This window comes from Acyrthosiphon pisum, chromosome X (genome assembly GCF_005508785.2).
Source record: "Acyrthosiphon pisum isolate AL4f chromosome X, pea_aphid_22Mar2018_4r6ur, whole genome shotgun sequence".
Taxonomy (NCBI): Eukaryota; Metazoa; Arthropoda; class Insecta; order Hemiptera; family Aphididae; genus Acyrthosiphon; species Acyrthosiphon pisum.
Window position 1 is genome coordinate 11,066,890 of NC_042493.1, and position 55,450 is coordinate 11,122,339.

The window sequence follows — 55,450 nt, forward strand, 5'->3', positions numbered from 1 at the left end:
AAGTAATTTAGTGGTTGAAAAATCGTAAAAATTTTTTCTTTTATAACTAAGTTTTTAAAATTTGGTACAAGGTTCTCCATAAGTTTTTCTTTAAAAATAATATATCCTAGACTGACAAATCATCTCCGTTCAGAATCGTTTTTCGTATACAATGATATAATATCATTGGATTCAAATTTAATTCCATCCATTACAGTAACCCACTTGTAACCTACTGTACAGCAGAGCGACATCCACGACTTACCCGCCTTTTTTTTTTTATAAATATCAATAAAAATTTATTTGTTGGGTAAAAAAAGCGTGAAAATTGAATGCAAGACTCCTCATATATTGTTACAATAGCAGTTGAAAAACATTGAAAATACATACACACAATTTTTTTTTATAAGCATTTAAAGTTCGGTTTTTGACAAAATATATCAAATTTAAAATTTAAAATTTAATAATTATTTTTATTTAAAAACGTATAAAATGTTCAACTTTTATAAAAAAGGATTAAAAATTTAAAACAAGGTCCCACGTAAATAGGTTAGGTACCTATATATAAATTACTTTATTCACAATAATATCATCAAATATACTTAGTAATATCATAGACTGACTGACCGTTTTCGGTAAGAATTGTTTTTCTAATACAATGATATTATATCATTGAATTCAAATTTAATACCATCCATTACAGTGACCCACTTGTAACCTACTGTACAGCAGAGCGACATCCATTTACCCATCTTTTTTTCTTTTTTAAATGTCAATAAATATGTAATACGGGATTGCTCATAAGTTTTTCTACCAATAACAATACAAACAACTATGGTCAAGTGGATACTGCTCTGCTGTACAGTAGGTGTCTAAAGGGGTCATTTTAACGGGTGTATTAAATTTGAATTCAATGCTATAAAATCATTGTATCCCTACGTTGGCTACAACAGCGATTCTGAGCGAAAACAGTACCTATGTCAAACTATAATATTATTATAAATTGTAATTTTTTTTAGGTAGGTACCTACTATTAAACGTTAGTGATTAAAATAGGATAGCATTAAAAATGTCAGTGTGTAATGTGTTGGTACCTATACAATATAATAATATATGCAATATGCATATTAAAAATTTCAAGTAGGTACCTATAGGTATTCTCACAAATAATATTTTTAAAATACATTAAAATAACTAAAATTGTTGTTCTGTTTAAGTATCTAATTTCGTCCAAATTTTAACTTAAAATATCCAAAGGTGGGCATTAACTAGTTAAAAAGTTAAAGTTATGTTAAAAAGTTAATTTTTTTTAAACTATTTAACTTAACTAGTCAGTTTATTTTTTAATCAACTTATAAACTTAACTAGTTTATTTTACAGTTGAAATAACTTAGCTTTTCTCAGTTGATTTTAAAAAATCCATCAAGTTAAAAACATTTAGAAATTTCTTATTTATACGTAAATATTACTATATCAGTATAAAATAAAAATAATCCGATACAAAAACACAAACATTTCTTAATAACATAATTTTGTGTATATTAAATATTAATATATTTTATTAAGTTGTAAATTATATATTATGCGAGTTGCAATTATAAATGTTTTTAATAAAATTAATTATTTTAAATTACAAATTGACAATTGTTATGTTTTAATGTTATATAACTTATAATATATACGAAGGTCATGTACTCATCATTATGACATTCAATTGCTATACGATATAAAAAATTAATATATTTGTTAAATTATTAATTTGAGATGAGTATAGTTTAAATTATGAAATAATAGTAAAGTAAAAGTAAAAGTAAAATGGTAGATATACAGTGTACATTATGATAAAAGTTCAATAAAATTATTTTTTTTAATTTATAACTTAGAAACTAGAAAGACACATTCACTCTTTATGTGATTTACATACTAATTTTAAAAAAAATAGATTAACTTTTTTTAAACTGAGTTAAGTTAATATTTTTCTTATTTATATTAACTTTTAAATTATCGAGTTAAATTTATAATTTGTTAACTGTTAACTTTTAACTTATCGATCTTGTGTCCTCTTGACTTACCTTAACTTGAGTTAATTATTTTCATTAACTTGCCCACCTTTGAAAATATCTATAAAAATAAATAAAGAAATGGCACATTGAAAATGTATAAAGGGGCTTCAGCATCTCTCACCCCTATATATTTGATCACCCTATGCAATTGGTGACCGACTTAGTACCCACTCACCAACAAGGTTAGGTACCTACATTATACCCCTTTACATTATACCTCTACAAAGCGACTTTCTTAGTTTTTTTTTCCAATACAATTTGTTAAAAAACAATAGAAACTTGTTTTCTTTTGTTCATAAAATATGGTTAATCTAATTTATTGTAATGGTTTTACTTTCTATGCTTTTATACTTGTGTAGTAGTGATAGTATTGTCATTACAGTATTGGTAAAAATTATGCAGAACTGTGAAAGCAATAGATACAATATCAATTTCCAATTTGCTAAATTAAGCAAAATTAAAGATATGAAACATTTTCAAAATTTACCAAGCTATTCAATTTTTTTAATTAATTGTATATTTTAGTACTAATTTGTAACTTTGTAAGCATCTCAAATTGAAGTGATCACTAGTTTTAAAATTATCTACGACTACATTACTAAAACTTATTAAGTCAAAAAGTAGACATTTTTATTAAGTATTTAATTTATTTTAGATTAGTTTTAGCTTATACTTGATTAAACTTTACTATGAATATAGGTCCCTTTAATCAAATTAACAGACTTTATCTGTAAATAATTAATATTGAGGTATGATTTTTAACAACCTTTTGTCATATTATTACACTAATGTGAATTAAAATCATACATTATATACGTTTGTGCACAACTGAAATACCAATAGGGTCAAAATTTTAATATAGTTAATATTTTTTTAATTTTGTTAAGTCACTGTTTAGCCCATGTTTTTAACCGATTTTCATGTCTGACTGGTAGCCCGTCCAAGAACAATAGTATTCGAGCTACCCATGTCTTGAATGCAAAATATACTGTCTTATTCTTTGTATAAAAAATGGTCGAAAGATCAAAGAAATTAATGATACTGCTAAAAATAAAGGACTATGATATTCAAAACATCATCAAACAGTGGTAATTTTCTAATACATAAAAAATTAAGGTTGTGGGCTAAAATTATAAGTTTTCCACATTCATGTAACGTGTTTAACTACTAACATATTGTAGCAAAATTGGAAAAATGATTGACAATTCAGTTTATTATATTTAACCGGATTTAAATCAGATCGAGAACACTACACTAACATTTTTTGTTCATTAGGACTCTTCATAATTTTGAACAAAGACAACATGCTTAAGTTAGTAAAGCTTAAATTATGATAAATTCTTTTAAGAAGAACCATTTTTAATTTGCAAGACAAAATGTATTTGAAACGCTGTAAAATTCAACTTTATTATTCAACCAATCTTAGGTCATTACTTACTGTATTAAATTGAATACCTCTACTTAGTTCAGTGTAAGTGCATGCTATTCTCAATTATGAATCATAACTTATATGATTATGTTTGCCATTAATACAGCTGATACTTAATAAATCAATTGAGCTACCTTATGGAAATCAAGAATCTTCTTTTTATCTTTCTATATATAACTCTCATTAGTTACTCGAGTCTATACCAATATAACACATTTTAATGTATAAATATTAAATCATTGTCCACCATACACCCTACTTAGAGCCATCCAGCATAACCAAATATATTCTACAATTTGAAACAAATTTTAAGTTAAATGGACATTAATAGATAACATAATTTCAAAATATCACAAAATATAGAAGCATTGTTTTGATTTGAAATCATGTATGTACACCAAAATTTTGGAAGGGAACAATCTCTTAATGTTTTAGATTTTAAGAAGCCGCCTTCTTTTTATTTATATTAGTGTCCAATGAAAATGTATTTAGTACAGCATAATTGTACAAGTATATTATCTTATATGTTCACCTTGAAAAATATACATTCAATTTTATAACAACTAACTTGCACTTCAAATATAAATAACTTGCTAATTTTTATGTCTGTATCATGGAAAATAAAACCAAAATCAATTGTTCTATCTTTAAACACATTTAAATAAATAGAAATAAAATAGAAAAACAATTTTTATTTTGTACAAGTAAAAAAAATGTTACAGAAACATCGACTGTAAACAGTGCACAATATATAGGTACTTATATCAGCCTTCATATGGGCAAATTATTAATATCCAGTACAATTTAAACAGTAAAAGGTTACCATCAACATGTGTTTCTAAATGACATTGACAATTTTAGGTTCCTAGTAGGAACAATTATTTTAATTTTATCGAAGGTTGGCGTTTTTTAAAAGTCTATATAAATATATCAATAAATAAATAAATAAATAAATAAATAAAAAATGACGTGGAAATATTAATACAGTTATACAATTTTCCTAATAATTTCCATCAGTAGTTAAACTAACTTAAAAAAAAAAGATCGATTTACTTATTATTATTAAACCATAACATTTTGGTTCTGTAACTCACATTTAAAGTTGTTATAATTGAGAGCAGATATGTGTATTTAATTAAAAAAAAATTAATTGAAATTAATAGTAGTTTGTATTAGAATTATACTAGCGTTAAAATCGTAGGATAGACAACTAGGAATGTTTTTAATAATTGTTTATTTCGATAAAAACTAACAATTAATAATAAAGTACTAGTTATCTACCCACAATGATTTTAACACTTTTCAAGACAGTTAAACATAAACAACTTCTACCATATAAAAACCATCTCAACCTATACCATTTGATTAAAAATGATAAAGCGTTTTAGTATCGAGTAAGTTAGAATATGGTATATTGTTTTTTTTTTTTTTTTAAGGCCACCACATGATGAAAACACTGTCAAACAAAATAAAAGAACCCCATTATTTATATATAATAAAATATTATAAATATAAGTACCTCTGCGGTCGATTTAAAAATGTTGTAAAACGTTTGTGATGTTTTTTATTTTCCACGTTACCTTTTATTACATAATCATACAACATACATAATTCAAGGTATATTATGTATATAAATATAAGTGTAAATATGCATCTAAATAAATACACATATACTTATACACATATAACATTATATTATAATGTAGATAAGAACCTTAAGAACCTGTTATTAAAACCTACAAAGTAATATTACTGAAGTACACATTCGTTCACCTAATTTGTATTTTATATAAACTGATTTTGTTCAGGTCATGTATGTAATACTCATCACACTCATCCTAAAGAGGATTTTCGATCCAGAATATGGTTAATGTACATTAAAAAAATCATTATTTTAATTTTAATAATAATAAAAAAAAAACAATAGTACTAAAAACTAGATAAGTTTTTTTTACCTATAATATTATTTGTTTATGTATACACATATTTATATAGAATTATATAACATATATACAAAAATAGGTTACACATAAAATACATCGGACATGTTTGGGGGTTATACATAAACAATGGTGACTGAGGAAATGTGGTCACATGACTAAAAAAATTTTATTAACAAATAAATACCAGTATAATTATATTAACATTTATAAATTGTGTGTGCGTAAGCGACACATTAGCTGCTTGAGAAAAGGGTAAAAATTACCTAGCAACAGAATACTGGTTAAATAATAAAATTAATAACTGTCGGAAAAAAATAAAAATACGTATTTATATGAATGATTATTTGCCAGGAAGAAAACATATAATTCATACTTGTAGTAAAAGTATAAGTTTTCTTTACAAATGCACAAATACATCTACTAAGTGTAAGTTCTCCAAAATGAAGATACACTATCACAGTTGTATAAAAAAATCACTAAACAAATTTTAAAAAAAAAATCAATAAAAAAATCAGGGAATCGACATTTTTAAAAATAGATTTGTTTACTTATTCTTTTTATATTTTAGAGAGCAATAAAATATATTTACATCACGGACACCTCAAAATGATCTATTATAGTAAAACGGCACTTATCATATTTTAGATAATAAATTCAATTGAACAAAAATAATAAAAATCAAATATCAAATTTGAGCTTTAGGTTTGAAGTAATCAAGAATTAAACAAATATATTTTTAAAAAACTTAAACGTCAAACCAAATAAGAAAAAATGATCTTAAAAATACTATTTAAAAAAAAAAATAATACTTTTAAGAAAAAAAAATATTGTAATAAAACAATCAGAAATGCTTATCTGAGCATCAAATACTAGGAATGGTTTTATACCTCATCAAGTTGTAGCCGGGAAAATACAATATACTCATTATTCTGGTGATGGAGATGGTGAATGCGACTTAGTTCTTGCAGCTGCAGCTGCAGCAGCTCTACCAGCATTACTTCGCAAGTTCTTACGCTCGACATTCTCATCAACGGAAGTTTTTTTTGTTCGACATCTTTTACGGTTTTTGCCACCATTTTTCTCATCATTTTCATCAACCATGTCAGATTTTTGTTTTGTCATATCAATGCTTTCTGTGTCACATTTATCCAATAATTGTGAATCACATTCCACGTCTACGTTAGTGGGTTGAGGAATATCCATTTTTTTTAGTTTTTCTCTTTGTTTTTCAGGAGATTTAGCTTTGACAGTACCGGATAAATCAATACCAGATTCTGACAAATTTTCCCTATTAGTAGATGGTAATTTAGTCATAGTAGGAGGTATAGGTATTGTAATTGGTGATATCATGTCTTTAGCTCGCTTGTTTGGTCTTTCGTTTGATGTATTTTGCTCCGCTGGTCTCTTTAAAGTTTTCTCAATCATTTCCATAGATGGGAAACTAAATTTTTTGTCATCAGGCAATGATCGAGCAAATAGTTCAGGTGAAGCTTTACTTAAATTCTCAAGGGCTTCTCTCATCTCTTGCTCTCTAGTTTTTTTTGAGTCATTACCACTTGCTAGGGCTCCTGCTGCCAATACATTAAATGATGGAATACTTGACATAAGGGAACGTAGATTGTCAACATCTCTTGAACTACGGTTTTTTGATAAATCTGGAGGAGGTAAATTACGCCCAGCTCGTGTTAAATTCTCAAGAAGATCTGTAGAACTTTGAGTTGGTGATGGAAGATGATGTGTACTAGTTCTTGGTTGTCTTTGGCTAGACGATGTAACAGTACTAACATTAGAATTTTGACCTCGGCTACTTGAAGTTTTATGACGTGAAAGCGAGTTTTGGGACGTGTTAGGCGATGATACATTTAAACTACCATTCAACAATGAAAGGCTATCATACGCAGATGATATAGCTCCTGGTTGTAACGAAAATGGATTTAATCCACCCAAACCCAAAGGCGTATATAACAAGCTAGGATTTGGGAAGAAAAATGGCAATGAACCAGGCATACTCGAAGGTACATTAGCTGACGAGGATGGAATATTTTTACTATTAGATTCAGATTTCCTCGATTTGGAAGACTTAGGGTTAGACTGTGGACTTTGTGTTGAATGAGAACTGTCATTCATACTCGATGGATCCATACCAGCCAGGCCAGGAAGACCTAGACCAGCAAGATTGGCAAATAAGGAATTAGTTAAATTCATATTACTCAATCCTCCCATACCTCCTAAGGCACCAATATTTGGCAATCCACTAAATGGCATAAGCAAAGGATTATTTTTTGGGTCAAAATTTCCCATAGATAAACTTGACAACAAAGTAGACGGATTTAATCCACCAAGCCCTGCTGATGCCAATGACGGGAATGAAAGATTTGGTGCCATTGACGCCGAAGGTTGATTAGCCGATAAAGATTGACTAGATGGGCCTTCTCCAGATTGCATTGGTGGTCGACCCGGGCCTTTCTTGCGTTCAGTTTGAGGTAAACGTTTTTGTAAATCATGAGTCAAGTTCCCACGTTCTTTAACTAAGTCTGCCCATTTAGGATCTACATCATAGGCTGGATTTTCAAGCAGCCATTGTCCAATTCTTTTCAACTGTGGAGCTTTTGTACCAGTTAACTATAAAAAAAATATTGAATTATAATATAATATAATATAATATAATAATAATAAAAAAACATTTTAAAAAAAGTATATATTAATTTATTCAAAATATACCTTCTTTCCTGTTGTTCTATTTATGACAGATACATTTTCTTCACCAGTCAATTTTTTCCAATCCAATAATGTTGGATCTACCCTTGGCCGTCTTCTTCTTGGAGCTGACAAGAAGTCTGCAGACATTTGTTGGTCAGTCATCAGAGCGTTTTGTTCAGCTAACCATTTATTAACCTATAATATTAATTATTTTAAGATAAAATATTTTTTTTTAATAAATAAATTGTTAAATGAAATAACTAATACTTTAGATTCTTGAGAAAACGATGAAGCATTTAGTTTCCCAGAGTACTCGGCAGTACTCTTTGCCATACTATCCATCATTGCTTCATACATTTTACGTTGTGTTTGAGATACAGATGACACACTTGATGCTTGAGACATTTTTAAAACCTGGTAGTGAAAAATAAAAATTAAGTATTAAGATTTAGAAAAAATTTATTAAATTGTATCACTTGTTGCTGTTGAGCAAGTTGTTGTTGTAAAGTTGTATGTTGTTTGAGTAAATTGGATTGCTGTTCGTGAACTTGAGAAGATAAATATGCTGCAAGTGGATCTATTTTAGTAGATTGTCTATGAGCTGCTCCTATTTGTTGTGTCATATTTTGTTGCGATTTATTTGAAGGCGTTGGGTAATTGTGAGCAGCTGAAGTTGATGCCAAGTGTTTTTTCTGCTCCGATGAAGGTAATGATTGTTGTTCTTTGGCAGCAGAGAGGCCAAAAACAATTTCATCTAGCTTACGTCGTTTCATTTCCTTTCCAACTACAGGTTCATCAGCAGGCTAAAAAGAAAAATTAAATATAATTATAATTATAAATCAATATTTATTATTTCTTTATTTAGTAAACTCACGCGTGGTGTGCGTACACAATTTTTTTTTTGCATTAGTTTGTTTAACATGTCATCTAATTTGCTTTTTGGAGGTGTAGATGAAGGTGTTTGAGTTATATTTTGAACTGGTTTATTTTTGAATGGCATTGAAAAATCTTGTGCCTCATTATTAGACACAGATGGTGTTCTTGGTCCTGAACTTAAATCCATGCATCCAGCTTGCGTGCCACCACTAATTTAAAAAGAAAATATTAAAAATTAACTTCGTATTTTTTGGTATCATCTAACTATCTAAGTTATTTCGATGAAATAGGAATATTTTTTTTAACAGTATAAAAAATGGAAGTGCCATATTATATTAAGTACTAACCCAGAAGATAGATCCATAGGTCCAGTAGATTGTGTTGTAGCAGCAACAGTAGTTGGAGGTTTTGGATTGTTTAACACTTTAAGATCATACCCCATGTTCATTAATCGTGAAGGTGTATTATGAGATTGTTGGTGAGCTGGTGGCGGCTGAATGAGCTGTGGTGTGACTGGAGTTGAACGCCTATATATAAATGTTTAATTTATTAAATTTGCAAATATATTATAAAAACTAAGATCTAACCTTGAATCTTCAGAAAGTGATTCATCTGTTTGTTCCCACATAGGAGCTGGAGAGTGTTTGATTGGATGAGCTGGGATAGAATTAGTATTCAATAATGCATGCAGTTTAGCTGTAACAATTTAAAGATGTATATATATAAATTAAAAATGTATAATTATGAAAGATAATAAACAAATGTTGGTACCTCTTTCTGTCTCAACATCAATAGCAATGTGACGTTTACGTTTCAAATTAGGGTTTGAATGAGCCATAATATTATTGGCTTTTAGACTTGAATGTTCATTATGGATATCGGATAAATTTATATGATCATGAGATACTCCAACATCTCTTTTAGAAACAGTTATATCAGTTTCTTCTATTCCCATTCCACACATACTTGGATTTTGAGCATAAGCAGAAAATTTCTTGCTTACAGGCCATTCTCCTGTTTCAACACACTCTACTATGTGCTGTAAACGAACCACTAGTGCATGTTCCTATTAGTTCGAAAAAACAAGCAAATTAAGCGTCAACAAATTTAAATTAGATAAACATTAGTAAACTTACTTTAGGCCATTTAATTGGATTTTGATAGCTTGTTGCTAAGAGATGAGCAATGGTTTGGTCGATCTGTTGCAGAGGCTTATGCATTGGTAATTTATCAATAGTTGGACTAGATACATCTTTGTGCACAACTTCTAGTTCTGGAAACATGGCTTTTAATCTATCTACACTCTCTACAGATGATGAACATTCCTTAGATTTAACAGTGGGTTCAGTAACTTTAGTATCAGATTTACTTATTGTGTCTAAAGGAACCTCATTAATGACATTTTTAATAGATTCAATTTTAGATTCAACATCATCACTTTTTACAGTATTTTCTACTTCATTATTTTGTGATTCATCTTTCTCTTTTACATCAGTCTGTTTGTTCTCTACACTTGTAGTGTTTTCTGATTTTTCATCTTCATTTTGTTGGTCAACTATTTCATCGGAAGATTTATCATTAAGTTGCTCTGTAGGAGTATCAGATACTTCTTCTTCTACTTTACAACTATCATCAGAAATGTTTGGTTTTTTAGTGTCTTCGCTGTCTACTACCATCTGTTCTTTAGGTTCTTCATTTGATGGTATTTCTACTTTTTCATTAGTAGTATTCTCAACATCTCCATTAATATCAGCGACGATAGCTTCAGTTCTTGTTGACTCAGTTTTATCAGTTGAATCATCATTGATTTCAACTTTTTCTACTTCCATTTCTTGTAGCTCAACTGATTCTATTTTTATTTCAGAATCTACTTTTTCAGTTTTAGCAGTTTCGGATTTCGATTCTTCAGAGTTAACAGTTTCAGACTTGGTTGATTCTACTTTGATGGCTTCTGTTTTAACAATGTCTAGTTTAATTAAATCTGTTTTAGCAGTTTCCGTTTTGGCAGTATCCAATTTTACTGCTTCCATTTTGGTTGCATCTAATTTAGCTGCTTCTGTTTTGGTTGTTTCCAATTTAGCGGCTTCAAGCATTTCTGTGGTAAAAGACCCCGATACAGCTGATAACAGATTTTTTTGAACAATTTCTCGGAATGATAATTCAGGGTCATTAAGAATATAAAAATCTGTTCTTCCTAAACCATGCCTAAAATAATAACAATATATTATAGAAATATAATATACAAAAAGGCTTATTAGTCATCTGTGAAAAAATTACTTTGAAACTCCGATAAGTAAATCTTTATCGTGTTTTCCCGGTTGCCACCAATCAGGCACATCAGCAGATACTTGACAACCTTTTAAACGTTCATCTAGACGTGGATGATTCAATGTTTCTTCTCGTATTTTAACAATTAAATTAATACGATCAAGTGCTCGCCGAGCTCTTTCTTCATTTATCATTTCCATTGGGAAATCGCATAGTTCTAAAGATATTTGTTATGATAAGGAACAATTAATATTTAACACAAAAAGACAACATTTCACATAAATATTCTGATTACCTTCTTCTTCTGTTAAAGTTTGGCCACATAAACGTTTACACATTGCATAAAATGATCGGAAATATTCTGTTAATGTATCGTCATATTTCTTTTCTAATCTAGCAACACTCTTAAATTTAGTCCAATTATAAGTCTTCGAAACCCTGAAAAACATAAATTAATAACATTTTACATATAAAAAAAAATATTCAATTTAATTTGTAAACTAGTATTCTAAATACCTGTCATAATCAACACCATAAGCAGTTACAGCTCTATAAAATTCTTGCTCTTCTTTGCGCGTCCATTTTTTCTGACTTATTTCAAGTCTTTGACGTTCGCGTTCTCTAACAAACTGTTCATATTTCTCTCGTCTTTCAACCTTCTATGTAAAACAAAATAATAATAAAAATCATAAGATTAGTTAATATTCAGTTAAATATTTTACAATAGAAATACCAAAAAATGTAAGTTGAATATTATATTTTGTGAATAAATTCAAGTATATTTAATATTCATTTAATCATGATTATTAATTTATTGATATTAAAATTTATAATACTAAAAATGTTCATGCTTTGTTGACCAAGCGCTCAAATTAATTTATATAGCCAAGAAAAGCAAACTAAGATAATACACACACACACAGGCATCAAGCGTTAAAGTCATGCTGAAATTTGACATATAAATATATATATAATGACACAAAAAAATTTGTGAAAATACACTTAAGATTTATTAAGATTTTCATTCATCAATATGTAAGAAATTTATAGTTTATAAACTTATGAGTCATGACCAATTTAAAAAATATTTAAATTAAACTAAACATAGAATGTTTGTATGTATAATATAATTACACAAGTTTTTTTTCCACATGCATAGTTATCCCAAACACTACATTCAGTACTCACTTCATTTGTTTTTGAATAGTAACATATAGTTAGTAAATAAATGCAATAAATAAAATATCATAAATGCGACTTATTCACTCGGGGTTTTACAAAAGTAACTAATATTGGATTTAGTTCATTTTGAATTTATATTTATTTAAATTAAATTGTGCCAGGTACTAACTAAAAACAATCATATGTACAAATAAAAAAATATATATTTTGAGATTGATTTTTTTCAGTGTTATTAGAACTTTTATTTTGTACAAATAACAAAACATATTAATTAATAACTCATATAATTATTAAATTATAATAAAAATTAATAATAAGGGATTGCTTCATTATTATAAGACTGTGACTATCAAATTAATTTATGTTGAACTGTACGGTGTACATAAACACGATAAGTTAATACATGGTATCACTTAGTTCATAATTACAGCTCTATTTATACTCTGCTTACAAAAATTAAAAATTACAAAATATAAAATATCACTCAAATGTATTGTATATTGTACATCTCATAAACAGTAAATAGATTTTAAAAAGAAAAAATTAAAAATTGAAAATGTTTAAAGCTTTAATTAATGCTGATAAGTATTCATTAAATAATAGACGAATCAACCATATTTTTTACAATAAAATATGATCTATTTTAAAGTATAATCAAATTTTTATCATATATCATAATATATACCTACCCTAATCATTATTTTTGCCAATAAAATTGCATTTTTAACTAACTATACACTGACGCAATTAATATTAAAAATATTAAATTTTTAATGTGTTTTTTATTGTTAAGCCCTAGTATTAGATATTTATAGAAAATGGGTTTTGAACTTTTTTTTTTGACTGCAGAAGATTTCAAATTAATAGATAATATTATATTAATGCGAAGTACAATAAAATCATTTTTTTACTCTTATCATTTATTTTTTAACACAATCATTTTCCAACATGTAAGATATAGACCTAATGTAAAATTAGTTTTCTCTTATTTATTCTTTTCACACTAACTACGGAATTAAGGACTCCTGTTTTATTTCATCTTAACAATTTTTTTTGTAAACTGCTATTATAATGTACTAAAATGTCAATTTTATAATGTAATTGTATTCTTTATGCATTAAGATAATGTCACTTCTAAATCTGTTGTCTCCAGCTTACAAAAGCATAACATAACAAACTTAGCTGTTTGCTGCTCAAATTGTGTTAGTATTAATATAATCAACTATCAGACTTTATCTACATTATCTGGGTTCTACGATAAATATTTTCACACTCATGACTCGCTTTCAAATTAAAATATATCAGGAAAAGATTTCCAACAGACAATAATAATTTTAAATTTTAGAATAGGTCAATTCATTATAATAATTAAATTAACAATCTAATATGCAAGCCTGGGAAAGTTAATGATAATTTTTAACTGAGTTAAGTTAAGTTAATGGAAAACATTTAAAAGAGTTTTAAGTTAACAGTTAACCTAATTTTTTTTTTAATTCAGTTAAGTTAAAAGTTATATGAACATTTTAAATTAACTTACTAACTTAAGTTAAGTAAGTTATTTTTTTTTTATATAATATCTATATAAATACTTAGTAATATGGTTTAAAATAGTAAAAATCATAAATATTATTGAACACAGGAAATAGCCAATAGCTTTTCTATACATAGGTACTAAATTAATAAAATTAAGTAATAGGTACAAAGAGCATACAAAATTTAAAATGCCGAAACAATTACAATCTTTTGATTTATTAATACAGTTAAATATTATACATATTACACAGACCAAGAATCCAGTTAGTGTAGACTGAATATAATATTGAGAATTAAAAATTAAAAACTCTATAATTTAATCAAAAAACCCAATCAGTTTTAATTTAAAAATAACCTATTTATACCGAAAATATTTTACAATATGTTCTTGAAAATTGTACATTTTTGATTTGTATCTATATCAATAAAATTAAATAATATCATATTATTTATTAGTTAATAGTATTTAATAATTATTATTATTACAATATGCCCGTATGCCGCAGTACCTATGGTATGGTATATCTTTATATATACGATACACATATATGTTATAATATAATTGGCTATTGCTATATCTATATGTATTTAATTGAGTTATTTTTCTTGAAGAATTCTAGCTAATGGAACAAGAAATTAATTTAACTATATTTTCAATTCCCTTTTCTAGTGAATGCCTATGTAATATCAATAATAATTTTTATTTTTATTATATTTATTAAGTTTATATTAATTAAAATAAGTTAAGTTAAAAAATTAAATTTCAAAAAGTTAAACTACAAGTTAAAATTAACTTAACTTTTTAACGCGTTTATGCCCAGGCTTGCTAATATTATGTAGTTAACATAAATTTGCTATTTTAAGAGTTTATAAAATGGAAACAACCAATTTGGATGTGAAGTTCTTCTATTTATTCTGGTCAGTTTAAAATAACTATATAATATGTATATTACATAATAATCATAGATATGACTATAGCAAACAAATATATACATAAGTTTTGTTCGGAAATTTAACAATGTGCTATTAAAACGGTGAATATAGTATTAAGAACATTGGTTTGATAGAAAAATCAATAATTTATATTGATATATTTGTTTTGAGTAAATTATTACAATTTATTCACCAACAGAATTGTAAGAAATATTAAAATTTGAAATTAGTTTTCCTTTTTATTATGTAAATCATGTTAATAAGTAAATTATTTTTAAAATTAAATCCCATGATCAAATTTACCGCTTTTTAATATTAATTATTAAAAAGCAAGTCCATTCCATAACTATTAGTATTAGTGCAAATCCATTTTATTTGTTGACCAGCAAGTAATTTTGATGAACTCAGATACGAACCCAAAGATACATGGCCAGTTGTTGCCAGTCCCATCCGGGCTGTCCCGTACCAAGGAGGCTGGCAACGTCTCCTGATAATTGGGCTGTACCTGACGTCGCTGCGCACGTTGATTCTCCTAGCTACGAACACACAAACATCCATGCAACTAGACATAATCTACGTCAACAGGTCTACTATACTATAATATTATATTTAACGAAATTTCACATAAAAACCATAACATTATATTATATTAGCTTATGAAATCAAATCATCTACAAAAATCTACCAAACAACTAGATATATCTAGTTAAATAATCGTTCAATAAATATTAAACCTTATATTAAATAATAAAATAATTTTAAAAAGGTGTTAGCCGCCCAACTACACGTGTAAAAGCTTTCTAAATACATTAAATGTCTATGTAAATAAAAAAATTAAAATAAAACAAAAATCCATCAAGTAGGAAGGTAGTAATTAATCTCATTATAAAAATTTAAAAAATATCTTCTGAGTTGTGCAGATTATATATTTATAGAATTTTTAAAAGTTTAATTATATTTAAGACGAGCTACATGAAGTATTAAAGTGAATAGAAAATAATATGTTGAATCATTCAAGTTATTTGTATTTAGCAATTAATAAATGTTATGATGCAAATAAATAAACTGCTGTGAACCTACATATTTAGTTTTCAAAAACATATGTAATGAAACAGATTTTTTTTTTTAACATAAAAATAAAAAGAATAAATTTCATCAGTCAAGTCAACTACCAATAACACACACAACTTTTGTGGTAGATAAATATGGTATAATTTTAATTAAATAAAGAAAGAAAAACTATTTAATAGGTTTTTATTTGGTATAGAAAAATAAATGTCTATCTAACAAAGTAATAACTAGTATTTAATTTTAAAACAATAAGGAGGAACAAATTTAATTCATGAAATATTCCAAGGAGTAAAATAAAATAAAACATAACTATATTTCTTAAAAAGTGATTTTTCTTTTTCAATATTAAAATACAATAATAATAAATGTTTTTTTTTAAATTTATTATTTATTACCTACGTAGTTTATTTTAGTATTAAAATATTTTAACTAAAATTATAAAAATTCATTATAAAAATGCTTGAATTTTATAATTATTAACATGAAATTTCAAGTTTACTATATTGTATATAAAATAGTCAAAATATATTGTGTGTGTGTATGTGTGTGAGTGCGCGCGTGTATATATACAAAAAATAAAAATTTAATTCAACGACACACAAGGCCATATCAATACTACCACATCATTCACACACACGAAACCAACGCAAAGAAAACATAATATTTATACAGACATTTATGCCTTTATATAACCCAAATCATACATATTTTCAGATTTAAAATTACTTGTTATTTTAAGTAAATTTATTCAAAGTAAATTTTGGTTCCTTGGAATATGGGAATAATTAACATTTTTTATATGAATAAATAAAAATGTATAAAATATAGCGTGACCACATACTAGTATAACAAAACATATTTTAAGGTGTGTCCTGAACAATTATTTTTCAATTTTTGTATTACATTTTGAACAATATATCCTTTAAATAGATATACCACAAATGTGCATGACAGTTGACCAACAAATTTGTACTGATGAAGGTAAAGTATGATAAATTCAAAGATTAATTTTCCATCTTCTTACTTCATGAAAAAATAACCTGCACCAAAACCACCAATTACCATAAAGATTCTATTAAATAAATAGTAAAATAAAATACGCCCAAGGACCTAACTATGATGTAATATTTTAATCATATTTTAAAATTACCCTCCCTATTTAAATGTACTTACAAAAATAATAATTTTATAAATTAAACTTATTAATTGGTGACTGATCAATAAATCATAATGAAACACAAAACAAATATTTCAAAATATTTTAATCTATGTGTCATGCTGAATGAAAGGTTCAAATGAAAATCAAATAAAAACGAAAACAAAAAAAAAATAATATAGAATATTCACAAGACACACACAAAAAGATTTACCGGCAATGCCTGTGATGAACTGATGGAATCCATCAAAGATCTCGGCGATCCGAGATCATATTTATACATGGTCACATCCTGCATAGAAACAAATACCAATTTTGGAGTTCCAGAATTCACAGTAGTAATAAAAATAGTATACCTATTCTAACCTATCAATTTTGAATATTTACTTAATATAAATATAAACGAATTGAAAACTTTCTTAGCCAGCATATCTAGGGTTATTAGCTAAATATTTAAGGCATAAATGCTTGATTAACACTTAAGACAATTTTGTAAATTTAAAATAGGATAGAATAGTTCCCTATATAGAATATTTTTTTAATTGGTAAATCTTGACTATGTTGTCTAAATACTATTCTGTACTTAAAAATATTACTAACCTTAGCTTTTTGCACCAGCTTTTGTTCTTCTTTTTTGAAGTTTCTTTGACAAGTACTTATTAGTCGTCTCACCCTGTTGTTAAGATCACCAATTGATGGCCATATGTATTCATCTGTAGTAGATGTTGGTGTTGGTGGTGCTATAGCAATACTAATAGCATTATCTTCAGTTGCTAAAGGAGTTGGTGGCTCTGACGATACTTCCTCAGAGTTTAAAGGTATTTCAGCACCTTCTTCAACATCATTGAATTTTGTTATTGATGTTTCTTTTTCCTCACTGATAAATAAATTTAAATTATTTTAACACAAGTTAAATAAAGAAATATTTTACTTCATTACTTATTTAAATATATTATACTAGACAAAAGAATAAATAAATACATACAGTGTCGGTGGACCACATTTGGCAAGGAAAGTCAAAGCCGGATCACTTCTCATTTGATTGTAAGACTCAAAACCATGTTTATACGTGCCAACCAAAAGTGAACGATCCGCGTCTCTGTCCCACCAAGGTGCAGGAGTTAAATCACAAATTGGCGTATTAATCGGTAAAGCACTAAAAAGAGGTAATTAAAAAAATATGTATACTAAGAAGTCATCATATATATATATTAAAGTAATATATTTAAAAATAAATAATAATAATTGTTCAATTCAATTTATTTTTTTCTCAGCTTTTGTTTGAATAAAATAATTTGTCTGTTATCCAAAGTATCACTAAAATGTTAGTATATGATTAAATAAATGTATATGAGGCTATACTCTGTTCGCCGAGAGAACATGCCGCGGCCCGAAGAAAATCAGTTTGTTCTGCGCATACCCTCGCATCACCCACCCATAGCTGCCGGCGGCAAGACGTGACTGCCGACTGATGTCGCTAGCATTGGCTAATAATCATAAGTTGCCTATTGTCGTTGCGAATCTTGGAAGGGGAAATAGAGCCTTGGCGAGCGAGCAGCCGTCAGTCTACATGCGCAGAACCAGCGTGTTCTCTCAGCAAACAGAGTATATAATATTTCAAAATTAAACTTATTATCTAACTAAAATTAAAATAAGATACTTATGTTGACAAATTGAACTGTTTGTACATTGATAATAATATATAGGACACATTATTTATTTTGTATTATATTTAGTAAATAAATTGAGTAAAACATTTGAATGTGCCACAGTGTAGTAAAATAAACATTACTAAACATAATATATCTCCCTTCCATTGACACACTTAAGTGTTCAATAACTAAAAAAAATCATTTAGCAAATATTATAGAGTAGTTTTAAAAAAACAATAACTACTAATTTTTAATTTCCATTTCATGTTTTTTTTTACATTTATAGTTTTAATTATGCATAAAATAATAATTCATGTAGTAAGATTAATTTTTGTTTAACAAAATTTTATCTATTGATATTTTAAGTTTTTGTGATGAAAAATTATGTAGTTCATAAAAAAATATAGTAAAAACATGGTTTCCAAATTTAATTGAAATTTAAGATCCAAGTGATCTATGCTATTTGCAACTAATCAATTATAACTTCTTTTTTAATTAAGTCATTTCATTATCTCAATCAGAAAATGTTCAATTAAAATTATAAAATGCCATTAATTGTTATAATAATTTCTAATTAAATATAATTATAATTAACTGACCTGACATGAACACCTTCTGCGACTTGTAAAGCAAACTCACCAACTATATCACTTTTAATGTAATACAACATACGGATTCGCAATAAAACTCTGTAATATAAAATACAATTAATATATGAGAATTAAAAAATATATATAAACAAAAACTAACTTGTTTGCATGTCGGCTTAAATGTTTACGGTAATTGCTTTCTAAAAACAAATCTCCATCATATTTATTGTTTCTACTCCAATGTTCTTCATCGATTAATTGAGTAGAATTAAAATCTTTTTGTTTAGGCTTTCGATACTTTTTTGATCCGCGTGAACTTTGGCCTTTAAAAATAAAGTTATAATTTTATACTTCACCATAATCCTAATTCTTAATTTTTTTTTTTTTTACTTAAAATTAATAGGTATATTTGTTTTAGAAAAAAAAAATGGGTAAATAATGAGTAAAATAAACTATAATAGGCAGTACATGGTTTATGCTCATTTTTCATTTACTGATTCACTAACATATACTGGTTTTGAAAATGGTATTGATTGTAATAATCAAGTCAAAATATTATAGATACCTACTACTAAGATTACGCCTATGGGCAATAAAGGAATGCAGTGACAAACCTTATATCACATAAGACAGCTGCCAACAAATTAATTTTTTCATACAAGTGGTACTAATTATTACTGAACATAAATAGTAAATAAATAGGGCTTGGTAGTTGTAGGAGTTTTATATGTTTTGATTTATAGCAGACCGAACTAGAAATTGTAGCTTTACAATGGCGTTTAAAAAACAAACATTTAAAATGCATATTTTTTCAATTTAAAGGAAAAACTACATCTTTTTGATTTTCATACATAATATAAATTAATTTTACATATTTTACATTTTTTTTAGTGCGAATTAGTAACAATATATTATGGTTTTTTTTTTCATAATTTAAGTTTTGAATTTTTATGAAAAAAATTTCATATTTGACATTTTTTCATGCATATTTACATATATACTTTACCTTTTAAATTCCTAAAACTTCAGAGCCCTATTAATAATTAACAGGTTAGAAATTAGGTATATTCATTTATGTGTCTTATTTATATAACCTAAAGCATACAACCCTGATAATTATAGTCTATAAATCTAGTGGTATATTTAATATAATGATTTGTAAATTGTATATATATTTAATATAATGATGTTTTTGTTAATGGTCATTTATTAATAAAACAAACTGTGTGTTATTTTATAGGTTAATCATGAATATTGTACAATATTATACACATCTATACCGCAACGACCACCGTTAAGCGTAAAGTATTAAACATTTCTTTCCTTATAGCCAATGTGAATTGTTAGCACTCAACATTAAGTCAATTTAATAAATGGTATTTTAACTTTTATCTGTCAGAAGTATGTTTGTGGTAAAAAAAATAATCTAAACGAATAATCTATAACGATCTAATCTATAACAAATTGAGCAAGGCATGTAACTGCATGTAAAATACAAAATATATATATGAGATATTTTTGATTATTATTAATTTTTAATTTATATTATTAAGTTTTTATTTATACTAGTAAACTAGGATAGATGTAGTAAAGAGAAGCGTGGAATCGTTAAACGGTGGCCTAGATTGGAAAACAAAAGCAGCTGACAGAGACCTGGATGGTTGGTTGTTTGACGGGATGGTCCTAATGACCGGTAATACCCAAGAAGAAGAAGAAAGAAGAAGTTAACAAGGATAAGACAATAACTTTGCTCTGAATCGTTTTTGTAAACAATGATTTATCACCGAGTTCAAATATAACACATTTATTATAACAGCATGCTCGACAACTACTGTACAGAAGAGCAATACACACCCACTTGTCCCTGTATTTTTAAATTTATTTAAATTCATATATTTAATTTCTTATGAGCTTGATGTCAGATTACAAAGATAACAACCAAATTATTTATAAATATACAAAAAAAAATCACTTTATATAATAATATGAAATAATTTGATCATAGAATTGGTAATATCATAATAAATAATATTACATTTAATAATGAACAATATCTAGAAACACAGCAAAACGGTGACAATTAGGAATATTTAAGAAATCCCAGAAATCATTATCTATTAAGTTTCATTGATTATTCAAATGTAGTCTTTTTTTATTTATCAGAATATATTGAATATTTGCATTTTCCATTTATTAACTTTAATTACATTTTGTTATTTTTTGGAGTGGCTTCGGAATTGATAATGGCCCTATGCAAGGAAGATTGATAAAAGAAAAACATTCAAGAGAGCAATAGATCTACGCAGACTAATAGAAATTGCAAAAATTCAACATGAAGAAATGGAAGACGAGAGTATTCTGCTGGTCACACAGAAGGAACCGAAGAAACCACAGAAATGGATGAAAACCCTAAAAAGACAATATTACAGTAAGTCATCTAAACATGAGATGAATAATGGTTATGTCAATGAAAAAGGTAAAGGTAATTTAAATACAATTTAAATTAATTGATTTAGAAAATAAATTGATAGTTTCAAAGGTAGATTACCAAATTATGGACTGAGTCTATAGTATCACAATAGTTGTAAAATGTGGTGACCTACAAATATTTTTTGACCCACTTGAATTAACTTCAGAATAAATAATACCTAACTTCGCTGATACAAAATGGTTCTATATTCTTAATCTCAAATATGGGTTTTGGTATATGGAATTAAATATTGAATCAAGTAATATTTGTACATTCCAAACACCATTTAGGAGGTGGAAATTCAACGGATTCCTATTCAAATTAGGTTCCGCTATAAACATTTTTCAGAAAGAGACATTTAGTAATATATCAAACCAACAAATCTACTTTGATGACTTAATAATATATAACTAAGTCGAAGACAGGACATGATGAAATAAAAAAATTAGTAGTTAAAAGAGCAACAGGAAAAAATTTAAAATGTTATGTCAAAAACCTGCAATTTAAAATTACTGCGGTTAAGTTTCTTGGTATGATTTTCTCTTAAAAAGGAATGAGTTTAGCTCTAGAACATGTCTGATCTATTTTAGAGCTTGATAACCCAACAAATAAAAAAGAGGTAAAGTAAATCTTAGGTATACTACACTACTTACATAAATTCATACCTAATAACTCACAACTACGGAACCGTTGACAAAAATCTAATTAAAAATAAAACGGAATGGCATCATTCTAAGGTACATAGTGAAGCCCTTGCAATATTAAAAGAAAAAGTAGCTCATGCCTCTGTCTTAAAGGTATTTTGACAGTAAATTAAATATAATCATACAGTGTGATAAATCAAGACACAACTTCGGTGCATGTCATTTGCAAAAAAACCACCCAGTATCATTCAATTCAAGAGCATTAACCAAATGTAAAAGGAGGTACACAGAGATAGAAAAAGAGCTACTATGCATTGTCTTTGGTTGTAAGAAATTATATAATTTAATTAATGGGAGAAAGATTACAGTCCATACAATCATAAACAAAAAGACTTATATTAAGTTTCAGGGAAATTACACTTGAATATATCCCTGACCCTAAAATGTGTATTGCTGATTTACTCTCAAGATTTCATCATCCCGACAAATCTGTTCATGTTTTTTTTTATAAAGGAACATTTCAAAATTGTATTTTGTTGGTATAATACAAGATAATGAAAAAAAATATAATACTAATGTTGATAGGTTTTTACGAATAGCTGACAGACATCATTTTTTAATTGTATTATAATCACTGTAAAAATAATAAGAAGTTGGTGCTGGACAATAATACCTGCATAAACTAGGTAAATAATTTTAATTTAGATAAAAAATATTTTACTATTAGAAGTGAAACTTTTTTCAGAGGTACCTAGGCAAACAAATAATTTAATGGTTGGGTGTTATAACTTATATTCAGCTGTTTCAACGTACATAAAAGCTTTACCAACCATACGATAATAAATAATAATATTATGTTATTCTAAAAATTAAAATTTCCATTTTTTTTCTTCACAAAATTGAGTTTAAAATTTAATTTCCCACATGATTGTCTTATGACACACACACCACACATAATTTATTTTTAATATTACTACTTTTAAGGACTATTGATATTATTTATTATTATATATTTACATATGAGATTCATTAAGTTACTTTTCCTACAATATCATTAAGCAAAAAAATATGAAAGCTAATAAATTTTTCTTGATTTATCAATCTAATGCATATTAATAAATTTGCAATAATATGCATGTAGAAAAATTAGGGTCAGCAAAATGGGGAGATACAATAAAAAAATAATGATTAATGTGTGGATAAACCATTATTTTAAAATTCTAATAACTAGGTACATTAAATATTGATAAAATACTTACCACCATGAGAAGGAGAATCGTCGGTTGAAATATTATCCGGTGTTATGAGATCCCAAATAAAGGACCGTATTTTTTCATCCCCACGATAGAAACGCAAACAATATAAAATCTATAAAAAAAAATGCAATATTTTAATAATATATATTTCAGTTAGTTACGCAATATGAATTTTTAAAAAAAGGTTTGGATTTCTCATCTTGTCTTCTTTAGATCCTAAGCACACCTTACTTACAAATTTGGACATACAATTGTGGGGTGGAAATCCCGAATGTACTATTGCCAAAATCGAGTTAGGTATCTATTCTTATGGAAAAATTATCGATACATCGATTAATGTCATCAGAATAGATCAAAACATACTACTTCATGTTCAAATTTGGGATTCAAAATGACTGGATAATCCAAAAAGAACCTCTTCCATACATAAAAATGATGTTTAGAAAATCAAAACGTACTTTTTCCAGTTTACGCCAAAACGTACTATTGCCTATGTTAAAAGAATAGGAACTAATCATATCAAAACAAACTATTTCCAAAACACACTTATTTTTATGTCATTCCAAAACATACTTTTAACCGTGTTGTACGTATACCTATATAGGGAAGTAAAAATGTTATTCCAAAATGTACTAAAATGTAAGTTTAAAAATTTTAATTAAGTTTTAGATTAATTTAAAAATATAACTAGTAGTATAAATAATATACAAGTATTATTTTGTATTATTTATACAAGTATAAATAATTGTAAAAAAATTTTTTTTTCAAAATTATTTGTCTGATAATGGGTTATTTTTATTGGAAGTGTTAAGATACAGAAAATGGCTTCTCCTGAAAAATCAGTATTTTGGCAATAGTACATTTTGGATTTCCACCCCTCAATTATCAAAATTTAACTTAAAAATATTTACATTTTGCATATTTAATAGTGAATTATTAATATGCTTCTTTGGGTAGATAAAAAGTTGTAATGTGATAAAAAAAAAACATATTAAGCTCGATTAATTGTCAATGTTAAAATCATATAATTTGATCAAACACCATGATGAAATGAAAACTGATCAATTTACCGGTGATATAATTATTACAAGCAACATATTGTTGACATGTGCATACACATATGTCGTGTCTACAACCAGATCTTCATACACACTAACAATTATTTGCTACAAACCATAGACCTTATACTAATAGACTGGCCTTGCCTATAGTGAAGCTGTGGTAGTAGCCGGTCAGACATACAGCAGTGATGTACAGTATAATCACATCAGTGTTGTCATTCTCTGTCGAGTACATATTATATAATAATTATTAGCGTTCAATCACAAGTCACACACGAAGAGCGCGCTTTATCGATCACCGTTCTACGTGTATAAATGGCCAGTCTATTAGAATAAGGTCTATGCTACAAAAACACTACCACAAACAGCCCTATGGAAATCTTAAAGCCTATATTAAACTTTATAAAAACAATATATTTCAAATCATTTCAAAAAGTATACTTATAATATATTATAATCATAATTTCATAAATTACTAACAACAATCCGAGCAAGATCCTCCACATCACTTTCTCTCCATCCTTCACGAAAGTCGTTATGTTGAATGATTTCTGGCCAACGGCTCCAACTATAATACGTAAATTAATAAAATTAATTAAGAAACAAATTCATAAAAAATAATAAACAAACCCAAAAGTTAGAATTCCCCTTTCAACTTTAAAACATTCACTTCTGGTCCAACAGCCATAAGCGACTTCCCCGTCTTTTGGTACATAATCGTCAGGTATAAATTTAGTGCGTAATTTTTTGCTTTTTCTAGTCCGGCGTCCTAATACAAATAATATATATATATATATATAATGTTTTTTATTAATCAAAAAAATATAAAATATAAAAACTTTGCATTTAAATTAATAAAATTGTTTAGAGGCTATAATTTAAATGTTTCTCTTAACAATTGTAAAACAAATTTATTAAGTTTTAAGTTTTAAATTATACGTCATTGAGTACAAGTTATACTAATTTAAATATGTGTTAATTTTTAAAGTATTCTATTGAAACAATTTCCAATACATTAAAAAATAATTTACTTTAATATTATATAATTAAAAGTATTAAATTAACCTCTTCCACGCCCAACTCCTAAGCTATTGTCCACATCACTATCAGCAGAACCTGATGATTCCAGTTCTGACATGTCCATAACAGCTTCATCATGGCCATAACGTTTAATTTGTGTACGTCGGCGTGGTTCCGAAATTACTAAATCATTCTGCGAACAAAACAATAGTAAATCAATTACAGAGAATATCATTAGAATTAATAGATGTATGACATACTTGATCTCCTCCTTCGGATGTGTCAATGTCAGCTTTTCTGGCCCATTTTTTCCAAAAATCAGGATCGTCAATATCAATATCTTGTCGAATACCACTAGACGCAAAACTTGCTTTTGAAAAGGTCGATCCCTTTTCACTTTCCAATGTGATAACTTGAGTTCTACGCTTGAGGATTTGATCTATATCTTCTTCACAAAATTTATCACCTGCATTATCTTCTTCCATAACAGCACCATAAGCTCCTACAATTATAATAAATTTTTTTGTTTAAAACAAAATAATTAATAATAAATATGATTCTGAACCTTTCTTTAATAAGTCTTCAATTTCTTTTTTGGTAAGTTGTTTGTTGTTTAAATCCTTTCCTTGTGCTGTGTTCATACTTTGAAGAATTGCTTTATCCAATCCAAGTTTTAAAGAAGCTTTATTAAACATTTCTCTTTCATATGTATTCCGACATAAAAGTCTATACACTTTAACCATTTTCTGTTGACCAATTCTATGACAACGTGCTTGAGCCTAAAGATTAAATATATATTTTACAATTAAAATAATATTTATTCCTATTCAATATTATTAAGTCATACGCTAATTTAACGTAATAATATTTTACTTGAAGATCGTTTTGTGGATTCCAATCACTATCATAAATAATAACAGTGTCAGCAGCAGTCAAATTAATACCCAATCCTCCAGCTTTAGTACACAATAAAAATACAAATCTATCAGAGTCAGGTTTGCAGAATCTATCAATAGCAGCTTGACGTAAATTTCCTCGAATCCTACCATCTAATCGTTCAAATGGATATCTAGGGAACAAAATAAGTTACTAAAAATATTTGAAATGAATTTAAAATGATAAAACTTACTTTCTGTACACCAAATAATCTTCAATAATATCTAAGCACCGTACCATCTGACTAAAAATCAAAACTCTGTGACCGTTGTCTTTGAGTTTTGGTAACAATTTGTCAATTAATACCATTTTACCAGATGAATGAATTAAAGCTTTATAATAAACATCTGGATCGTCACCGTTTAAATTACGATAATCATATTGAATTTGATCTTCAGCACCTAAAAAATAAAAACCATACTTTTGAAAATGAGTTTATAGATTACGAAATTAAAAATAATTAAAACCATAAAAAAATACCATTCAATAGGTAAGGATGAATACAACATTTCCTTAATTCCATCATTGTATTCATAAGGTTTGGTACATTGGCTGAAGTGGTTCCTTTTGATAAAAATGAAAAATTTTTCTCTAAAATTCCTCTATAGTACTTTTTCTGTATGTTAGTCAATTCCACCTATAAATGATATATTTAAAATAAAGTTAGTTATTATACAATTTAAAGCTTACCTCAACAACAGTTTCTTCTTTAGGGGCAATTGATTTTTCAACATCTTCTTTTAATCTTCTTAACATCATAGGCTTTAACAACAATTGAAGTTTTTGTACTTCAGTTTCAGATTTCAAAGCACCAAACTCTTGTAAGAAATCTTCACAGCTTGAAAATTGTGTTGGTTCAAGGAAATTAAGTAAAGAAAATAGCTCATTTACATTATTTTGTAGTGGTGTCCCAGACAATAAAACCCTGTGTTCCTAAGATTAAATTAAAATAAATATTTAGAAACACATGTAATAGTTAAAAAGTTGTTTGCCAAAAAAAAGTAATTGAAAAAAAAACTTACAAGATTTAATGCACGCAATCCTTCTAATAATTTACAATTTCTATTTTTAAGACGATGAGCTTCATCAATTACACATAATCGCCAACCGATATCTCGAAGTTCCATACAATCAGATATAATGGTTTCAAATGTTGTAATTAGAACATCAAATTTTGATATATCTTTAATTATAGCCCCTTTTTCATTTCGATAATACATTTCATATTGTTGTACCATATTTCTACTATGAGATCTACAAAACAATTTTAATTAATTTTTTTCCCAATGAATAATAAACAATATTTTACATTTAATTATATAATACTCAAAATGTGATTAATAACAAATCAATATTATTTAAGTCTAGTAGACATATATATAAAATAAAACTTTAAATATACTTACGATCCATGGTAAACAATAACATTTAAGTCAGTCCATGCTTCAAACTCTCTTTGCCAATTTGGAATAGTTGACAATGGTGCTATAACTAAAAATGGTCCTCGCACCCCATATTCATGAACAGCATGAATAAATGTTAATGATTGTATTGTTTTACCAAGACCCATTTCATCAGCCAAGATACAATTGCGCCTAAAGTGATTAATTATTATTTGATACTGTTTCATAAACAATAAATAAATTAAAATTGAACTTACCCATTATACCAAGAAAAAAGTAACCAGTTAAGGCCTTCTAATTGGTATTCTCTAAGGGTGTTGTTGCTTTTATAAGTAGGAGATTTATCTAATTTCACCCAATCATTAGGAGATGGTTTTTTCTTAGGCTAAAACAGAAAAAAAACTTTATTTTGGTAATTATTTAACCAATAACTAAAAGTCTATAAGTATTGTTAACTATGCACCCAAGGTCATTATAATTATTTTTAATACTAGCATGTTATAATTTTTTATTAATTATTTTAGGAGTTCTGTATAAAAGTAATATTCAGACGTAATATATTATCAATATGTTAAATATTTATACGGTTATTATATAAACATTCATATTAGCATGGCTACAGTCATCATATTAAATAACTCAATTATATCATAGTTATAATATTTCTATATTTACCTTCCACTGATCTTTTGGCGGTGTATATCTGATCCTTTCAAATACTTCAATTTTAGCTGGATCAACATCTTGTTCTAATTCCCATGTACTGTCTTCATATTGAAGTGATCGCCACTTTACCAAATAGTATTTAGTTGGTTTTTCAGCATTTGGTTCTTCTAATTGTTCCGATACATCAAGGACACGATCTACTTCAATGTAATCCGGATTGAATGGTTCTTCTTCAAGCTAAAACGGATATACAATATTATAAATAAAAATTTTTTGTTATTTATTAATTGTGACTTACATTTTCAAAAATATTAGTATTATTTGCCATTTTTTGTTTAAATCGCTTAAGTTTAGCAGCAATTCTCTTGTCACCTTTCATTAATTCTTCCTCTGTTTTCCACTCACAGTGAAGGTATGAAAAATTTCTATATTTTACATAATATTCATCAATTTCAATAGTTTTCTTTGAACTATCTTCATTTTCATCTAAACTTTGTTCAGTTTCGTCATTTTTCTCAGATTCATCTTGTTCTGTTTTTATAGTCGTATCTGATATTTCATCAGGTTTGACAATCAATTTTTCTTCGGGTAGGTCTTCTGACTTCTTTTCAGATTTTTCATCAAGGTTTTCATTTGACTTTTCTTCATTTTTAACTTCATCAATTTCTTTTTTTATTTCACCTTCACTATCACTTGGTGAATTTTTATCATCTTTATTTAAATTAGTGGCTTCCCTTGTACCTTTTCGAACAGCCAATATGTGTTGAACAACCATTGAATCCTCATCAGTTACATTCTGAAATATATACATTTTTAAAACCTACTGCTTATAAAATCAAATAATTTATTTTGGCAGTGTGCACATGATGACACTATATTGTAAACATAATTTTTTTTATGCAATCTAAATCCAAACAGCGATAATTTTTTAAATAATATTTACAATTTTATAATTTTTATTACTTACTATATATACCATATTGGGTTTAATGGAATTACTTCCATTACCATTTTTATCTTGACTTGTTTGCTTATTTTCATTTACATTACCAGACACTGCTGACTTAGAACGTTGAGGAGAAGAAGATTTTCGTGAATCCTCATCCGACATAGCTAACATAATGTCATCAACATACTTCTTTCTCTGTGTATGTCTACCCGATCTTCGTTTCTATTAATTAATAAAAATAATTATTCAGTTGTAAGACCAATTTAAAGAATAATAAAGAAAAATATATTAAAATTTTTTTTTCAGTATATAAAATAAATTATAAATTATAATATTACAGAAGAGGAGTTGAACAATTAAATTAAAGAAAAACAATTTCAGATACTCACATTATCATCACCTTCAGGTGACGGTGGTGGTGTAACATTAGGCTCATCATTTTCAGATTCATTTGTTACCAGCGGTTTAGGTTTCTTCCGTCTAATATAAGAACATATAAAAACCAATTAGTTTTTATTTAAATAACCGCAAATTAAACATTATTAAATTAAAAATATAAATTACTTGTTATAAGTACATTATATATTTTTAAGTACAGCATAATAGACCAAATCAAAATGAAAACATTTGATATTATAAACATGGGGGCTTGGGGAGGAAGGCACTCCGGGCTTAGCCTCCCTCCCCAGTTTTTAAATCATATTTTAGTTTAAAATACCAATTTTTAAGATCTGTTAGTGATACAATTCTAGCCCCCCACCCTTCAGAAAAATGTCCCTACTTAGGCCTTTAATTGTAAAATATACATATTTATTCATAACATACTTGGAAGCACGACTGCTACGACTTTTTGATTTTCGATCAGTACTACGTTTAGATGATTTTGAAGATTTTGTTGGCTGCTCTGGTTGACTTTCAGGCAATGATTCTACGTCTGCCAATGACTCATCGGCTATAACTTCTTTATCATTCTTTTCTAGATTTATATCGACTTCAGTATCATCTAACTCCTTTTCAACTGTTTCATCAACTTTAGTTTCCAGTTCATCAGGTGTACTTTCATCAATTGTTCCCTCTTGCTTAATTTCCATTGTATTTTTACTATGATCTATTTCTTCAGATACTTTACTTTCAGGTGTAGAGTTTTTCTTTTTTTTTGATTGTCTATACAGCAAAATATACCATATTATTTTTAACAACTAATTTAAATCAATTACGTAACATTATTCTTATATTAAACAGATAACGACAAAAACACTAGAAAATCTAAATTGAATAAATTACTAAATAAAATATGATTACTTTTCATCAATGATGAATATCATCAAATATCATCAAATAATTAATAAAATTTTAAGTTTAAAATTGAATTTACCTCTTAGGCTTTGGAGGTGGAGGAAGAGGGGTTTCTTCAACTGTTTCAGCTTCTAGAATAATTTCTTTTTTCTTACGATCTTTTGCTTTAGATTTAGGAACTTTAGTTGCTTTAGGCTTTTTTGTTTTTGGAGATTGTGATTTCTTCGTTCTAAAATGTATGTAAAGAATTATTAACAACAATCCAAATAACAATTATATGATTATAAATTAAATTAAATACCTTGGAAGTCCTTTTAATTTCCTAGGAGATCCATCAGATAGTGAATGAAGTGGTGGGGGAGGTTCTTCATCTTCAGTGAAATTGAAAATGCTTGATTCAGCTATTTCATTTTCAACTTTTGGAGAAGCTGGAGGTGAAACTTCTGCGGTCAATGTCGGTGGAGGAGGATCATGTTCGCTACCAGACCAACAATCTCGCTCAAGAGATTGTGGTTCATTTAATTCCGCTGGTGATAGTGATCGAGACTGATGTGAAACAACTGAAGTATCATCGTTATCTACTACTGATTTTTCCACAGTAGGACTTCCAATTGGTGATTGAATATCAGGATCAGAATCTTTTTTAACTTCTGTCGGAGGTTGGGGTGACAGTACTTCAGATTCAGGTGGCGGAGATTGGTTTATTTGTTCCATCAAAGGAGATTCAGCACGGGATAGTGATTCTGATTCAACTGGAGACTGGGGCATTATTGTTGGTTCTTGTATTTGTTGTTCTTGCAATTCTTCTAGTTGTGGCTGTTGTGATGGTGGATGTTGCTGTTGCTGTTGCTGTTGCTGTGGTTGTGGCTGTGGTTGTTGTTCAGGAGACATTTGTATAGGTTGTTCAAGATGAACTGGAGGCATTATAGGCTCTGGATAAGGAACAGCATTAGATACTATTTGTGACTCAGAAGTACATGGTATTATAGGTTGCTGCACAGGCAATTGTGGCAACTGTGGAGGTGGTGGTTGTTGAGGCACATGTTGTTGTGGTGGTGGACATCCTAAGGATTGCATATGGTGATGGTATGCAGAATCTGAATTATTATACATAGACGATTGTGGTATATGTTCATGATGCATGGTGTTAGGTGGCATTCCCATATGTGGCATTCCAGGAGCCATCATATGATGAGGTTGGGCCATACCAGGACTCATATTCATGTGCATTGGCATCATATCTTGTGGCACCATGGGATGTGTTGGCATTTCTGGTTGTAATAAGGGAGGAGAAAATGGAATTTGCTCGGGCTCTTGAGCTTTTTTTCTGCTTTTTCTTGGTCTAGGTGTCCCTCGGCCTTCACCTGAAGTACTACCTCTACCTCTTCCTCGTCCTCTTCCTCTTCCTCGACCTGACACCTGTATAAGTTATTTTTTTAAGTAATTTCATAATATAAATAAGTGTATTTAAAATGCATACCACCGGTACAGTCGGTTCCATGATCGCAGGTTGATACATAGGGTTAACAACTGGACAGTGTACACCACCCATGCATTGATCATTTGCTTCATGTTGTTGCAGAATGGATATCCTATCTTGAATATGATTTATCTAGAAAAACACACACAATTTTGGTTCAAATGAAAATAATTAGTACTATTTTTTTTTTTACTTTACTTTTACTTTTTAATACTTTAACAAACATTAAGAATTGAAAAGTTTAAAGCTATTTACCCTGTAAAACCCTGTCATACATACTAGTACACTACATAACAGTCATAGCATACACATATCTCAAAATATATCTCTCTTACAAATAATAATGTAATATTAAACTTTTTTCACGTTTAAATTCAATCAATTATTAAATATTAAAGTCATAAGTACCCTTAATTGATGATCAGGCCCAGAAGGTGGCATACAATATAATTCTTGAAGTTGCTGTTGTAATGCAGCCATTTCTTGTTGATGACTAATTGGTGAAGAATGGTACATTCCTGGAGGTGGAGGGCCTCTCGGATCGTACATTGAAGTTTGGGAATGTTGCATCTGTTGAGGTGCATCAGGTGGTTGATTGCCGATCATTTCATCCATTTTATTACCATTTTGATATTGTGACATTGAGTCATTATACCCAATACCAGTAGAAGTCATACTGTTAGACCCCATGTGTTCCATAGAGCTTGGGTTCTGGCTTGTTGGCTGTAACTGTTGCTGCTGTTGCGCTGGTGGTATATTTGTTTGTGGTTCTAAAGTTGGAGGCATATCTGCAGAATGTGAAACAGGAATGTGTTGCGGTTCTAAAATGGTATATTTATTTTGTGCGTTAGGAGGATAATCGAGGTTATTTTGACTTGGAATAGAATTTGATTCACCCATATTAGGTATATTATTCATATTCAAATTACCGCTAGAATTAGAATTTGATTGGGATTTAGAAGAATCCAGATTTTGGTCTTCAGATGGCATGGCTGAATATACTGGTAATCCTTGGTCGTTAATATTTTGAGAAACCATTCCTCCGTTATGAGGAGGCCTTGGTGCTGACTGCCAATGTGGAGAAGTATTAGCTTGTAAGCCACTTCTATATCCTGGATAATCGGTGGTTGTATTAGTATTAACTGTAGGCATCACCATTTGTTCAAGTTGTTGAAGAGTACTCTGTTGAGCATAAGGAGATGGGCTGGAAGTAGCCACTGCTTTTGGGGTTAATGCTGTAGCAGGCCTTGGAGACATGTTAGATTGAGCGGAATGAGGGTGTGGTGAATGTGTTGTTGGTTTTGCTGGTGACATTACAGGCCTTGGAGACATTTGCGGCCTAGGTGACATTTGAGGTCTTGGAGACATTTGTGGTGACAGTTGGGGAAACTGTGCACGGTATTGCGGTTGAGGGCTTCCTCCTTGAGAAGTATGAGGTTTACTTTGGTTACCCCCACTAGGTGGCCCGTAAGAAGGATTACTAGGTACATCAATTCCCAATGACCTTTGTGGCATTTGTTGTTGTGGTTGTTGTGGTTGAGATTGCTGTTGTTGAGGTGGTTGAGGTTGCTGCGAAAATGCTGGATGAGAAGTCATTTGCGTTTGTAAATGATTGTAGTTTGATGGAGCTTGAGGATTAGGAATTTCAGGCATTTGCATTTGTTGTTGTGGATATTGTTGCATGTGATGTGGTGGTATTCGTGAAGAAACAGTAGTAGTGTTCTGTTGATGACCATAAGCAGAATACCCTGGTGAAGTGTTTGAATACATCATATTTTGATAAGGTGCCATTGATTGTTGTTGACTTCGTGAATAAACACTAGATGGAGTTTGATGTGAAGTCATCATAGATACATACTGACCCGGTTTCTGTTGATTTTCTTGACTGGGTTGTTGTTGATAACTCATGTGTTGTCTGTAAGATGGTTGAGCTATATGTGGATAATGCCTACTAATACCTGGAGCAGGATAATTAGACCAAGCTTGTAAAGCAGCTTGATCAGTGGCACCATACATGCCTGCTGCAGCATCTGAATAAGGTGAATACTGTGGCGGTCCAGATTGTCCTAAATTAGGTCTTAGGCCTGAAGAAACCCTACTTGATCCATAAGCTGATCCAGAGTGATTAGAATGAAAGTGATCCATGTGATTACCAGGGTTATAATCTGGTGCACTTGGCCCTGCACCACCTGGGGGTCCAAATGATGCAAGTTTTTGTAGTGGAGACTCCCCTTGGTGACCATGCATTTCTCCAGGTAACTGATATGGTTGCGATTGGGCATAACCTGTATTTGCAGGGGGTTGACTACCACGACCTGCCACATCAGTGAAATTATCTCCTCCCAATTCAGATAAACCTTCCAACATGTTTCCACCCACATCCTCTCCAAACAACTCATATGAATCCATAGTCTTCTGAACCAACTAAATACTGCTATTTAGCAGATCTTCATTGGTGTCGCCGTCTGACATTGTTTTATGTAATCGTAATTAATCAGTTTTGGATTTATTTCCTAGAAAAGAAAAAGTTTTAATTAATTTGGTTCAGTCTAAAAGATTATTATAAAAATTAACATTTTATTAATACAAATTTCAATATAGTTTAAAGATACAGTTGATGTATAAAAATGACGTTTCTTATTAAAAAAAAATGTTGAATGTTGATTGTTGATATGAATACACTAAAAGGGGAAAAGCTATACGCTTACGACTGTTATTATGAACATAACCGTTATAACTTTTCCTCTTTCAGCATACTCAAATTACGAAGAACTAGTTTATTTTAAGCTGAATGTTAAAAATGTTCACAATCCTATTTTAGTAAATTAGTATTCATACAAACATATCATATATAGATATTACAAAATAAAACTGAGTGTAGAATTTCATCAATCAAATATTAATAAATACTAAAATATATATTTTAAAATTTACATAGGCTCTAGTTTCTAATATGAAATAAATTATAATGAATAATTTATAAATAAAACAAATTTAACATTGGGGTTAACAAAACAATAACAATTATAATACATAATTTGAAAATAAATCTATAGTTATGGTTTTCAGGTTGTTATACATTACATATAATCTATTAATTCAAGAGAACCCACTATCTAAAAAATATATAATATGCTTCGTCAACAAATACCTAAATGATTTACCCAATGCATTTTTTTTTTTTACTAAAACTGGAGTAGTAAATATAAAGATCCATAGATAATAATATATCTCTTATATTATTACTATTCAATTTAATGTGAATACTAGCAATATAAACAATCATTTATTGGAACCAAAAAATAAAAATCTCAACCAAATCATATGATTGTAATGTTAAATTGACATTTTATTAAAATTACGGTATATTAAATAATTAAATCACTTATATCGGCTTATAATAGTCAAATAACATAACAAAATTATATAATTTTAGACTAAAATATAAAATAAAATAAATGACATTCAAATGCAATCACTATTGATAATTATTATTCAACAATAGAGCATGGATATGCATTCACATATTTATTCGGGTTGATCGTATGATATGCTAAGTGAACACAGAACTTGTTTCATGACATTACAATTTAAACTATGAAACTTTATGGTGCATATCATTATTCGAAATGTACCCATTTTCTTTAAGGTTTATTTTATAATTTTAATTACCTACATAATATTTCATCTTTTAGTATATATTTGGTCTTTTCTTAGACATTTTTGAAATAATTGCTATTATACCCCTAATATAGAAAAAAAATGTATTAGATTTTTATAGTTTCAATTAATATTGAAATAAAGTAAAAGGTACCTATAGGAATGAACCGGTTTTCCCAAATATATTTGGGAATAATTTTTTTTCTTATAGATTAAAACTAGTTACAAAACATAGATATTTAAAAAAAGTATTTAGGTATAGAATTTAGTATTAGTATTAAAAGTATTTAGGTATTTAGGTTCCATAATTTCAAATTTATTATTTTGGTGCATACTTGACCATTTTAGTGCATATATTTATACATATTTAAGATTTTTTAGCGCATATTTGATTGGTTTTGTAATTCAATCAAATCCGCGCTCTATTCATCAATCAATGATGTTTTTAATGAGGATACAACATATTATACACTTCAATCAAAATACTAATTTGGTATATACATATACTATAATACAAAATATAATTAAATAAATCTAAAAAATAAAAAAATATTGAAAAGCAATTTCTATCGGCAACTGGTAACCAAAAAACTCCATCAGCGGATTTTTAACGATTAAAAGTTAACCTTATATTTGAGTAACCTGTTAACAAAGTTACAATTTACCATAATATCAAAATAAAAGTTACATGGTATCTAAAAATGTTGGTATCGGTCTTAAGCCCTGTGGCTACACCAGCTAATTTTACTGCAATTAGCTAGGTATCTAGTAGAATCAAAATGATCCTCCCCAATATGATCATATTAGGTTAAATTGATTTACACCTGTTTAAGATTAAATGACATGCATATTATGAAGTTGTTTAAAAATTTTAGAAAATGTTAGCTGATATTTAATTATTGGGAAAATAAATAAAATAGTAGATAGAATAATAAATTATCAAATAGTAAAAGGTACCTACAATATTTATGAAGAATATAATTGTATCCTATGTAACATTACACAGTACCTACATATTTATTGAATCTGTTTTTATATCAATTTGAATGGCTACTAACTCATGTACCTAAGTATAAATAATGTACTGATTATTTGTAAGCCTTTTAATTATAATATTTCAATGTTTCATCACTTTTCCATTATTATCATTATTTAAATACAGTAATAGACATATTACTTAAATAAGCTGGTTGTTAGAAATATTTACACTTCAAAATCTATATTGTTTAATTTTTATTATTTTTAAATATATTTACTAGACAGTCAAACGATTTAAATAGAATACCTACTTTGTACAACACATTTTGATCAATTTTCTTAATATATACTAAAATTAAACACAACACATCAAAACCATTTGTTCACGTGAAAATATGGTTTACATATACAAGGTGATCAAAAAAATTGGAAACTCCTTAATTAGTGTTTGTATATTTTTATACATAGGTACATATACCAATAACAGATATTTAACACTGCCACACATTTATTAGGTAAAATATTTCATCACCTCGTTAACTATATCAGATTATCATTTATCAGTCATGATTAATCTAATAACTGTTTCCAACGTTTTTGAACAGCATGTAGGTATCTAACTACTTATATACTCTAAAACATAATATAAATGAAATTCTAAAGAACTTTTTTCTTATTATACAGAAAAATAAATAATAAATTCACTTGACTTATCTTTAAATATCTTACATCATATTGAAATAGGTACTTAGGTATATAAAAATTAAAATATTTTTTTTTAATAAAAAATAAGCAACAGCTGTAAGAGTTAAAATAATACACACATCAAAATTAATTAATAATATAGGTAATAGAAAACAAAACGGATAAAATATTTATAAATTACTTCTTGTGAACAAGTAGTAAGTAATTGTTAATTTCTTAATTGTAAGTACTTGGTAGAACTGAAGAGTTATTTAATTAAGATAGGATCATTTAAAATTAGGTAAAAAAAGTGTAGTTAACTTTTATACTTAAAACTTCTATATATCTTTTTTTAGTCAACCTAAATATTATAATTTCATAATGGTTTGTATGTATGCAGTTTAAATAAGTAATTTCATTTGTTCATATATATATACCTAAGGTACACAAATAATATAGTACTTATTTTTATATAAAATAAATATTGATTTGATTATTTTTAATTGGAATTTGTAACTTGGTAGCATTTTTTTTATTACAATGTTCATAATAAGAATGTCCGGACGAAAATGTATTGAAACTATGCGTCTATTCCTACTACTGATATATCTAACCTCTACTCAACCGCCAGTCATTTGCCACCACCAAGTGTAATTACACTTGGTGGCTAAGCTGCTGAGCAGCGACATTGCAGATTTTGGCATTAGGGGAGATCGAGGGGGAGGTAGACCAACGTATGAGCTCATTCAATATGCTTGTAACTGGCTTTTTTTACTATTAACAGATTATAAACATACCTACATAATGATGTTAGAACATGTGCAGATCTAATTTTAAATATTATTTCTTTATGTGTGATGATTTATAGAACAATATAAATGAAAACAATTTTAAGAAACCATATTATAGGTACCTACTTTTAATTTAATTCATGCTCGGCTTAACCTAATTTGGCACTAGGCACAACAAAATCAATAGGTATATCACGTGATTTTAAAGAAAAAACCATAAGCAGAATAACTACAACCCATATTTTACTTTTGAAGACCCAAAACCTAAAGCAGAATATTATATAAGCATTGTCTGAAAGTAATATATAGTAAATAATTTGAGGTTCACGTATCACTTTGTTTCATTATGGTTTAACATTCCTTATTAGTATTTACTATGAGGTTTATTACAGTAATGAAACATTATATTTATATTCAATAAATTTATATTTATATATCAATATCACATTTATTTATAAAAACTTGTTATTTGGTCGTCTTGGATAGCAAACATAAATTGGTAAGATTTTAAGATGGGTTTGAAGCCAATAATAGGTGAGCCCTCGGGTTAACCTAAGTAAGTTAACCTTTAATTCTAATTTCTGAAATAAGTAAGTAGGTACTTACTCTCAATATAAAATTGTTGTATGTCCATGCTAACCAATGAACAGTGTACTATTTGGTTTCAATTTAGGTTTTGTCAACAGTTTATTTAATTATTATTAATTTATTTCTCAAGATAAGAATACTGGGCCTCACTGAGTATTCTCGTGTGGAGGCCCAGGAGTTATTATGTGTACATGAGTGTAATCATTAGTAGTGTATAATTTACATGTTGTATTGTTTTATAAAAATTATTAATTATATAAGACTAAGTAAAATATGTGTATATCATCTAGTGAAACATTAAAACTAAACATAAATAAAAAAAAATATATATGATATATAGATATATATTTCTTAATTTCTAATTCTTAGGTTTTAGATTATATTTGTGTAAGCTATTGATTTTGTTTTGATTTTGTTTTGGTTGCAGTTTAAGAAAATCAAAAAAAAATTAAACTGGTGTTCCAAAAACTTTGGATTTCAGGACACAATTTAAACTTTAAAAATTCAACTATTAGTGATAAATATAATAGGTATATGACAGTTTTAAATATTGTGAAATCAAAAAAAAAAATGTTAAGATTTTTTAGCTTTTAAATTAATTTGAAATTAAAGTCGTTAGCAAATTAAATACTTACGTACGTTTAATATACATTAAAATATAGTATCAATGGGGTTTGGTACTTAAATTATTATGAAAATATATAATTTAAGAATAGAAAGCATAAGTAAATTCATTAAGAGGACGAGCTGCCTGCGTGTGTTAAATCTTCAATTTAGAAATGTACAACATAGCCTAAAACTGTTTTGTGTGTAGCAACTTTACTCGCTCTACAATTTATAATAGAATTACCAAAATTACTCAACGCATAGGGAAGAACTGTGTCTGTGATATAGCACAACATAAATACAATTAAAGTTATCAATTTGAGAACATTAGGTTTATTTTGTCTTTTTTCATTTAATTATTAACAATGATTGGTTAGTGTTATCAATAAAATTAAAAAGCTCCATCACAAATTAAGTTCTTCTCTATCCGTTGTTGTGGTATTTTGGTAATTCTACTATAAATACAGAGCGAGTAAAGTTGTTATACACAAAACAGTTTTAGGCTATGTTGTACATTTGTAAGACGGAGACAATGCATGCGGGTAGCATGTACTCTTAAGGTTGAAGTTTTTTTTAAATAGGTATTTAAGTGTAAATTTAAGACATGGTGCTTCAAGATATTAGGAGAAGTTTATGACTTGTGTGAAGGGTGTTCACAATGGGTTCATAATGATTACAATAGATCTGAATACATGAACCTACTCTACCTACATGACGACTAAAATCAAAAACAGTAAAAGTCAAATTAAAAGTAAATGATAAATACTAGCTTATAGGTAAACGGTTTTAGAACTTTTTTTTTTTATTATCTTGAATAAAATGAATGTAAATAGGTAGGTACCTACAATATTATATTTAAATACCCAAGATGTTTTGATTTTAATTTAACATTTTAAGAACTATGAAGACATAAGAGTATATTATATCAAATATTGCAATTACAACAATATAAACTGCCAAGTTACTTAAAAAATCGATTAATTATTTACCTAATGGTTAACTTAAATTTAGTGGACCACTGAATGACATTTAACGAATCATAAGTCAATGTATATTATGTCTCATATTCTGTATTTATTATACCTATACTCTATTCAGGATAAGAGTGAACCTCTCAGCTAACATTAACTGGTAGTATCCTCGCATAACTACTAATAAGTAACTCAAATAGCAAAAATTAGAATAACATTGGCACAACAGCTGTGTAAATTGCATTAACAATTGCATTAACAAAAATTGTGACCAATCACAAAGCGCCTAAACGTCATCTAGGGATATGACTGTATTCGATGGTTCAGTCTTCACGTGTGAGTGATCGAACCCTTGTCTTGAATAAAGTTTAAGCTACAAAGTACCAATATAATAACGATGGATTTCATCTAACTTGTTAAAATTATTGAAATACATCTGACAGTATAGGTGCCTAATAAGATAATTCCTCATACTTAATGCTATTAATACCTGCATACTTAAGAATAATCTACTAATTATAACATAGTTTAAGTATGTAAATACATTAGGTACCTATACAAATTATCAAATGTCTAATAAATACATTTTATTTTTACATTTTCAAATGTACCTATTGATCATTTAGTCATGAAAATTAGTTATTAGTATATTGTTTACTCAAACATTGCTTTAAACAATGGTGGATCAAAAAAAGAGTACTAATAAAATATCTCAGGTAATAAATTATTTCATGCATACCTACAGTAGTATTTATACCTAGGTATATTACCTATAAAATCTACATAAGGAAATTAAACATAAAAAACAAATACATCTAGGTAGGTTGTAATTATTTAGGTATAAATTTGATATAATTTTTATATTAATCAAAATAGATAGGTAGGTACCTACCAAGAAAAAAACTAAATATTCCTGTAGGTTTAATTTACTTTTATATTTTGTACTTTCACCACTATGGCTGCCAATATCATTTAGTGAAACATCAAAATTAGTCAGGTAGTCATAAACTGAGTCATATTGAAACGTTTTAAAGACAAGACTAGTGACTATTTGACTAAGTAAAGGATGTATTTCGTATTTTAGTAGAACCCTTAGGTTAGGTAGTAAACATAACCTAACCTAACCTACATAAAGATGTGTCACATCAATGAGAATTGTTAACAACATTTTTGATTTGTAAAAACACAAAAAGGTAATCCAAGCACCTGACAAATGAATAAATTGCTCTGCAGCATTCGATGGAAAAACAAACTTCCATCACGGTAGACTGTAGAGTGAAGACGCCGGCAGCAAACAAAAATAAAAAGAACAATATACATATTCACAACAGGAAGGGGACTCGATCAAAAACTCATAATCGTCTTATCCAGTACGTAAAATAATGCAATAATTTCAACACTAAAGCAAATCACAATCATAATAGTAATAGTAATAATAAGCGAACACGTATAATCGGGGCCTTACCAAAACACGGGTGTTATCCCGTCGGCGTATTCTCGACCGCGTCCGCACGAACGGTATTACACGCACGCACGCACGCAAACGGCGAATCCGGCGAATAGAAGAAAACCAAATTACGACCGAAGTTCGTGCGGCGCGACGGGACGACGACGGCGGCGGCGGCGGCGACGTGCACGGCGCGGCGGGACGCGTACCGGACGACCAAATGTCATGAAAAACTGTAACGAGCCCGATCGGACGGCGATCCCGGCGTTTTATTTGTTTCCCTTCCGTGTCGTTTGCGTCATTTACGGTTGCGGTCCGTGTTGTACACTGTCTATCCCTGTGCGTTGTGCATCACCATCGTGTAAACAACAAACAAAACGACGACAGTGGCGGTGACGGCGACGGCGACGACGACTACGACTACTACTACTACTACGGCGGCGGCGGCGGCGGCGGCGGTGACGGTGGCGGTGTTGGTGGCGGCGGCAGCGGTACTCTCACACACGCGCATACACACGCACACACAAGCGTATATACCCGTGCGCGTGTGTGTGCGTATGTATACATATACAGATAACTATTGTATATATACATGGGATAGTGGAATACATATACAAACGTATTTAATGTATATGTGTAAATATATGTCTGTATAAATATATATATATAATTTAATATAAACAGACGCGTACAAATTTACGCGTTCGCACGCACGCTGGTCGCTGACGCGGCTCTTTCTTTTTTACCAAAAACAAGGTTCATCCGTATTTGAAAACGCACAGAATTAATGCCGAAAGCGAAAATCATTATAAGAACAGGATAAGCGAAACGTCTACGAGCAAGCCCCCGATAAAACGCGTACACACACAACGCGCACAACGATAACAATAATAATAACGATAATAATAGTAGTAATAACGATAATAGTAGTAATAACTAATAAGCAATAATAATAAATAATAATAAATAATAATAATAATCATAATAATAACAACAACATAGATAAACAATCACGGGATGATTATTAAATTATCAATAATCGTTGTTTGGGGGGAAAATACGGAAGAAAATAAACTTACCGGACAGTCTCTCGACACAATCACATCATATATTCGGCGTGTGATGATATCGCGGCATTGTAGCTAAGCGGCAACAACGTGAACAACGACCATTCATGTAGGCGCCGTGACACTTTTAACGTCGGAATAACTGCGGCGGCGGCCAAAATGCATGTTACGCGGCGGCGGCGGCAACGACTCACGTTTCGATTCCAGTCCCGTGCGTGTTGACGCACTCGCGAACTACAACGACGGCGACGTGAAAATCGTACGATGTCTATCGCGAACGAGACAAACGAGACATCCGTGTCCGGATAAGAAACGAAAATTTTAACAACAAACGATAATAATATAATAATAATAAAAATAGTATATATGTATATAATGTGTAGTAGTATAATATTATAGTGGTAGTGGTAGTATTACTCCGTGTGGTAGTAGTAGTATAGTAGTAGTAGTAGTAGTAGTAGTACTGCACACCGTTTGTCGTGTGTGAGGCGACGTTCCCGGACTAGGTTCAATGGTATTTTGATTTTCGTAATCCGTTCAAATTTCTAAATTTCGTGTCATTGAATACACTACTACCGTCACTATTACTATATGAGGGTTACATTTACGGTATACTATTATACTACCTATCCAGCAATTTTACTTATTGCCAATAACATTAATTTGTGTTTTATTTGTGTAATTTATGTTTTATTTTTATTATATTATTATATGTGTTCCCGTTTAACAGTCAAAAGCAAATCCTCCGGCAGTTCACACACGCACACGCACGCACAAATCCGCGCACACGCCAATACACAAACATCACACACACACTCTCTGACGGTACGCCGCGGCGTTCACGAACTCACTTCCGCACGCACAGGATCGGCGGTACGGTGTACACACGAACCATGACGGCGAGCGGCGCCGTCGACGATTTGCCGGTTCCGACGGGTGGGGTTGGCCGGGGACGGAGTAGGGTACGAGCGCTCGCGTACATACACACACACGCGCGCCGCGATCGCGCCCGCGCGCGGCATCGACATTGTATCTTGGGTCGCGCTTACGAGTGTACGGGCAGCGCGTAACGCAGCACGCGATTGGTCGGGCCAGCCGTGTTCCGTTCAGCGGCTCTCGGAAGCGTCGGCCAATCGCAGGAAGCGTTACGTGCCGCACCGGCGGGATGATAATTTGACCAATAACGCATAATACGGTATATCGTCGCGGCGTCCTCCGCCGCCGTCGTTTATACTCTCTTCTTTGACCACAATGTTTTTACACGTCCGTCTGTATGACATATTACGCACACGCACACATATACACATACGCGCGTGCGCGCGTTGGTATGCATACGCGTGTATACGGGCGGGCGATGCCGCTCACTCCCCTCTCCCGCGCCAGACCTCTATCTACCCCTCGTTCGTTACCCGTCCATTTGGCCCACCCGATTTCGGACGATCCGCAGCCACCGGAGGGTCGAACCGCGGAGTATGAAACGGCATGCGACACGCGTACATTTTGATGGCATGTAATAACGATTTGATTTGACGGTAACGATAATAATTATCGTTGTCGTCGTCCGACTTTACGGTCGTCTTTTTTGAAAAAATAATTTTCCAGGACAGATTGCGTTCAACGGACAGTAGGATTCCTGTTGGAATTATATTTATATAATTATTATCGTCATTACTGATGATATAATTACTACCGCTGTGGTCTTGTGACCATTGCGTACGTGCCGCATGGGGGATTATAATGTATTAATGTATATATCGTGTCTTAACGTCGGTGGTTTCCCCAGACTACGAGATTTCCGCCAATGCATTTCTACCTACCGAATCTGCGAGTCTGTGGCGGCTGTGTTTCGACCACCGGTTGAAACGCCGGCGGACGAATCGCGCCAAAAACCCGGCGAGTCTCGCTTCCCGAGTCCAGACGCACGCGTTATATCTTTTCGTGCCGACGAAATTGTATTTTTAAAACATCGGCGGCGAAACATCAATAACATGACCGGTGAGAGAGCGAGTACCGGTGAGCGGGAGAGAAGAGCGAATGAGTGAGAGAGAGAGTGACGGGACAGTGGCGATGGCGTGCATAGAGTGGTGGTACCGTCCCGCTCTGCCCGTGTACAACATTCGGGATGAATAAGTTTTTTTTATACATTTAATTGATCTGTACGCCAGTGCTGTCAATTGTGCGGAATTGCAAGTCCAGCGTCCGAGAATCGTTTATTTATTATTATTTTTTTATTTCTCGATGCACTTTTATTTCACGTCCCCCTGCCGCTCGCAGGCACCGTGAATGCCGATATGACTACAGTCAACTACTACACCGCCGATGGCCGCCGGTGATAACACTCGCGCCGGCCGCAGCTGCTACGTAGCCTGTTCTCTCGACGGCGACACCGCCGCCGCGTCAACCGATCCAACCGATTTATGAATCGCGCGGACCTACATCGTCGTTTATGCGCTATCGTCGTTACGCCCTCACAATTCACATCCGCATGCATTAACAGTTTTAATGTTTTATTAACATTATTTTACCACCGCCGTCGTCGTTGTGATGACATTATGATAGGTGTGGCAAACCGTTTGCAGTCGTATAAACGAATAACGATATCGAATTTTTGTGCGGTCGACCCGACGACCCTTGATGAAGTGGTGGATGGCGGTGGGGGGGTTGGTCGTCGGTGGGGTAGCGGAGTACCGGAGTACCGGAGTTATCTTGCCTGGATGTGGGGTGGGGTTGGGGGGCAACGTCCGACAGTCGTAACATTTTCAGTGGCGACGCGCGTTAAGCGTGTGCGAAAATCCCGGTACGTCCGAGAGTATAATATAATGGTATCCGCCCGCCCGCCCGCCCGCCAGCCCGCCAGCGTGTGAAATGTGAATGCCTATTGCCTGTAATGCCTGCTTACGTGGCGCGGCGGCGGCGTGCCGCGAGAGAACAATCGAAAAATAAATAATTCCACTTTTTCTTCGTCCGGTGTTAGTTTATGGCGGGGCAATAGGTAGCGCTCGTGTGCCGCAAGAGTGCAAGACACGTCGCCGCGCGTAGGTTTACGCACAACAATAATACCTATATAATAATACACCATACACGATATACCGCTGTGATGTGTGTATTTGCCATTTAGACCGTTCGTAGATTTCACGATCGCGGCGAAAACGTATGAAAATAATAACGATCGTTTTGTCGGACGGCGAACAGGGGACGGCGGGCGGCTGCTGTTGTTGTTGAGTAGTTGTTATGTTGTTGTATTGTGCCCACCGCACGTTATTGACCGGAGTTTATTCTCCGTCGATTTCCAATACCTCTGTAACCGACTACCGTATGGCCAATATTGCCCCATGTAGTACGCGCGTTCCACCCTCCCTTTCTGCCTACATCCGTATATACCGTATTATTATGTTTTATGCTCAACTACCTGGCTATATGCCTACTTTGCGCTCTACAAATGTCCGCATTTGGTGGTTATTATTTTCATTTTTTTCCACGTGTTCTATCGAATTTGCTGTACGTTGTTCATTAATTCATTACGTACCTGGTACATGACAATATGACGTATAGAATATATTTCTGGCTCCGAAATAAAAAAACTTTGTACACCTATCAATGACAAAAAAATGTTATTCGATCGCCGTCTAAACTGTCTAATTTTTAAATCGTGAATATTTTTATAATTATCGTGTCATAATATGATATAATAATATGATAATAGGTAGTTTCATTAAATTTTTTAAATATTTTAGATAGGTACTAAAAGTGTGATATTATTTTATTTTTTTCAAATTGATAATTTGATTTGAACACCTGAATTAAATGGTGTAGGTACCTAATATACTTTATTGTTTGGTGTTGTACATATTTATTTGGTTTTCAAAATCAAACTAACATTACAAAATATGCAAACCAATTCGCAACTTTAGGTACTTAATTATCTGCGTATTATTGTTATTTATCGCTGAGCATTTTGATTTATAAAAATTAGAACTTAGAAGCTACTTAATAGCAGGGCCGTAATTGGGTAGGGGCAACGGGGTACACGTGCCCCCAGCGGCAAATTTTAGGGGGTGACCGGCGGGGCACTCATTGATGATAATTTTTAGGTATTAGGGATATTTAGGGATAATTTAAGAATTTAACGTTTTTTTTTTTTTTTGGTTAAATATTAAAATGTGTCCATAACGGGCGGCAAAATTGTAAATACGGCCCTGCTTACTAGGTTAATTTAGTTGTAATTTAGTACCACAAGCATATCAGTTGTGCGAAGGACACCAAAATGTTGATACAGTGTACACTAATACACTATCAATCTAGAAATAGCCACTAGTTACGTGTTAATATTAATACATTTTATACATTTATTTATATAAAATATGTATATACTATGTATACAGTAGGTTAGGTACTAACATGTACTAATTTAAATAGTGCTGCAATCACCTCAGTAAATATTGTAGTACCTATCGACGATTAGTCTATACATTTATTATTTATACATTATAGACTATAGTTTATGTAGGTAGGTACCAATATAATCTTTAATATATAGGTGAATAATTAAAAATTGTAATAAAAAAAAAAATAAAATCTTGGTACGTGACTAGGTATATGATTGTGATACATAAATATAAAATAAGAGATAAATGTACATTAAGATACATCCTTACATAATATTATATATATATATATTTATTATATTCATACCATTTATTTTGGTACATAATATTACCAATGTAGGTAATTTACTATTTTATCAGAATTTATATATGTAATTATAATGTAGGTAGGTAAATAGGTAGTATTAAGTACTTAAGTAGCTTGTGTATCAGAAGCATATTTATTTAAAAGGGTGAGGTGGTCGAGTGGCTAGACTGAACATACATGCATGCATGCAAGTGAATTAGAAAAAAATAAAAAGACGATTATTGTTACTAGATAGTACCTATAGATACCAGATACGTGTACGATACCAGTAAAATGTAACGATTACACATAGATATATTGCGTAGGTATATAATATAATACACGCATATTATAAATATTTTTAATTTAGGTTTGCTAATATAAGTAACAGACCTTGGAATCATTTTTTTAAACATATTTTAATCTTATGTATTATAACCGAATAATGACTATTATACGCACTCATATAATATATTAATATAACTTTGAAAACGTTTTTAGTTATATTATATTATTATTATGTCTTAATTGTTTCGTTAAAATTGACCTAACCCACAGAAACGGCATTCAGGTGGTCAAGATTTTCGAGAACGCAACTAATTTCAAATATTTACGCCTTGGTCCATAGATGTTATTGATACATTACACTTATAATACTTAGGCTAATACTTACCTAAGGCTCAAAATGTACATTATCTAATATAATACCGGAACTGAGCATCCAACACTCAATAGTCAATAATATCTATAAAGTATTAAATTTATGCAGCATACTTGGCTAAAGTATTGGTAATTACTAGAAAAGGTTAAATAATGCGTACCAAGCACGCAAATGAAAAACAAATTAATAATTATTAGTTTAATAATTTTTATTTGATATAGATAAACACAAATTTACTCAATGATTAAAATATAACATTTTGATATTAATGTTGATTATCATAATACAACAGTTTAAACTCTAAAGGATATAGAATATACATCTAATGATTATTAATAGACTAAAAGAAACTTTTTGATTTTTTTAAACACCTACCAATAAAATGTATAACTAATAATAAATAACAATAAGTTATAATTCGTTGATTGTAATTGATTTAAGACAACATCACACCCGTATGTGTGGTATCCGTCTTACAAATAGACAACACAGCAAAGTTGTATATTCTGCAGTTCTAATTTTCTAAATTTCTAATAAAGAATAATTATTTGTGTCGCTAACTACAATATTAGACTGAATTGATCTGACCTATTATCAAACGTATAGCATTGATTATATATACTAGATACAATATACTGTATAGTACTATATAGTATTTATAATCAATGTTTATAGGTAACAACATTATCTGTGTTCTCTTATCGGCTTTTTACAACTAATTTTTAAGCGAATTATGAGCATTTTAAATATATTTTATATAACTCATAACTCGGTTAAAAATAAAATATCGCAAAAAACCAACAAGAGATCATATTATTACGTAATACGTTTAAGCTTTAAAATTATTAATAATAGGTAAATTTACTTTAATATTTAAGCTATAACAATACAACATTTTAACTACTGAACGTAAATGTTGGTAGGTACCTATGTAGGTACATAGGCGCAAATAGCATTTGGGATTTGGGGGGGCTAAAGCCTTATTTTGATAATTTTGAAGAAGCTCAAGACAAAATGTAAGAAATGTTTGGGGGGGCTATGGACATTTTTGGGAGGGCTTAGCCCCTAAAGCCCCCCTATTTGCGCCTATGCCTATGTAATATATTCATAAGAATGTAAGACGAATATAATACATGTACGTATTTATGAGGTCACGGTGACCTTTTTTTTTGGGTAAATATATAAAGATACATGATAAATAATAATGATATACGTGGTACATCAGTACTTAATTAATATATTAAAATTAAAATTACTTTATTAAGTACCGATTCTTGGATAGAAGTATTATAAATCGTAACTTATAATAAGTAAGTAAAACTATAATCAAATAGTAAATACAAATGTTTGATCATGAATTATGTATATTGTATACAACAAATTACAAATGTTTGCACAGAACAATCGTACCAGAATTGTATTTGTATTATGTATGTAAACAATTTTCTTTAAATTATAGTAGTCTATACAACTCAAAAGTTTACACGTATTATTATACTAATTTTCTTTTTTTTAATTTATCGTAAGCCCGGCAACTATGGCTATTAGCTGTTTTTGCTTTTGTTATGTAGGGGAGGAAATTGTAGGTTTAGAAAACACGTGTGTTTTTTTGGTAGGCCGATTTTTTTTTATTATTATTGGGCAACCGTAGGTATCTGACTCGCTAACTGCAGAAAGGGGATAGGTCCATTTTTATAAATTTTCAGGAAAGACAAAAAACGAAAACATAACATGACTACATATTATCCATAGTAAACTGAAATTTCCAAACACTATATTTAGCGTTTGGATAGTCGGATTTGACTCCTTTCTGCAGTAAACGATGTATTTACGCGTGCTTAATGAAAAATTACAACAAAATCGAAATTGATAAAAATGGACTTGTCCCCTTTCTGCAGTTAGCGATTCATCTGCCATGCCCGAGTGAGGGACGGCGGCACTTCTCTCCGGACACCGTGACTTGCCCGAAGAAAAATGCCGCCCGCAGCCGAGGTTTTGAACCAACGTCTATTTTAATAATTGTTAAGTTTTACAAAATATAAAATATAATCAGTAATAATACAACTATCAAATCTTAGTACCTATCTATATAAGCATATAACCTATAATTGTTTTTAATTTGTATATCCTATGAAACAATAAAACGATGTATATTATATATAAAAAATATCAAATTATTTTACATTTTTTTTGTTTAACTATCGAGTTTTTAAAAATTAATAAAAATATATATTACGACAGTTACCTACAGCAGCTGACATCAAAATAAAAAATAGACATGCATATGTGGATATACAAATATAATATATTATTAGAGTTTATTATTTCAATAATTTAAATAAAAAGTGTAGGTAGGTACCTAGGTATATATATACCTAGGTACCTACTTAATATTATCAGATTTGTTGCTGACGTTTTCAAAATTTAAAATTTAAATATTTAAGTACCTATAGTTATACAAAATAATAAATAGATGACGTGTAGAGTATATACAATTATAAAATTGTTGTTTATTTTATTAATATCATTATGATTTATGAATACCGGCATCTGGTATGAAAACTGTACAATATAGGTAGATTACCACGAATATTCATAATTCATAAGGCAATGAGTGTTAATTCAAATTATTTTACTGTAATCAATTCAACATTACAACAACAAAGGAAAAATCATGACTTATATTCGAAGTCGGAAGTGACTGATTTCACTTCGTTTAAGAGTACCGAGATTATTATTAATATATTTAATGAAAACAGTTAAGGATTTTATTCGTACTATTTAATATAATATAATATATTATAATGGCTATATTATAACAGTTGTGTTTTGCGTTATATATATAGTTATTTATATAATGGCATTGCAATCGGTATTTTGATTATGCATATACAGCTAAACTAAACGCATAACGTACAGCGAGACAAACAGTCAAAACAACTAAATAAAAAAAAAAATTCTACCAATAAAAAAGCAGTGTGATAATTATTTTTGATCTACGCATGGTACATCGGTGCATGCCTGCAATGCATAAATATAGGCAACACAATTATCTTTTTTCTTTCCGTGAATAAGTAACAAAGAGAAAATAAAATCGCCAATTAGGTACCTATACTGTACATAATATTATTATATTATACTTCAATGACCTTCATAATATGTGAAACACTGAAACTATAAATAATTATAAATCAATTATATTAATTATTTATACAATTTTATATACACCATTTTTACTATTACGCCTGCTATTATAGTGTTTTAAAATCGTTTTATTGATTGACATTTTACTATATGTACCTATAAAATGTAAAATGTAGGAAGACGTATACCTAAACAAATAATAGGTAGGTATCCAAATGGCGAAAATACTATCTATTATTGTGTACCTACCTATAATACCTACCTACCGTAAATTAGTTGGAATTATGTTTAAATTATACTTCACTAGATACTTATGTTGATGTAATAATTATTTATGCGTCGTTATAATCATATCTATTATAATTTATCTAAAACATGAATGCAATTATAACGCCTAAAAAGCCTATGGCTATTTGTTTGGCAAGCGCGCATAATTAAGTGGGAATATGTTCTACTGATTAATTTATCCGCCGCCAAAAATCCTACTTAAATATTCGTACACATAAATTATAAATAGACAAGTTCTAATTCGGCTTCAATTATTTACAAACCAATTTTATTAGTACCATACTACATTACTACATAATTAGATACACATATCTCACAAGAAAATATATAAATGTTTCAATTTACAAAATATGAAACAAAGTACCTATAATATATAATATATAATATAATTTTGACAATTATTTACTACATTATCAGTAGAACCAAGCTACAGCCTAAAAATAGTAAGTGCCTACCTAGTAAGTATTAAAAATGAATATGATATTGGATATATTTGTAGGTACCTACCTACCTATAGGACTACATGTATAATAGCTAATAGTTCAATATAGGTATATAGGAAGGTACATAAATGGCTAAATATATTGTATATAATATAAACATGATAACTTACATTATATTATATTTACAATTTACATTATGTCTATTGACTTTATTTTAAAAATATATTTATTTATTTATCGGTGTATAAATGGGTTGAAGTTAAAACTTATTAGGTACAAACAAACTGTAATTGGAGTTAATTACAATAAAAATAGGTAACTAGTAAGTAGTAAATATTACAATAAAATAATTTTAATAATAGTATCAATTAACAACAGTAGTTAATAGTTATAATATATAATTAATCAAATAACGAATGTTAGGTCTTCATATTGGCTAAATTCGTTGTTCTACACAATTTGAAGAGTTTCTACTGGACACGTTCAGGCTGATAACCAGTTGTAACTTGTAATAGTGATAGGATCTCAGAAAAATATACAGTATATCGTAGATACTCCAAGACTGCAGATAACAAACAATAAAAATATAGAATAATACCCAGCTATGTAAAGATATTTAATAGAAGAATAAAAAGCCTATGGATGCCCTAGATAATGATATTACCTTTAAACTTAATTTAAAGTTGATTTACTCTAATTTTTAAATTAGCGGAGCTAAACGTGATCTGCTGAGCGTAAAATTTGATAAGGTGGAGACAACCTATGTTTGTGTAACGTCCTCTTAAATCAACGCAAAAAGTCCATGGGCGAAAATAGGGGGGATTTGGGGGCTAAGCCCCCAAAAAATATCCATAGCCCCCAAACATTTTCTATATTTTGTTTTAAGCTTATTCAATATTATCAAAGTAAGGCTTTAGCCCCTCCAAATCCCAAACGCTATTTACACCTATATGGGCCAATCACGCTTGTCGCTTAATAATTTAAAAGCTTTACAGAACATATTTTTTGTATCTTAACGGTCATATTGTTATAAACAAAAACAAAAAAAAATTATAGTTAAAACAATTGAAATAAACGCACTATCTACCTATATAAAAAAAATAAATAGGTACAAGTATAACATAACATTTCCTCAAGGCTAAAAATAAATTGATTTGTTTATTTTTGATAAATGTTTGTGTATATGACCTTAGGTATAGGTATATAAAACAGTTTATTCACGCAGATGCCGTAAATGATTATACAACTTTATAAGTTGTTGGTTCAGACTGTTCAGAGGGACACAGGGTGCCACCATTGGGTGACTTCCCCCTCCCGTCAATCAAACCACATCATATTTACAATTTACTTATTGTATAACTTGTAAATATACATTTTTGTTCGATAAAAAAAAAAAGTTGTTGATTAAACTATTTGTGTAATAATTATTTTGTTGATTATCTCGTTATCTCTAAATTGTTAATTTTACAAGACGTTTTATTACAGTGCTTGCAAACGTTATAATGACTAATAAGTAATAACGTTATATTTTATAAAAAAAACGATTTAAATTTGTAAACGTAATTGTAACGGAAAGCGATAATCAAAAATAATTAAATACCACAAAACCAAACATAACGATTAACATAATATTTTATATAGGTATCATTAAACAAAACATAACGCAAAATCACAAATCGTAATTTATTGAATTTCATCGAACGAAAAATAACGCAAACGAAATAATTTTAAATCCATTTATTTAAAAGTTAGGTATATTGGTTTCGTAGAAATATTTATTTCATGCATACGGATATTATAACTTATAACTGATTACTTATATTATATTCCGTATCAGCCCGTACCTGCCCGCATTAGTTATTAATTATTATTAATACGTTTAATAGATATTAACATTATTCTAAATAACGGTAAACGAAAAACTTGTATAACGTATTTACTGTAAATTACATAAAACGGAATTTTTTCAAATGAAAGCCCAGGTTTATTATGATTTTATCATTACTAAAAAAATGGTTTTAAAGGTACTTAACAAAAAAAATAAAATTGATCAAAAACAATTGTCGTAAATTCGTAACTAATACTATAGGTAAGCGATTAACTAGGTAATTATAAGATAAACTGGCGGCTTTGTCCATACAATTTTTCTAATCTGACCGATGCATGCGTACATAATATCCTATATTATGTATATTTGTATAGTATGGAAAACATACATATACAATGATTAGCGTATATTCAGGTGCCTGCACCATTAAATCTGGGTTATTTTTTAAGGAAATACATTGTCTATAGGTTCAATGAAAAAAAGGCGGGTACGTCGTGGATGTCGCTCTGCTGTACAGTAGGTTACAAGTGGGTTACTGTAATGGATGGAATTAAATTTGAATCCAATGATATTATATCATTGTATACGAAAAACGATTCTGAACGGAGATGATTTGTCAGTCTAGGATATATTATTTTTAAAGAAAAACTTATGGAGAACCTTGTACCAAATTTTAAAAACTTAGTTATAAAAGAAAAAATTTTTACGATTTTTCAACCACTAAATTACTTGCAAATTTTCGCAATTTTGACATATTTCGTATAAATTTGAACTTTAAATGCTTATAAATAAAAATTGTGACAATGTATTCCTTTTATTTTGCAACTGCTATTGTAAAAATATGTTAGGAGCCTTGTATTAAATTTCCAAATCTTAGAATTAAAAAGAAAAACTTTTATGAATTTCTGTCTAAGATAATTTGAACATTGCCGTAATTTTTACGTATTTAGTCAAAATTTGAACTTTAAATGCTTATAAAAAAAAAATCGTGACTATATATTTCTTTTATTTTTCAATTGCTATTGTAAAAATATATTATGAGCCTTGTATTAAATTTCGAAATCTTA

The 55,450-nt window shown here is 29.5% G+C and overlaps 1 protein-coding gene and 1 non-coding gene across 6 annotated transcripts; both read right to left on the bottom strand.

Moving 5' to 3' along the window:
• Positions 1-4,143: 4,143 nt before the first annotated feature.
• Positions 4,144-44,198, bottom strand: LOC100164870 (chromodomain-helicase-DNA-binding protein 7). Of its 5 annotated transcripts, XM_008190209.3 has the most exons (42): positions 43,361-44,198; positions 33,486-35,069; positions 32,965-33,377; positions 32,557-32,688; positions 31,378-32,495; positions 31,156-31,305; positions 30,606-30,944; positions 30,170-30,260; positions 29,799-30,002; positions 29,130-29,627; positions 28,841-29,068; positions 28,423-28,550; positions 28,169-28,357; positions 27,785-28,016; positions 27,453-27,695; positions 27,243-27,399; positions 26,956-27,163; positions 26,700-26,895; positions 26,392-26,605; positions 26,087-26,328; positions 25,872-26,019; positions 25,437-25,575; positions 25,287-25,374; positions 23,749-23,857; positions 19,536-19,698; positions 19,385-19,474; positions 18,119-18,289; positions 17,734-18,010; positions 17,348-17,425; positions 15,323-15,442; positions 11,775-11,917; positions 11,554-11,696; positions 11,268-11,475; positions 10,127-11,195; positions 9,762-10,056; positions 9,578-9,686; positions 9,338-9,517; positions 8,989-9,199; positions 8,591-8,917; positions 8,382-8,528; positions 8,136-8,309; positions 4,144-8,036 (listed from the first exon to the last, which is right to left on the bottom strand). In XM_008190209.3, the coding sequence occupies exons 2-42, from the start codon at positions 34,963-34,965 to the stop codon at positions 6,339-6,341; spliced, it is 12,549 nt and encodes a 4,182-aa protein (XP_008188431.1). In that variant the 5' UTR covers positions 34,966-35,069; positions 43,361-44,198; the 3' UTR covers positions 4,144-6,338. The 5 variants fall into 5 exon arrangements, with proteins under 5 accessions (XP_008188431.1, XP_016664211.1, XP_016664212.1 ...); XM_016808722.2 differs by having other exon boundaries at positions 32,965-35,069; XM_016808723.2 differs by lacking the exon at positions 43,361-44,198 and adding an exon at positions 42,300-42,709 and having other exon boundaries at positions 32,965-35,069.
• Mir965 (microRNA mir-965) lies at positions 35,242-35,302 on the bottom strand. Its single transcript, NR_040169.1, has one exon. It is a non-coding gene; the product is annotated as a microRNA mir-965 (primary transcript).
• Positions 44,199-55,450: the final 11,252 nt, after the last annotated feature.

Excerpts from the sequence above, each read along its gene's own strand:
- LOC100164870 (XM_016808722.2), bottom strand. The coding sequence starts at position 34,965 with ATGGATTCATATGAGTTGTTTGGAGAGGATGTGGGTGGAAACATGTTG. Across the intron at positions 26,329-26,391 it reads TGAAGACTTATTAAAGAAAG|GAGCTTATGGTGCTGTTATG; the intron begins GTTCAGAATCAT and ends TTATAATTGTAG. Across the intron at positions 23,858-25,286 it reads AGGATCTTGCTCGGATTGTT|ATTTTATATTGTTTGCGTTT; the intron begins GTTAGTAATTTA and ends TTTTTTTTATAG.